The 51576-nt window shown below is 45.8% G+C and overlaps 1 protein-coding gene and 1 pseudogene across 5 annotated transcripts; both read left to right on the top strand.

Annotated features, from left to right (window-relative positions):
• The first annotated feature begins 22926 nt into the window (after positions 1 to 22926).
• On the top strand, positions 22927 to 42543 carry LOC118917578 (cytochrome P450 4F3). Of its 5 annotated transcripts, none has more exons than XM_057490047.1 (14): positions 22927 to 23061; positions 25310 to 25508; positions 27456 to 27600; positions 30378 to 30431; positions 30521 to 30648; positions 31619 to 31740; positions 32534 to 32804; positions 33746 to 33812; positions 34001 to 34130; positions 40185 to 40318; positions 40456 to 40520; positions 40702 to 40784; positions 41204 to 41416; positions 42373 to 42542. In XM_057490047.1, exons 2-13 carry the CDS (start codon positions 25311 to 25313, stop codon positions 41379 to 41381), a joined length of 1575 nt encoding a protein of 524 aa, XP_057346030.1. In that variant the 5' UTR covers positions 22927 to 23061; position 25310; the 3' UTR covers positions 41382 to 41416; positions 42373 to 42542. The 5 variants fall into 5 exon arrangements, with proteins under 5 accessions (XP_057346030.1, XP_036751446.2, XP_036751444.2 ...); XM_036895551.2 differs by lacking the exons at positions 22927 to 23061; positions 27456 to 27600 and adding exons at positions 24833 to 24941; positions 29123 to 29267 and having other exon boundaries at positions 42373 to 42543; XM_036895549.2 differs by lacking the exon at positions 22927 to 23061 and adding an exon at positions 24837 to 24941.
• Positions 42544 to 45750: 3207 nt separating this feature from the next.
• On the top strand, positions 45751 to 46731 carry LOC130679954 (olfactory receptor 1361-like; annotated as a pseudogene).
• The last annotated feature ends 4845 nt before the right edge of the window (positions 46732 to 51576 follow it).

The following is a 51576-nucleotide window of genomic DNA, read 5'->3' on the forward strand; positions in this document are numbered from 1 at the left end:
GTAACTTCAGCATGTATAGGTTTTAAGCTACTACTTAAATTGTGCACGCACATTAACATAATAGGAGTATAGTTACATAACCAAAGCATATCTCTAATTACCAGCCATCTCCAGTGAAACCAAGAAAACCAGTTAGGCACCTTAGGCATTTGTGAAAACTTATCTATGATATGGTGGATATTGTCCAACTGAACTTGAACAGTCTGAGAGAAATCAGACAAATTAAAACAACCCATTCCTGGGGAATGTTCACATCCCTTATGTTCTTTTAACAGTAAACAGTCTGTAGTTGTAAGATTTTGGAGTGCTACAATTTGCACTTCTCCTAATTCTTGGTTGAGTTCCAACAGTATAGATCCAGTCAAATTTGTTCTTTTACTGTATGCACAGGCCAGCTTAGATATCTCCTTCTTCATTCCCATGGCAAGTCCAGGAGCTGGTGGGATGAGTGCATCTACAGCTGTAGCAGTGCGTGGATCTTTGTTGGGGTTTTTTGATGATCATCCTCTGGCATGAGTCTTCCCGAGAGTGCAGATGTTGGAAGTTCTTTTTCATATCGTATCTTAGTTCATTTTCGGGGTAGCCCAATTAGGCTTTGATCTTCTGTATAAATGCAAACAGACCCTTTGCCTACACTTTTATATGCCCTTTGTACCCTTGTGTAGAACTCATTGGAGGTTACCACACAGGAACTGCCCTCTTTTTTTTGTTTTGTTTTGATTTTATTTTTGGTATCACTAATCTACACTTACATGACGAATATTATGTTTACTAGGCTCTCCCCTATACCAGGTCTCCCCTATAAACCCCTTTACAGTCACTGTCCATCAGCATAGCAAAATGTTGTAGAATTACTACTTGCCTTCTCTGTGTTGTACAGCCCTCCCTTTTCTCCTACCCCCCCATGAATGCTAATCTTAATACCCCCCTACTTCTCCCCCCCTTATCCCTCCCTACCCACCCATCCTCCCCAGTCCCTTTCCCTTTGGTACCTGTTAGTCCATTCTTGAGTTCTGTGATTCTGCTGCTGTTTTGTTCCTTCAGTTTTTCCTTTGTTCTTATACTCCACAGATGAGTGAAATCATTTGGTATTTCTCTTTCTCTGCTTGGCTTTTTCACTGAGCATAATACCCTCCGTCTCCATCCATGTTGCTGCAAATGATTGGATTTGCCCTTTTCTTATGGCTGAGTAGTATTCCATTGTGTATATGTACCACATCTTCTTTATCCATTCATCTATCGATGGACATTTAGGTTGCTTCCAATTCTTGGGTATTGTAAATAGTGCTGCGATAAACATAGGGGTACATTGGTCTTTCTCATACTTGATTGCTGCGTTCTTAGGGTAAATTCCTAGGAGTGCAATTCCTGGGTCAAATGGTATGTCTGTTTTGAGCATTTTGATGTACCTCCATACTGCTTTCCACAATGGTTGAACTAACTTACATTCCCACCAGCAGTGTAGGAGGGTTCCCCTTTCTCCACAGCCTCGCCAACATTTGTTGTTGTTTGTCTTTTGGATGGCAGCCATCCTTACTAGTGTGAGGTGATACCTCATTGTAGTTTTAATTTGCATTTCTCTGATAATTAGCAATGTGGAGCATCTTTTCATGTGTCTGTTGGCCATCTGTATTTCTTTTTTGGAGAACCGTCTGTTCAGTTCCTTTGCCCATTTTTTAATTGGATTCTTTGTTTTTTGTTTGTTGAGGCATGTGAGCTCTTTATATATTCTGGATGTCAAGCCTTTATCGGATGTGTCATTTTCAAATATATTCTCCCATACTGTAGGGATCCTTTTTGTTCTATTGATGGTGTCTTTTGCTGTACAGAAGCTTTTCAGCTTAATATAGTCCCACTTGTTCATTTTTGCTGTTGTTTTCCTTGCCCGGGGAGATATGTTCAAGAAGAGGTCACTCATGTTTATGTCTAAGAGGTTTTTGCCTATGTTTTCTTCCAAGAGTTTAATGGTTTCGTGACTTACATTCAGGTCTTTGATCCATTTTGAGTTTACTTTTGTATATGGGGTTAGACAATGGTCCAGTTTCATTCTCCTACATGTAGCTGTCCAGTTTTGCCAGCACCATCTGTTGAAGAGACTGTCATTTCGCCATTGTATGTCTATGGCTCCTTTATCAAATATTAACTGACCATATATGTCTGGGTTAATGTCTGGATTGTCTAGTCTGTTCCATTGGTCTGTGGCTCTGTTCTTGTGCCAGTACCAAATTGTCTTGATTACTATGGCTTTATAATAGAGCTTGAAGTTGGGGAGTGAGATCCCCCCTACTTTATTCTTCTTTCTCAGGATTGCTTTGGCTATTCGGGGTCTTTGGTGGTTCCATATGAATATTTGAATGATTTGTTCCAGTTCATTGAAGAATGTTGCTGGTAGTTTCATAGGGATTGCATCAAATCTGTATATTGTTTTCGGCAGGGTGGCCATTTTGACGATATTAATTCTTTCTAGCCATGAGCATGGGATGCGTTTCCATCTGTTAGTGTCCCCTTTAATTTCTTTTAAGAGTGACTTGTAGTTTTCAGAGTATAAGTCTTTCACTTCTTTGGTTAGGTTTATTCCTAGGTATTTTATTTTTTTTGATGCAATTGTGAATGGAGTTGTTTTCCTGATTTCTCTTTCTGTTGGTTCATTGGAGGTATATAGGAAAGCCACAGATTTCTGTGTGTTGATTTTGTATCCGGCAACTTTGCTCTATTCCGATATCAGTTCTAGTAGTTCTGGGGTGGAGTCTTTAGGGTTTTTTATGTACAGTATCATGTCATCTGCAAATAGTGACAGTTTAACTTCTTCTTTACCAATCTGGATTCCTTGTATTTCTTTGTTTTGTCTGATTGCCGTGGCTAGGACCTCCAGTACTATGTTAAATAACAGTGGAGAGAGTGGGCATCCCTGTCTAGTTCCTGATCTCAGAGGAAATGCTTTCAGCTTCTCGCTGTTCAATATAATGTTGGCTGTGGGTTTATCATAGATGGCCTTTATTATGTTGAGGTACTTGCCCTCTATTCCCATTTTGCTGAGAGTTTTTATCATGAATGGATGTTGAACTTTGTCAAATGCTTTTTCAGCATCTATGGAGATGATCATGTGGTTTTTGTCTTTCTTTTTGTTGATGTGGTGGATGATATTGATCGACTTTCGAATGTTGTGCCATCCTTGCATCCCTGGGATGAATCCCACTTGGTCATGGTGTACGATGGTTTTGATGTATTTTTGAATTCGGTTTGCTAAAATTTTGTTGAGTATTTTTGCATCTACGTTCATCAGGGATATTGGTCTGTAGTTTTCTTTTTTGGTGGGGTCTTTGCCTGGTTTTGGTATTAGGGTGATGCTAGCTTCATAGAATGAGTTTGGGAGTATCCCCTCCTCTTCTATTTCTTGGAAAACTTTAAGGAGAATGGGTATTATGTCTTCCCTGTATGTCTGACAAAATTCCGAGGTAAACCCATCTGGCCTGGGGGTTTTGTTCTTTGGTAGTTTTTTGATTACCGCTTCAATTTCATTACTGGTAATTGGTCTGTTTAGATTTTCTGTTTCTTTCTGGGTCAGTCTTGAAAGGTTGTATTTTTCTAGGAAGTTGTCCATTTCTCCTAGGTTTCCCAGCTTGTTAGCATATAGGTTTTCATAGTAGTCTCTAATAATTCTTTGTATTTCTGCGGGGTCCGTCGTGATTTTTCCTTTCTCGTTTCTGATACTGTTGTTTTGTGTTGACTCTCTTTTCCTCTTAATAAGTCTGGCTAGAGGCTTATCTATTTTGTTTATTTTCTCGAAGAACCAGCTCTTGGTTTCATTGATTTTTGCTATTGTTTTATTCTTCTCAATTTTATTTATTTCTTCTCTGATCTTTATTATGTCCCTCCTTCTGCTGACCTTAGGCCTCATTTGTCCTTCTTTTTCCAATTTATAATTGTGACATTAGACCGTTCATTTGGGATTGCTCTTCCTTTTTTAAATATGCTTGGATTGCTATATACTTTCCTCTTAGGACTGCTTTTGCTGTGTCCCACAGAAGTTGGGGCTTAGTGTTGTTGTTGTCATTTGTTTCCATATATTGCTGGATCTCCATTTTGATTTGGTCATTGATCCATTGATTATTTAGGAGTGTGTTGTTTAGCCTCCATGTGTTTGTGAGCCTTTTTTCTTTGAACAGTTTATTTCTAGTTTAATGCCTTTGTGGTCTGAAAAGTTGGTTGGTAGGGTTTCAATCTTTTGGAATTTACTGAGGCTCTTTTTGTGTCCTAGTATGTGGTCTATTCTGGAGAATGTTCCATGTGCACTTGAGAAGAACGTGTATCCTGTTGCTTTTGGATTTAGAGTTCTGTAGATGTCTATTAAGTCCATCTGCTCTACTGTGTTGTTCAGTGCTTCCGTGTCCTTACTTATTTTCTGTCTGGTGCTGGTGGATCTGTCCTTTGGAGTGAGTGGTGTGTTGAAGTCTCCTAGAATGAATGCATTGCATTCTATTTCCTCCTTTAGTTCTGTTAATATTTGTTTCAGGTATGTTGGTGCTCCTGTGTTGGGTGCATATTTATTTATAATGGTTATATCCTCTTGTTGGACTGAGCCCTTTATCATTATGTAATGTCCTTCTTTGTCTTTTGTTACTTTCTTTATTTTGATGTCTGTTTTGTCTGATACCAGAATTGCAACACCTGCTTTCTTCTCTCTGTTGCTTGCTTGAAATATCTTTTTCCATCCCTTGACTTTAAGTCTGGGCGCGTCTTTGGGTTTGAGGTGAGTCTCTTGTAAGCAACATATGGATGGATCTTGCTTTTTTATCCATTCTATTACTCTGTGTCTTTTGATTGGTGCATTCAGTCCATTTACATTTAGGGTGATTATTGAAAGGTATGAATTTATTGCCATTGCAGGCTTTAAGTTTGTGGTTACCAAAGGTTTAGGGTTAGCTTCTTTACTATCTTACTGTCTAACTTAACTCGCTTGTTGAGCTATTATAAACGCGGTCTGATGATTCTTTATTTCTCTCCCTTCTTATTCCTCCTCCTCCCTTCTTCATATGTTGGGTGTTTTGTTGTGTGCTCTTTTTAGGAGTGCTCCCATCTAGAGCAGTCCCTGTAGGATGCCCTGAAGAGGTGGTTTGTGGGAGGCAAATTCCCTCAACTTTTGCTTGTCTGGGAATTGTTTAATCCCTCCTTCATATTTAAATGATATTCGTGCTGGATACAGTAGTCTTGGCTCGAGGCCCTTCTGCTTCATTGCATTAAGTATATCATGCCATTCTCTTCTGGCCTGTAGGGTTTCTGTTGAGAAGTCTGATGATAGCCTGATGGGTTTTCCTTTGTAGGTAACCTTTTTATTCTCTCTGGCTGCCTTTAATACTTTGTCCTTGTCTTTGATCTTTGCCATTTTAATTATTATGTGTGTTGGTGTTGCCCTCCTTGGATCCCTTGTCATGGGAGTTCTGTGTACCTCTGTGGTCTGAGAGGCCATTTCTTTCCCTAGTTTGGGGAAGTTTTCAGCAATTATTTCTTCAAAGACATTTTCTATCCCTTTTCTCTCTCTACTTCTTCTGGAATACCTATAATTCTTATATTGTTCCTTTTCGTTTGGTCACTCAGCTGTCTTAAAATTCTTTCATTCCTGGAGATCCTTTTATCTCTCTCTGCATCAGCTTCTCTGCGTTCCTGTTCTCTGTTTTCTAGTCCATTAATGGTCTCTTGCATCTCGTCCATTCTGTTTTGAAGTCCTTCCAGAGCTTGTTTTATTTCTGAATTCTCCCTCCTTAGTTCTTGCATATTTCTCTGCAAGTCCATGAGCATGGTTATGACTTTTGTTTTGAATTCTTTTTCAGGAAGACTGGCTAAATCTATCTCCCCAGGTTCCTTCTCAGGGGAAGATGTAGCAGATGCCGAAGCTGTCTGGGTTAGTCTTGTCTGGATCATATTTTTTGCCTTTTCATGTTGACAGGTGCTATTGACTGTCAGCTGGGAGGGATCAAAATTTTCACTTGCTACTGGCCTTTCTTTACTGGGACAACTCCGACCCCTAGTGGCTTGTGTTGGGTAATTGCGTGTAGACTGGGTCTTTGTGTCTTGCCTGGCCGGAAAGGAGAAATTTCCCTTTCTGTGGGCGGAATTTGTCTCAGGCTGCTTCTCTGCTTTCGCAGCGCCCGGTCGGGTAATGGATGGGGGGGCTGCTTGACTGTTTGCCTCCGTGAGGGGTCTCAGAGCTGTTGCCCAGGGGGTTAGTGCACCCGGTTTTCCCTGTAATTTCCAGCTGCTGTACTGTGACCTGGGTTGTTTCCGTCAAGCTGTTAAGTCCCTGTCCCTTTAAGACTTTCAAAAAGCCCCCGCTTTTCTTTGTCACAGGGGCATCAGCTTCGGCACCCGCTCAGAGGTCTTACTCCCTGTTCCCCCAGTATCCAGGGCCCTCTGCCCACGCACTGTGTCTGTGGTCTTGTGGGGGTGGCTGGGGCTGGGTGTTCAGCAGTCCTGGGCTCCGTCTCCCTCCCGCTCTGCGTATTCTTCTCCCGCCGGGAGCTGGGGGGAGGGGCGCTCGGGTCCCGCCGGGCTGGGGCTTGTATCTTACCCCTTTCACCAGTCGCTGGGTTCTCGCTGGTGTAGCTGCAGTCTGGCCACTGTCCTGCGTCTTCTGGTCTCTCTTTTAGGGCTAGTTGTGTTTGTTGTATTTTCAAAAGTATATATGTTTTTGGGAGGAGATTCCCACTGTCCTACTCATGCCGCCATGTTGGCTCCGCCCTCGAGTGACCTCTTCTTGAACATATCTCCCTGGGCAAGGAAAACAACAGCAAAAATGAATAAGTGGAACTATATTAAGCTGAAAAGCTTCTGTACAGCAAAAGACACCATCAATAGAACAAAAAGGAACCCTACAGTATGGGAGAATATATTTGAGAATGACACATCCGATAAAGGCTTGACATCCAGAATATATAAAGAGCTCACACACCTCAACAAACAAAAAACAAATAACCCAATTAAAAAATGGGCAGAGGCACTGAACAGACGGTTCTCCAAAAAAGAAATACAGATGGCCAACAGACACATGAAAAGATGCTCCACATCGCTAATTATCAGAGAAATGCAAATTAAAACTACAATGAGGTATCACCTCACACCAGTAAGGATGGCTGCCATCCAAAAGACAAACAACAACAAATGTTGGCGAGGCTGTGGAGAAAGGGGAACCCTCCTACACTGCTGGTGGGAATGTAAGTTAGTTCAACCATTGTGGAAAGCAGTATGGAGGTACATCAAAATGCTCAAAACAGACATACCATTTGACCCAGGAATTGCACTCCTAGGAATTTACCCTAAGAATGCAGCAATCAAGTATGAGAAAGACCAATGTACCCCTATGTTTATCGCAGCACTATTTACAATAGCCAAGAATTGGAAGCAACCTAAATGTCCATCGATAGATGAATGGATAAAGAAGATGTGGTACATATACACAATGGAATACTACTCAGCCATAAGAAAAGGGCAAATTCAACCATTTGCAGCAACATGGATGGAGCTGGAGGGTATTATGCTTAGTGAAACAAGCCAAGCAGAGAAAGAGAAATACCAAATAATTTCACTTATCTGTGGAATATAAGAACAAAGGAAAAACTGAAGGAACAAAACAGCAGCAGAATCACAGAACCCAAGAATGGACTAACAGGTACCAAAGGGAAAGGGACTGGGGAGGATGGGTGGGTAGGGAGGGATAAGGGGGGGGAGAAGTAGGGGTGTATTAAGATCAGCATTCATGGGGGGGTAGGAGAAAAGGGAGGGCTGTACAACACAGAGAAGGCAAGTAGGGATTCTACAACATTTTGCTATGCTGATGGACAGTGACTGAAAAAGGGTTTATAGGGGGGACCTGGTATAGGGGAGAGCCTAGTAAACATAATATTCGTCATGTAAGTGTAGATTAGTGATACCAAAAAAAAAAAAAAGGGCAGTTCCTGTGTGGTAACCTCCAATGAGTTCTACACAAGGGTATAAAGGGCATAAAAAAGTGTAGCAAAGGGTCTGTTTGTGTTTATACAGAGGATCAAAGCCTAATTGGGCTACCCCGAAAATGAACTAAGATATGATATGAAAAAGATCTTCCAACATCAGCACTCTCGGGAAGACTCATGCCAGAGGATGATCATCAAAAAACCCCAACAAAGATCCACGCACTGCTACAGCTGTAGATGCACTCATCCCACCAGCTCCTGGACTTGCCATGGGAATGATGAAGGAGATATCTAAGCTGGCCTGTGCATACAGTAAAACAACAAATTTGACTGGATCTCTACTGTTGGAACTCAATCAAGAATTAGGAGAAGTGCAAATTGTAGCGCTCCAAAATCTTACAACTACAGACTATTTACTCTTAAAAGAAAATATGGGATGTGAACATTCCCCAGGAATGGGTTGTTTTAATTTGTCTGATTTCTCTCAGACTGTTCAAGTTCAGTTGGACAATATCCACCATATCATAGATAAGTTTTCACAAATGCCTAAGGTACCTAACTGGTTTTCTTGGTTTCACTGGAGATGGCTGGTAATTACAGGTATGCTTTGGTTATGTAACTATACTCCTATTATGTTAATGTGTGTGCGCAATTTAAGTAGTAGCTTAAAACCTATACATGCTGAAGTTACTCTACAAGAAGATATGTCAAAGAAATAATCAATCTTCCCATGTTTTCTGCCGCCTGCTACTTCTATAGCTTTTCTTCTTCCTTCCTAATTACAACCCTTAAATAGAATTCGTGCCTCATATCAAATTTACCGAGTATCATAATTCTTCCAAGTGGTAAAGATACCTCAAGACAAATGCTGGGCATAGAAGCTACAGGGCATAAATATGCAAAGAAATAAAAAGCTAACCATTTCAAACAATAAGGCTTCTCTCTCACTTACCAACTTTACATTTCCCTGTATGGCCCCGGAAGTGACTGGTTAGCCAGAGACGGGTAAGATTCCTCAAGGGAGGAACAACGTAAGACAGGCACAGTTGCAGGGGGGTCATCAGGTGAGAAATTGGGGATCAACAGAGGTGAGGCTTAGAACCTCACCCCCCCTGTTCTGAGAGAAATCTTCTGCATATGTGGATGTTTTATTGCCCTTGTCCAGCTTGGATTAACACATAGTCTACAGGCACACACCTGATCATCTACATTTGCTCTCTTACAACACTAAACTATGTTTTCTACCTTTATCTTGTATCTACCTACCACTTGAGCATTTTATTAAAAATAATAATAATAAAGGGAGAAATGTGGTATCCACATATAAATCAAGTATAAAAATCAAATGAGTATTCATATTTGAACTGACTGTTTATAGTTCATAATGCATGAGCAAAACCGAAGGTTTCTGTGGTGGCTGCCCTTGTACTGTTCACCATTTAAGAACTTATTCACTATGTAAGAATTTGTTCTCCATGTAAGAACTTGTTTATTATGCCTCAGAAGATTGGAGACTGACGAAAATTAGGCTTGTGGTGGATTAATGATTGTGCATTGAGCATTGAGTCCCCTATACAGAATTTTATTGTTGTTAACAACCATTTGATCAATAAATATGAGAGATGCCCTCACACACACAAAAAAGTACACACTTCCAATGGTAAAATAAATAAGTAACCGGGATGTAATGTATAGCATAAGGAATATAGTCAAGATATTGTAACAACTTGGTATGGTGATAGCTGGTGCCTAGAATTATCATGTATATAAATGTTGAATCACTATGTTGTACACCTGAAAGTAATGTAATGTAATACTGTGTGTCAAGTACCCTTCAATAAAAAATAATTATCTAAAAAAAATTTTTTTCGTATACCTTCTCGGCGTTAGAGATGAGAGATGAACTGGACTGGTCATGATGTATCTGTGTGCCCCGGGGCTGGTAAGAGCTCTGGGAGCCCCGTAGAGAGTCAGCAGGTGCCTCGTGGGAGTTCAATGGCAGAGCCACTCCTGCTGCCTGAGTACAATTTCTCTAACCTCCTGCCGCATGTCGTCTAATAAAACTCACAGAGGCAGTCCTTTTAGGGGCATAGCAGGTGCACATAGTGTGTTTACATGAACACCACCCGATGCGTGGGATTGGGTGATGGAGAATGAAAGTGGGGAGAGGGAAATAGATCTTTTTCAGCACTCTGGACAGTAGCAGTTCTTGTAGCATGTGATTGTGTGGGGTTGTTTTAATCACCCTTCATCACGGCTGACGTGAACATAAAGTTTGAAACACTCTGCTTGCTTCACCCTGCTTTCTGGTAAAGTCCATCCATGGAAGGGACAAATGAGGAGACAGAGTGCTGTTTTTGGCAAAGTGTCAAGAACGCACAGTGGGTCCAGTTCAAATCATTCCAGTCAGTGGACAGTGCAGCTTCCAGCCCCAACAGAAGCTGACCTCTTTCCCCCTCCCCAGGAGCCTCCTGTAAGCCCTGCCTGAGAAACTGGACAGCATTTCAGGGCTCCTGCTGTAATTTTTCCATGTACCAACTTAGCTGGTTGAAAGCTCTGGATCGCTGTGTTGATGAGCGGGCTCACCTGGTCACCTTCAACAGAGCAGGTGGAAATGGGGGAGGGGCACTGTGGGGACCCTTCAAGTCGTTGCAAGCTCTTGTCCACATCTCCTGCAGAATCTAGTGCAAATCCTTCCTGCTGCCCTTCATAATACACGTCCTCCACTCTGGCACATAACGTTGGCCCACAGGCATTTATGTCCTGCTTCTGAGCAATTCTTCCTTCCGGTCCCTCCACCTGGAGCGCCCCCTTCCTTCGCCTGCAAAGACAACAATTCCTATTCCTTCTTCACATCAGACACAACACTGTCCCTCAGAGCCCTTCCCATCTTATCTTTCGTAACCCTGGACTCTGCTGGCAGATCACGGGTCCATCTCCTCACGCATGAGGAACCACCGCGGTGATGTGTGATCTGACTCACCTCTGAGTCCACAGTGCCTGGAACCACATAGGATGCACAGCAGGACTCAATATTTGTCTGTGGAATCCAGTTGGTGGCCAGAACCACTTCTATGGGGTATTGTCGAAATTTCTCACCTGTCAACCATAATGTGAACAGCTTGTCATGACTTTAAATAATTTTTTTCCAAGACCTAAAATCATTGTTTTGGGGTCTTGAAAAATCCTTAAGTGCTAAGCATTCAAGCCACTCTTCATTTTCAAGATGGCATTGTTAGAAAGGAATTTAAAAGTTTGTCTCACTTTGCAGGAATTCTCTTCATGTCCTTTGATGCCTTGAGATACTGGCCTCAGTTATACATTGCATTATTATTAATCAAATTTAACGTTAGGTGTAGAAATTTCACTTTTTAGCAATAGATACACATACATTCATGTAAGATGTGGATGTGATTAAACATCTTTCATAGAGCATATATGGCCTGGAGACCCCACAGATACTCACATTTTTTGGTCCTATTAACAGAAGTATACCATTGAGATGGGAGGAGGTGACACCTCAGTTCCGCCAGGTAAACCCTGATTTCATCCTCACACCAATCTTGTGGATCAGAAGTTTTTCAAGGTCCCTCAGTTGCTGAATGGTAGAGTTGAGGTGAATTTGGTCAGCTTGGCTTCACAGGTACATCTTAACAAAGGAAGTGATTTCCAAGGTGTATCTCAACCCTCGGTGCATTAGGTCACCTAGGAGAACCACTCTGGGATCATTAGGTGAGACTTTTTGATAAGTGGTACTTAAACATTACAATGTAGTACATTTGACCAGGAATACATTGACTCATGTACAAAATAAAATGAATGGTAGAAAATATTCACCTTCTATTCATCCTTCATTTGCTCTGTTTCTTCGTTAGGTAAATGCTTTTACTTTTTGTATAACCTTTCACAGTTTGTTTATGCAAGTAGTATATGTTGCAATAATATATTGCAAAACAATTAAAGTTATGCATATAATTACTTACCCTCTGCCTTATTTTGACATTATATGTAAATCTACAAAGGTGAACCTTGCACTATTTGGTGAACAGTTCCAAGTTTTGACAAATGCTTAGCGTCATGTGACCAACCACTTGTGTTGTCACCCTTAGGGAGTCAAAAACCTTCAGTCCCTAGCCCCTGGCAACCACTGATCTATTTTCCACCTCTATAGTCTGGCTTCTTTTATTCAAAACAATGCTTTTGAGAGTCATCTATGTTGCATGTATTAATACTTTGTTTCCTTTTTGCTAAGTAATATTCCATCACATGGACGAGCTACTCTTTTTTCTACCAGTTGGAGGACATCTGCATATGTCATTCTCAAAACACACCCAATCCTGTCTGGATGCTGGTGGCTTTGTGGCCTCCTGGTCCTGAGTGTGACAGAGGCTCTCTCTACTGGATGGTTCTGGGCAACAGGCTCTAAGACATCTATGTGCACACGTGTGAATGTGTGCATGTGAGTGTGTGTGTGTAGCTGGGTGCACATGTGGGTGCATATGTGTACATATATGAAATGTGGGAGTGTGTGTTGAGGTCACTGAACCACTATACCTGTTCCAGGCTGTGCTCCTGCTCATCACAGCCGCTGCGGTCAGAGACCCACCCGTGTCCCCAGACCTCAGCCTTGCAATGTATTCTGGAGAAACAATGCCCTTGGAAGCAACCCTGACTAGTGACTGAGTGCGTGTTCTCTGCTCTCTTCTGGAGGTGGCCAGAGGGGCTGAGCTCCAGGTGTCCACAAAGGGAAATTCCTTCGTAGAGCACTCTTTCCGGGCTGCCTTCCCTTCCCTGTCTCACCTCCCCACTGCCCTACTGGCTTCTCCTCCTGAGAAACAACTTGTAGTGTTTTCTTTTTTTTAAGTGTTTGCATTTGAATCCTTGCACCGGTCTACTTCCCAAACAAACACACACATATATGCTCCCTCCCCCAATCCCTACAGACCTTATTTTGCCCTTTTTACCAAGAAGCAGGGCAGAGAGGGTATTTAACTTGCCCAAGGTCACGCAGCTGAAGAAAGAGAAGGCTGGGTTCTGACCATGGGCTCTCTGACCTCAAGCCTGGCACTTGATTTTCTCCTGGGAGCCTCCTCCCTGCTAAGGGCTGAGGGAATGAATGGGGCTGTTCGCGGCTAGTGAGGTCCCTGATGTGTGTGCCAGAGGGACCCCAGGCTCAGGGCTGGCATGCTTGTCCGCATTCTGTTATAAAATAAAAGAAACAGTGGCAAACACATGCTTTGTGCTGTGATTCAGGAAGTGCTGTAAACATTCTGATCCTTTCAGTTCATCTGATGGTCGCAGCCACCTTGATTTTACCCCCAATATTCAGGAAGGAACACAGAAGTACAGTGAGCTAAATCTGCCCAAATCCACCCAGCCAGTCCTGCTTCGAACCCCGGCGCCTGGGGTCCTTGTTCTTCACCACAACGGCTTCTCATGGGTCACATATTTTTAGTTCTACTATGTGCCAGGCATGATACCAAGCATTTTTACCTTAAAAATATAATTTGTAATTATGTAGGTTAGTAATTATAATTAAAAGCGCAATGCAGACTTCATACCAGGAAAGGAAACAATTAGTAAGGGTAGACATTTAAAAGAACTTCCTTCTTTCTTTCCAGCCCCCTCCCACTTGCTCAGGTTTTTCTGTGCCTGCACAGTAACATCAACACCACACAACCGGCCAGCTGAGGAGTCCCATCCCTGTGGGGTTGTGGATAAAGCGAAGGTTCCTGTGGCCAGGATTCTCATCTGGCCCTGGTTGGCTGGCTCACTGCACGCGTGTGGGCAATATGTTGCTATTGACTCTCTATAAAGGGCCCTGCCCAGTGCTCTGGGCCACACGGTGGCAGGGCTGCAAGGCTGCAGGAGAGCAGAGCAGAGGCTGGAGTGGTGACGGCTGTGTGGGCAGAGAGGCCCAGGGGCAGAGACCGGCTTGCTGTGTGCAGACTCGCTCTGAGTGAACGGGATGTTAGTGATTGACCTGCCACCGTGGGAGTAAAGTTGGGTATAAACCCTTTCACCCCAAGAACGTTTTACTGTCATTTCTTTGGTCACACTGAATCCATAGTGAACTTCTTTGGGGCTGAAACCCATTGGCAAGACAGGCATGTAATAGTGGAGTCCTGGCAGGGACATCAGATGGGCTAAACGAGGGTGGGTTTGAAAAGGGCCAGTTCGCAAAGGTATGGGCAGGGCCATGGAAGCTGTCAAGGCTCACGCAGGTCCTGGGACTAGCATCAGCTGAGAGCTGCCACCCTGCCCAGGCTGACGGGTTCAGGGAGAAGCTCTTCCTGGAATCCTGGAAGAGGATTCGCTGGAGCTGAAGTGGAGGTGGGCTTTGGCAGAGGACAGATGCCGTGTCTTCAGTGCCCTCTGACCGCTTTGCGGGTGTGTCTCACTGACCCCAACGCCATTTCCTTATTTGACTCTGAGAGGCTGTGGGTAGGTGGCCAACGACTTCTGCTGCAGCCCATCATTGACCTAGGTCAGTATCAGCTCCATGCACCCCTGCAGAAGGGGGTTCACCCAGCCCCTCTGCACTGGGAGGCCCCCTTGCCCATTGGCTGAGCAGACACCCAAATGCGGGGGGGAGGCTCTGCCTCTCCCCTGGTGGGCTCCTCTGCTCCTTCTGAGCGGTATTCTTGGGGTTCCCCCATTGGTCAGTACCATTGCCATTCCACAGGGGTGGTTTCTGTTGACTGCCCCATTTGAGGGTCCCCACCCGCCCGTCCCCAGCTCTCTCTGGGTGGTGGGTGTGACGGGTTTGGCACCACCCAAAACAATCCCATTCAAGGGAGGTTGATGCCAACTACCGCGGGTCTTTCCAGAAGTTGTCGTTGAGGCTTGTTTTTCCAAAACCAGCTCCTTTGTTCTCCTGGTACCTCTGCCAGGGAGGTGGCAGCCCCAGATTATAGCTCTTGCCCTTGATGTGCCCTCAGAGGCTTGTTATGTGTCCTCATCTTTATTACGATAAGTAAAATGCAGCAACTGCTTCCAGTTTGAATGTCAGGCCATATTTCACCACCGCTGTGGGTCTCCAGCAGAGCTGGTTTCTGCTTCCCTTACAGGCAGACGCTGAGTGAAATTGCCTCACCGTCTGTTTATCTCAGCACATCAGAGGAAGGAAGCAAGCATGACACACGTTTTAGGCCAGTTGATTGCCCCCACCCCGTGCTAGGTCTTTACAGTCCAGGCATGACTTTCAGGGGATGAAAAGTGATCTTTATTCACTGCTCACTCCTTCATGAATTCAAGTTTCTGCTCAAAGGTCACCTCCTCAGGGAGGCCCTCCGTGATTGCCCTGTCCAAAACAGCCCCCATAGTCAGTTTCTAGTGCGTCTCACTCTGTTAATTTCCTCCATTGCTGCCACCCTCTGAGTTGGTATTATTTCTTGTTGGCTTCCCCCATCAGACTTGAACACCATGATCCAGAGACATTGTCTGTCTTGTTCTTCTAGAGCCCTGATTTCTAGCCCCATACCTGGTACAGCACAGGTGCTCAAGTAGTTCGTTATTGAAGAATGAACTACCTGGGAGGCACAAATCCACCTCTCTAATTTACTGAGAGGGGCATTTATAGAGAGGGCAAGTGACTTGCCCAAGGTCACAGAGCCAGTGAGTGACAGAGCTGGGATTTGAACTTGGTTTTGCTGAATCCTTCCCAACAGCCAAGGAAAGGAAAGGTGCAAATCCAGCCAGCAGGCAGCCTACATGCTTGTTCTCGAGAGACCCCAGGCCGACCCAGGGAGGTGTGTCTTCATGGGACACAAACCAAGACCTGCTCATCTTTCTGGTGCACCACCCCACACTGCGCCAAATCTGTATTTCTTTTAATGTTTCAGTGATCAAAGTTATAGCAGCTCAGTGGGGGGTGGTGGAAATAAGCATTAGAGACATGTCTCAAGTTAAAAGGATAAAGACTCTGATTTTACTTCCACGAATTCTACTGTGATGTGTGGATTCTTCTGAAATTTTCTCAATGCACATGCAAATGTGCACACACCGACTCACACACGTACATTTCTAAGTTTTATATATAGATGTAACTATTAGACACACATCCCTTTCTAAAATTGAGATAATAATTGACAAATAACATTTCATTAGTTTCAGGTGTACAACAGAATGATTCGATATCTGTGCATATTGCAAAATGATTGTCACAGGAAGGCTGGCAAGCAGCTGTCATCACATCAGGTTACAAATTTTCCTTTCTTGTGATGAAAACTTTTAGATTTACTTTCTTAATAACTTCTAAATATGCAAAAAGGTATTATTAACTATGGTCACCACAGTGTATGTGACAAGCCCAGGACTTACTAATTTTATAACTGGGCATTTATATTTTTTAATCCCCTTCACCTATTTTGCACACCCCAACTGCAGTCTCTGGTAACCATCAATCTGTTCTCTGTATGACTTCATTTCCTTTTTTTAAAATTAAAGTATCATTGACATACAATCTTATGAAGGTTTCACATACAAAACTCAGTGGTTCAACATTCTCCCATATTAAGTCCTCACCCCCTCTATTGCAATCACTGTCTATCAATGTAGAAAGATGTTATAGAGCCATTAATTGTATTCTCCATGATGTGCTACCATCCCCATGACCTACTTATATTGTGATTGTGAATTACTGTGCTCCTTAATTTCCTTCTCCCTCCCCACCCACCCTCCCCAACCCTCCTTTTTGGTAACCACTAGTCCCTTTTCAGTGTCTATGAGTCTACTGCTATTCTGTTCCTTCTGTTCTGCTTTGTTTTGATATCCCACAAATGAGCACAATCGTTTGGTACTTGTCTTTCTCCTCCTGGTTTATTTTCCCTGAGCATAATACCCTCTAGCTCCATCTGTTGCAAATGGTAGGATTTGTTTTCTTCTTATGGCTGAATAGTATTCCATTGTGTATATGTACCACATCTTCTTTATCCATTCGTCTACTAATGGACACTTAGGTTGCTTCCATGTCTTGACTATTGTAAATAGTGCTGCAATAAACATAGGGGTGCATATGTCCTTGCAAATCAGGGATCTTGTTTTCTTCAAGTAAATTCCTACGAGTGGAATTCCTGGGTCAAATGGTATTTCTATTTTTACTTTTTTGGGGAACCTCTGTATTGCTTTCCACAATGATTGAACTAATTTACATTCCCACCAGCAGCATAGGAGGGTTCCCCTTTCTCCACATCCTCACCAGCATTTGTTGTTTCTAGTCATCTGCTCAATTTTTAATTAGGTTATTTGCGTTTTGGTTTTGAGGCATATGATCTCTTTATATATTTTGGATGTTAATCCCTTGTCAGATATGTCATTTACAAATATATTCTCCCATAGTGTAGGATGCCTTTTTGTTCTGCTGATGGTGTCCTTTGCTGTACAGAAGCTTTTTAGTTTGATGAAGTCCCACCTGTTCATTCTTTATTTTGTTTCCCTTGCCCAAGGAGATGTATTCAGGAAAAAGTTGCTCATGTTTATTCAAGGTATTTTTGCCTATGTTTTCTTCTAAGAGTTTTATGGTTTTGTGACTTACATTCATGTCTTTGATCCATTTCAAGTTTACTTTTGCATATGGAGTTAGACAATAATCCAGTTCATTACCTCACATATATTTGTCCAGTTTTACCAAAACCAGTTGTTGAAGAGGCTGTCTTTCCCCCATTGTATATTTATAGCTCCTTTATTATATATTAATTGACCGTATATGCTTGGGTTTATATCTGGTCTCTGTATTCTGTTCCATTGATCTATGGGTCTGTTCTTGTGCCAGTACCAAATTGTTTTATTACTGTGGCTTGTAGTAGAGCTTGAAGCCAGGGAGCATAATCCCCCCAGATTTATTCCTCTTTCTCAGGATTGCTTGGCTATTTGGGGTATTTTGTGGTTCCATATGAATTTTAGAACTTTTTGTTCTAGTTCATTGAAGAATGCTGTTGGTATTTTGATAGGGATTACATTGACTCTGTAAGTTGCTTTAGGCAGGATGGCCACTTTGACCATATCAATTCTTCCTATCCATGAGCATAGGATGTATTTCCATTTATTGGTGTCCTCTTTAATTTCTCTCATGAGTGTTTTTCAGTTTTCAGAGTGTAGGTCTTTCACCTCCTTTGTTAGGTTTATTCCTAGGTATTTTATTCTTCTGAATGCAATTGAGGATGGAGTTGTTTTCCTGATTTCTCTTTCTACTAATTTGTTGTTAGTATATAGGAATGCAACAATTATGTATTAATTTTGTATCCTGCAACTTTGCTGAATTCACTTATTCTAAGCATTTTTTGGTGGAGTCTTTAGGGTTTTCTATGTGTAATATGACATCTGCAAATAGTGACAGTTTAACTTCTTTCTTACCAATGTGGATGTATTTTGTCTCTTTATATTGTCTGCTTGTCATGGCGATGACCTCCAGAACTATGTTGAATAATAATGGGGAGAGTGGGCATCCTTGTCTGGTTCCCAATCTTAGAGGAAAAGCTTTTAGCTTTTCGCTATTAAGTATGATGTTGGCTGTGGGTTTGTCATATATGGTCTTTACTATGTTGAGATACATATACTTTATACCCATTTTATTAAGAGTTTTTACCATGAATGGACGTTGAATTTTGTCAAATGCTTTTTCAGCATCTATTGAGATGATCATATGATTTTTGTCCTTTTTGTTGATGTGATGTATGATATTGATTAATTTATGAATATTGTACTGTCCTTGCATCTGTAGAACAAATCCCACTTGGTCATGATGGATGATCTTTTTGATGTATTTTAAAATTTGGTTTGCTAATATTTTGTTGAGGAATTTTGCATCTATGTTCATCTGGTGTATACTTTTCTTTTTCTGTGGTGTCTTTCATTTTGGTATTAGAGTGATGCTGGCCTCATAGAATGAATTTGGAAGTATTTCCTCCTCTTCTACTTTTTAGAATACTTTAAAAAGGATAGGTATTATCTCTTCTTTAAATGTTTGATAAAATTCAGCTGTGAAGCCATCTGGATCAGAGTTTTGTTCTTAGATAGTTATTTGATTACCAATTAGATTTCATTGCTGGTAATTGGTCTGTTCAGATATAACCGTTATAAATATCTAGGCACTTAATATAGGAGCACCTAAATATGTGAAATGAATACTAACAGAATTAGAAGGGAAATAGACTGTAACATATTCATTTTAAGAGACTTTAACTGTTTCTTCCTGAGTCAGTCTTGGAGGGTTGTATTTTTCTAGAAAGTTGTCCATTTCTTCTAGGTTGTCCAATTCACTGGCATACAATATTTCATAGTATTCTCTAGTAATTCTTTGTATTCTGTGGTTTCTGTTGTGATTATTCCTTTTTCATTTCTGATTCTGTTTATGTGTGCACACTCTCTTTTTTTCTTGATAAGTCTGGCTAGGGGTTTATCTATTTCATTTATTTTCTCAAAGAACCAGCTCCTTGTTTCATTGATTCTTTCTAGTGTTCTAGTTTTCTCAATTTTATTTATTTTTGCTCTAATTTTTATTATGCCTCTCCTTCTACTGACTCTGGACATCTTTTGTTCTTCTTTTTCTAGTTTCTTTAATTGTGAGTTTAGACTGTTCATTTGGTCTTATTTTTCTATCTTGAGGTAAGCCTGTGCTGCTATGTACTTTCCTTTTAGAACTGCCTTCACTGCATCCCACAGTTTTTTTTTGGGCTGTTGAGTTGTTGTTTTCATTTGTCTCCATATATTGCTTGATCTCTGTTTTAATTTAGTCATTGATCCACTGGTTATTTAGGAGCATGTTGTTAAGCCTCCATGTGATTGTAGACATTTTTGTTTTCTTTATGTAGTTTATTTCTAATTATACCATTACGGTCTTAGAAGCTACTTGATACAATTTCAATATTTTTGAATTTATTGAGGCTCTTTTTGTGGCCTAGGGTGTGATCTATTCTGGAAAATATTCCATGTACAATAGCGTGTATCCTGCTACTTTTGGGTGGAATGTTCTGTAGATGTCTGTTAGGTTCATCTGTTCTAATGTGCTGTTTGTGCCTCTGTCTCCTTACTTATTTTCTGTCTGGTTGATCTGTCTATTGATGTGAATGGTGTGTTAAAGTCTCCTAAAATGAATATGTTGCAGTCTATTTCCCTTTTAATTCTGTTAGTATTTGTTTCACATATTTAGGTGCTCCTATATTAAGTGCCTAGATATTTATAATGGTTATATCCACTTGTTGGACTGACTCTTTATCATTGTGTAATGTTCTTCTTTGTCTCTTGTTATTTTTTTTGCTTTGAAGTCATTTTGTTTGATATAAGTATTTCTACTTCTTCTTTTTCCTCCCTATTATTTGCATGAAATATCTTTTTCTATCCCTTCACTTTTAGTCTGTATGTCTTTTGGTCTGAAATGAGTCTTTTGTAGACAGCATATATATGGGTCTTATTTTTTTTATCTATCCTGCCTCTCCATGTGTTTTGATTTTTCTATCCCTTCACTTTTAGTTTGTCTTTCGGTCTGCAATGAGTCTTTTGTAGGCAGCATATAGATGGGTCTTATTTTTTAAATCCATCCTGCCACTCTATGTATTTTGTTTGGTGCAGTCAGTCCATTTACATTTAAGGTGATTACTGATAGATAAGTTTTTATTTCCATTGTGGGCTTTAGAGTTGTGGTTACCAAAGGTTCAAGGATAGCTGCCTTACTAACAGTCTATCTTAAATCACTGATTACTCTTTTTCAAGCATGATCTAAAGGTACTCCCCCCCCCTTCTTCTTCTTCCTCCTCCACACTGTATATATTAGGTGTCATGTTCTGCACTCTTTGTGTATCCCTTGACTGATTTTGTGAGTAGTTGGTTGAATTTTTTACTCACTTGGTAATTAATTGGTCTACTACCTTTACTGTGGGTTTATTTTCTCTGATGACAGCTACTTAGCTTTAGGGTCATTTCCATCTAGAGCATATCCTGTAGAGCTGGCTTAGTGGTGGTGAATTCCTTCAATTCTTGTTTATCTGAAAATTGTTTAACCCCTGCTTCAAATTTAATGGTAATCTTCCTGGATAGAGTATTCTTGGTTGGAGGTCCTTCTGTTTCATTGCATTAAATATATCATGCCACTCCCTTCTGGCTTGTAAAGTTTCTGCTGACTAGTCTGTTGACAGCCTGATGGGGTTTCTTCTATAAGTAATCTTTTTTTCCCTCTATGGCTGCTTTCAATACTCTCTTCTTGTCCTGGATCTTTGCCATTTTAATTATTATATGTCTTGGTGTTGTCTTCCTAGGGTTCCTTTTGTTAGGGGCTCTCTGTGCTTCAATGACCTGATCTATTTCCTTCCCCAGATTGGGGGAATTTTCAACAATTATTTCCTCAAAGAGGCTTTCTATCCCTTTGTCTCTCCTTCTTCTGGTTCCCCAATGATGCAAATATTGTTCAATTTTGACTGGTCTCACAGCTCTCTTATTATTCTTTCATTTCTAGAGATCCTTTTTTCTCTCTGTTTTTCAGCTTCATTATTTACTTGCTCCCTAATTTCCAGATCACCTACAAATTTTTCAACCCACCAGGATGGCGGTACTACTACTACTACTACTACTACTAATATTAATGAGAACCAGCCCCTGGAGACCCCTGGAGAAGGAGCAGCCTGTGCCCTTCTGTGCGGGGCTCCCCTCCCTCCAGCGCTGGCTGGGGGACGATCCTTACGCCAGGCTTGTGTGATTTGGCAGCTGAGACGTTCCTCTTGGATGGGAACTGGGGATGCTCTGGCCCCCTCTGGCTCAGAATGCCCCTGCCCGCCACACCGGCTCCCTTTCCCTCTCCATCACCTGATCCAGAGCTCAGGGGAGGCCCGGTCTCATACCCTGCCCCTGTGATGGCAGCAGAGGCCCTCCGGGGCTTGAGTCCTGGGTATGGCTCAGCATGGCTCGTGAAAGTCCAACGCCCACTCACAGCTTCAATATGGGGCCTTCCCAAGGGTCCGCCGTGTGCTCCTGTGCGTCAGTGCTCTCGGCCCCAGCACCAAAGGGACAAGGACCTACTGCCTTTTTGTGTAGCCTGGGGGTCCCTCCACATGCCTGCCCTTGGGGACTCCCTCTCTTCCTTCCAGGTCTTGCTGACTCCTCCCCCTGGCCTAAGGCAGGACCCCTCCCCCTGGCATTTCACTCACCATGGTCTACCATGTTCCTGATCCTTTACTTGATTATTGCCCATCTCCCCACACTATATGAGCCCCTTGACAGCAGGTCAATGTCCACTCCATTCCCAGAGCCTAAAATATTTCCTGCACGTAATAGTGGTTCAGTAAACATACAGTTCTGTGAACCATCTCTTAGTTTTCTCCTTATTTAATAACTGAAAATAACAGAATCAGAGAGGTGAAGCCTCCTTCTCCCCTGCTCCCCACCCTTTGCAGAATCTGGACTTTCATCTGAAAGTGACACCTCCTAAATCTTGAAGGAATGTACACAATTTCCTATGCATCTTTTCAGATGCATGCTGAGTCAGTATTTCTGGGTGGGGGCCCAAGAGTCTGCCTTTCCTGTCAGCTCCCAGGTGATACCAGAGGTGGAGGTCCAAGGACCCCACTTTGAGCAGCCACACTTAGAACTCAGGGCTGCAAATCTTTCATCCCCAGATATTTAATGAACAGCTACTATGTGCCAGGATTTGCTGTTCCCTGTACTGTCATATTTACTTAATTTGTTGTGGTGATGGAGCAAGTTGCATCACCTGTCCCAGTCTCCATTTCCTCTCGTGTAAAAACACACCCATGACCATGACACTGCAGGGCTGTCAGATGGTTACCCAATAAGGACAATGACACCAGCAGCAATAACATGTTTAGCATTTAATATGCCTTCCTGTGGTTTATGAACTTTGACTCTTTTAATCATTCTCACCATCCTGGGAGGTGGCGCAAGAGAACCACCCATCTACAGAAGCAAAGAGGTTCAGCCCAGTGGTTCGGGGCCCCCAGTATGAAGAAGGGCTGCCTGGCTCCACCAGCTGTGTGACTTTGAGCAACTCACTCAGAGAGCTTTCAGCCTCCGCATGGGGGGCTCTTTCTCCTGTGTGTCCCGGGACACTACCTGGCTTCCCATACTCGGGCCTTGCCCCAGACCCCGAGGTGGATGGACCTGCCAGCAGGTGAGGTCTGACTCTGCAAAGGGGCAGGAGGTTCTGGGGGGTGGTGCACCTCCGCCCACTGAGGGCTTTAGGACCAGCTACCTGCATATGCTGGCCAGTGGGGGCTGGAGAGAGGGAGGTTTGAGGACTCCTCAACATTCTACCAGTGTCAGGAGGACTGTCTTGCCCCCACTTTCCTGCTTTGAAGCTCTGCTGTGATCCCTATTCTTCAAGCCCTGTCTTACCTGAGACACCCCCATAGGGCCCTTCAGGACAGGACCAAGGCTGGCCAGATCCATTGGGTGGTGCATCCTACATGTGGGGATGACCTGTGTGGTGATACAAGAGCCCCAAGCTACCTCTGCTCTGGCTCCATCACATTGCCTGAGAATCCAACATTGTAACTGTACCTGGATTAATAGTGGTTTGTAACTTATGGATAGGAAGGAATAGCATGACAGGGAGCCAAGGCTTGGTTTTGGGGGTATAACAAACCCTTTGAGGTTTGCAATTGGGCTAGATACTTGCAATCTGTGAGCCTCAGCTTGCTGTTTTGTTATAGGTATCATCCCTTCCTGAGGGTGCCATCCACTGGGTCTCTCTGCCTGACCCCAGGGCACTGGCCCAGAAAGTGGTGGGGTGGGTGATGTATCATCCTGCTGGTAGAACACCTGGTACAGAGTAGATACACTTCATATATAGCACAATGGGTACATAGTAGGCACACATTATGCAGGGTGCCCAGCACACTGTAGGCAAGCTTTCTGTAGCATATAGGGCACACAGTGGGCATCCTTCCTGTAAACAACCCAGCACAGTAGGTATACTTTATGTAGAGCACCAGGCACACAGTAGGATTGCTTTATGTAAAATACTTTGCACGGAGTAGGCTTTCTTTGCATAGAACACCTAACACACAGTAGGTGTGCTTTATTTGGGGAACCTGGCACACCGTGGGCACACGTTCCACAGAGCACCCCGCGCAGAGTAGGTTTGCTCCATGAGGAGCGCTGGCACACGGCAGTACAAGGACGAGCTGCCAGCCCCTTCCCTTTACTCCGTCTGCTCTGGGGCTCCTGATCCTTCCCACCTTCTTCTGGAACCTTCCTCTGCCTGCTCCAAAGCCCCGCTCTGATATCCCATGTCCCAGCTGGGAAGCTGAGCCCAGAGACGCCCGGCACAGCCCTTGTCAGAGCGGGTCGGGGCAGCACTGCTCCCTGGGCCTACCAGCTCCGCCTTCCCCTGTCGGGACCCCCTACGAGGGCTCACCGTCCCCCCAGGCCCCCCGGTGCCCCCTTCACCTGGGCCCTTGTCCCTGAATCTCAGGTGGGTCATCCCCCGCCAGGCTGGTTGTGTTGCTCCCGCTGTCAGCCTCCACGTGTCCACCCGGGGCCTGGGCTGCTGGGAGGCAAGGCTGGAAGCGCTGCCCAGCTGTGCCGCCCAGAGGCCAGAGGGTCCCGGCTCCGAGCTCCCTGGTTCCACCCTGCGAGGAGGTGCGTGAGACCCTCCTGGCCTGGTGAGATGGAGCCTGGGGGAGGTTTGGGGACAAGGCTGGTCCCTGCTCTGTGCACATGGCTCCTGAACCTTCATGCTTTTATCTGCCTCACCTTGGCCTGAAAGGGCAGGGGTGGCTGTAGACTTGGGGGCCAGAGGCACCTTTGTCTGGTCCCCAAAGCCCCACACCCCCACATGGAAGGAGCTGAGGATCCAGTGTCCACACTCCTGACAGCACTGCAGCCCTGCACCCCACACCCTCCGTCTGGGCCTGTTGCCAGGTGGGGAGGAGATAGGCAGGCATGTGGGGATTGGCTGGCCTGGCTGAGGCCCCAGGGCAAAGCTTTCCCAGGACAAGGGAACAAGCAGTTCCTGCAGTTGTGGGGACAAGCTGCTCCTGACAGCAGGTGCCAGGCCGGGGCAGGGGGTCCTGGCCCGGGTGGGAAAGGGTGCTGCCCAAGGTAGGGGCTGCTCTAGAGTGCAGCTGGGTGGTGAGTGGCTCCCAGGGGGTCATCTCTCTGTCGCTCTCTGTCTCCTTGTCGCTCTCTCCCTCTGCCTCTCCCTCTGGAATTCCCTGGAGCCCCCTCCCCTTCTGAGCCCCCGTGTGCCCACCCCTGAGCCCTCCCTGCCCCATCGCCCACCCTCACCCACCCTGCCCCTCAGACCCTTGGCCCTCTCCCCCTACTGGGAGCTGCCCTGTCTCTCCTCCCAGCTCTCCATCCCCGCCCCGTTCCTCGGCCTCAGGGGCTCACCCTCTATCCCGTGTGTCCCCCAGGATGCCGCAGCTGAGCCTCTCCTGGCTGGGACTCGACACAGCGGCAGCCTCCCCATGGCTGCTCCTGCTGCTGGTCGGGGCCTCCTGGCTGCTGGCCCGCCTCCTGGCCTGGGCCTGCACCTTCTATGACACCTGGAGCCGCCTCCGCTGTTTCCCAGAGCCCCCAAGGCGAAACTGGTTTTGGGGCCACCTGGGCCTGGTGAGTGTGGACGCAGGAACGGTCTGGGCATCAGGTGGACGGGCTTCCGGAGGAGTCAGGAATGGAGCTCGGGGGTGAGGCTGGGGTCTGGGACAGAAGAGAAACAAGAGAGGCAGAGGGGAGTCCCTGCTTCCTCATCCATCCTCCTGCTCTGCCATCCCAGGCCATCCCTGCATCCTTGGCCCCCTGGCCCCCACCCTGCTTTGGACCCACTTCCTGCCTGCCTGCCCCACATCAGTGCACCTCTGAAAGGCTCCCGAGGGGCTGAATGGAGGCAGATCGCCTGGGGTTCCCTGTCACCTGGCTGGCCTTGGCCTTCTCAGGGGAGCTGTCCAGGGGCTGCTCCCAGCCTGGCCCGATTCCTTTTGTCTGCTCACTCTGGGCTGCAGCTATTGAGCCCCATGCCCATCCCCAGGGGCACAGCTCCCCGCACGCTCCGATGCCAGGACACCTTCCTCTTATCTGACTCTTACCCCATAAATTGTCCCATTTGGGCCATTGCCCACCTAGATCAAGTTGGCCACTCACTTCCCTTTGCAGACAGGTTTTACTTCTCACTGCGCTCCACACCTTGACTTTTAATTTGAACCTGCTCATGCTTAATTAAACAGTTAATTGTTGAATATCTTACTATCTGTCTCTCCAACAAGAGAAAAGTTCTGGGAAGTGGACACTACAGTGCCCAGACCAGGGGCTGGCATATAGGGGGCATTAAACTGAAAGTTTGGTGACCTAGGTGGTGAACTTGCCTTCCCCTCCCCCGGTCATGGCTGAAAGGATGCTGGTCCAGCTGCTCCCCTCCCCCAGACCCCCTGAGGAGGGAGCACAGCTTTCCTTTTCTGCCCAGTCTGGGGAAGGACTTTCTGTGATTTTACTGCTCATTATGGCAAAGGTCAGACCAGGGACATTCCTGAGCTCACTGTGAGGGTCGCCTGAGATTCTGGGTCTTGGAATGTTCCCAGTGAGCTCCGGGGGCAGCGGGAATGTTCTAGTACTGCAGGTCTGCCTCCTTCTCTGAGGTCTTGTCCGTTGGGGCTGGTCTTGGTCACTCTCCCCTCCTTCACCCCCTTTGCTGTGTGACCTCCACCAAGTCACTCTCCCTCTCTGGATCAACCTCACTGAGTACCTGGAATCTTCAAGTCAGGGTCTTTGGTGAACAGGGAAGGGGTCCCAAAGGAGAAAGTGACTTATCAACGTTGTGACGTCTGCATGGAGCACCTGGGGGTAGTTGTCAGGCTCCCATGGGGCATGTCCGGAGACTGGAGAGGCCACCTCACCAGCAGGCCACCTGCTGTCCTTCACCTTTGGGGCACATGGCCTCAGATTCTTCACTATAAATGGCATGTCTGACAGGCAAGTCCATAGGCTCAGGAGAGATGATAGATGGATATTTGACAGATAGTTGGACAGATGATGGGCAGGGCACGCTCTGCCAGAGGCTGGCCTGTGGAAGGGGCCCATAGGTGGGGGCTGCCCTCCTGATTGGCAGGCAGAGCTCACGGCTCCCCTGGGGCCCGCAGGGGAGGGGCTGCCGGGCTCAGGTCTGCACACCCTCCACTGTGCGAAGAACCAGAGGCCACGTGCACCCATCAGGACATGAAAGGATGTGGGAGCCAGCCCCAGGGACAAGTCCTGAGGCCACCCTGCTGCCCACAGCCTCCCCCACGGGTATCTGCCCCTGTGGGCGGAACCACCCCCAGGAGGAGAACAATCTGACTTCCCCAGCCCAGGCCGGCCTCTGGGTGCAGAGAGCTCACCTCCTCCCTGTGTCCCGGGAGGCACCCTGGGCCGTGGAGAGACCTCCCGGGCCCTGCCTCCCTGAAGGGAAGGCACAGGGGAAGCAGAGATTCCTCCCTCTGTGCAGACTCCGGCCACACTGTCCCCGGGGCTGCAGGGGGACCTGCTGAGGCTCCGCCAGGGGAGGTCACAGCCCGGCCTTGCTTGCAGGTTTCCTCTGATGAACAAGGCTTGAGGTTCATTGGTGAGCAGGTGGCCACCTACTCCGAGGGGTTTAAGATCTGGCTGGGCCCCACCATCCCCCTTGTTTTTTTCTGCCACCCAAACATGATCCGGACTATCGGCAATGCCTCAGGTACCAACGCAGAGCTTGTGGGGTGGGCCCCTGGGACATCCCAGGGCATCCAGCCCCTCCACACCCCAGCCTCTGTGCTGCCCCTGCAGGACCCAGGCCCCTTCTCCGTTCTTCTCTCCATCTTCCTCTTTCCTTCATGTAGTCACCAGCCCCCATCTCACCATTTCCTCCTTCCTCTGCCATCTGCCCCTGGCCCTGGTGTCCTAGGCACCACGGACACCCAACAGGCCTCCATCTGAGGCCCTGTCCTTGATTGAGGTGGGTCTGGGCAGAGAGGTCCCCAGCCTGGTGTGCTCAGGAATTGGCCTGATGGGCATGGGTTCTGGCTGCCCAGTAGAGAAGCAAGGTCTTGCAGGCAGGCTGGAAGGCTTCCTGGAGGAGGAGTTGCTGGAAATGGGTCTGGAATTATGCACTGAAGTTTTTAAAGCAGAGGTCAGAGTGATGAAATGGGCATTGATAGCAACTGGCCCCCAGGCACCGAGCAATGAGGGCTGCAGCTGATGGAGTGTCCAGGCTGCTATTTCTGTGACATCCACCTCTGGTGGGATGGATCCTTCTAGCCAATGCTATGGCTTGTCCCCCCAAGATCATTGTCCTACTCATCCAGGCTACAGGAATCTCCCAGAAGAGACCCCATCCTAGCCTGGCTCCCTTCCCTTGTCCTCTGCCCTCCCACCCCCAGACAACCAGGCTGAACAGGGGAATGGGCAGCATTTGTCAGGGGCCTGGGCCCTGACACCAAATAGCTGGGTGACTCTTGAAGGTCCCGAGGGGTCCCTGGTTCCCAAGGTCTCTTTCCCTTGTGAGTGGTGGCAACTCAGCACTGTATGGTCTAAGCAAAGGAAAAACTATTGACTATAATGTCAGGGGAGGGTTGTCTTCAGGTGTGGCCGGATCCAGGTCTCAAACAATGTCCTCAGGAAGCTGTCATCATTTTGGGTCGTGTTTTTCTTTGTGATGGCTGCACTCATGCTGGCAAAGATAAGTCCCAGGAACTCAACCACATGGAAAAATTCCCAGCAGTCCAGGCAAAGTCTGAAGATTCACTGTTATTTGCCTAATTCTCACCCAATCACTGTTCACTGTGACTCTGGCTGCCCCTTCGTGAGGGGTGTAGGGTTCTCAGAGCTGTTGTTCTGGGACCCAGAGCAGTTCAGGGGCTGAGAACGCAGCCCTGGATCCAGAGAGCCCTGGGCTCGTGTCTCAGGGATGCCACTTACTGTCCAGGAGGCTGTGGACAAGTGACGTCATTGCTCAGAGCCTTGGTTTCCTTGTCTGGATAAATGGGGTCAGAGGAGAAAGAAGGTGACCCGGTGTTTGGGATCCAAATGGGGAAACACCCTTTCTGTCCCTGTCAGCAAGGGACCCCTATGTGTCATGTCAAGGATCTGGGGAGGGATTCCAGGGGAGGCTGAGCTGCTGCAGGGGAGTCACAGGGCTCAGGTCTGTGTGTCGGCCCTGCAGGTCCTCCTCTCTGGTCGCCTAGAAGGGTCTGAATTGGCTTCCCTTTGTTCCTCTCCAGATTCGGAGCTCAGAGGAAGGTCTCCTGTACACACAGGGCCTGTCGAGCACTTATGGGGATTTGTGTTGCTGGTGGGTGGGGCCCTGGTATGCGGTCATCCGCATCTTCCACCCGGCCTGCATCAAGCCTGTGCTGTTTGCCCCAGGTAGACACCCCACGGGGTAGAACTTGCCTGCTGCTGAGGTCTCTGTGCTGCCTCCAGATGGGTGGGTGAGCTGAGGGTACAGGAGGGGCTGTGGCAGAGATGCTGGGCCTCTGTCTCCCCTGGACCCCCATCTGCCCGACCTCTGGTCACGTCTGCTCACACTTGGGGCAGTTTGCATGACGTGTGCTGCATGACCGTGTCTGCTCACGTTTATGTTTCCACCTGTGACCTGGTTACATTGGTATAAGTTATACCGGGTACACCTGGCATATGCTTACACGTGGGATCCAGCAGAGATACCTCAGGCATGTATGAGGCCCAGCTGTGGCCACAGTAATGTCTTAGAGGCATGTGGGTGTCTGTCTGGCTTTTGTCTGAGATGTCATTTGAGATGGTCTGGTTCACCTGCTGGTCACGTCTGGGCCACGTCTGGGGTCTGTCTGAGGTGTGGGACCCAGGGTCCCTCTGGGAAATGCCTGAGACCTTATGTGAGTCTTGTGTAAGGCAGGTCTTAGGGTACGGCTGGGTCACATTTGGTCAATGTCTGTGACATTAATGGGATTGTGTTTAAGTCCTGTCTGGAGCCCGTCTGTGGGACATGCCATGGTCATGTCAGATTGTCTGTGGGTCTACGTCTGAGCTGTTGCACAATGTCAGGGTGTGTCATGCACGTTGTGTCATGTCAGGACATGTTAACCTATGTTGGGGCTTTGTCAGATGTCCCAGGATGTTAGAGAGGGCTGGGGCAGACACAGTGTCCGAGGCCCCCATTAAGGTGTTTGTTGAGTGCTGGGCTGAGCTCGGGGGTTTAGGACATGCTGGACCACGTAGGGACCGTGTCAGGTGGCGCAGGTCGTGCTGTGCAAAGCGAGGATGTGTCCGAGCCTGGAGGGTGTGTCTGCGGGCTCTGCCTTTGCTCTGCTCTGTGCTGAAGCCCGGTCTGCACCCCGCTCGCCTCCCCCTCCTTCCTGTTTCCTCTGCTCTTGGCCCCATTCCTGCTGTGCTGGGCATGGAGGGGCGGGATGCTGACCCCTGGCTGGGCGCCTCCAGACCTGCCATAGACCCTCCCCTCCCCCTCCATGGCCCCCGATGGTTTATCTCTCATGTCAGCCACCATCGCACCCAAGGACAAGGTCTTCTATGATTTCCTGAGGCCCTGGCTGGGTGAGTACTGTGGGTGAGGGGGATTGGGGGCAGCTTGGGGCCCTAGGGAAGGCGCTGCCCTTGCCCACTCCCCACGGCTGCCTCTACAGGGGACGGGCTGCTGCTGAGTGGTGGGAACAAGTGGAGCAGACACCGCCGCCTGCTGACACCCGCCTTCCACTTCAACATCCTGAAACCTTACATTAAGATTTTCAATGACAGCGTGAATGTCATGCACGTGAGTCTTTTGGATCCAGAGTCAAAGCTGGCTTCTTGGAGGAACGGGGGCTCCGAGACATCTTCTGTGGAGTGATGGCTCCTCTGGGTGGTCGTGGGGCCACTGGCATTTCTTTCTGAGCTTCAGTTTCCTCAGTTGTAATGGGAGTAATGGTCCCTACTTTGCAGGGGGGTCAAATGTCCTCATTAAGTCACATCCCTGGTCTGCTGCAGGTGCTCAGATGGTGTTAGTTTCTATGCTTCTCTCACAGAATCCTGAAACACAGCTGATGATAATGACAAATATTTTATAGTAGTTATTGCTGAGTAACAAGCACAACTCTGAGAAATGGCCCAGGGAAAGATTATGTGGGGCTTGCCTTTTTTGGACTTACCCAGTAAGAATGTAGGGTTCCCAACAGAGAGTCATTTTCCTAACCAGTTTATAGCAATGAAGATGATGAAAGCTGGCATTTTTGAGCACTTACTATGTGCCATAACCTATGTCCCAGTTTCATAACATGTAATGTAATTAGATTTTCACAACTTCATGAGGTGGGGATTATTTTATCTTTATTACAGATGTTGAAACTGAGCCTCAGAGAGATTAGGGAAGTTGTCCAAGTTCTCACAGCTGCAGGTGAGCTACTTAGTGTGGGGTAGGCTTCTAATCTGGTTTGTCCAGCACCAGAGAAGGTCATTTTCAAAGGTACTGATCACTTGACAGGTGGACCCCAGAGGAGGGCAATAAGTTGCCCAGGGCACTCAGAGTGTAGAAGGCAGAGCCAGGACTTGAACCCAGGTCTCCTGAACCAGGGGGTCTTCCTGACCTAAGAGGAATGGCTTTGATCCCACCGAAGGCCGGTTCCCCCTGGGGATGGGTGCCTGGGGCTGGGAGGCTGGGTGTGGGGCAGTCCCTCTTGGCGGTCGGGGTGCGGCGTAGGTCCGGAGAGGCAGCTCTCAGCCGCAGCTCTGCCCCTTCCTCCGTCCAGGCCAAGTGGAACCACCTCATCTCTGAGGGCAGCTCCCGTCTGGACATGTTTGAGCACATCAGCCTCATGACCCTGGACAGTCTGCAGAAATGTGTCTTCAGTTTTGACAGCAATTGCCAGGAGTGAGTGCTTGCCGGGGTCTGGGCACATGAGCCATGGACCCAAGGCAGTAGGTGGGGAGGGAAGACTGACGGGCAATTGGGAGGGATGCCCTGGAGGAGGGGGACCAGGGCTGGACAGTGAAGGCTGAGGAGAGGACAGGGAAGGTGTGGTCCTTTTGATAAAGGCCAGGAGGGTGGGATGAGCACAGCACCTGCAACAGTGAGGAGAGCCTTGGAAGTGAGGTTGGAGGATGAGGCAGGGGTGGATCTTCAGAATATTCAAAAGCCGCGCAAAGGGGCGGGAACTGTGACCTGAGGTTTCCAGGAAGGCATGGGGGGTGTGAGCAGGTGAGGGTCATGGTCAAAGCTGAGCTTGGACATCTGGCTCTAGGGAAGACCAGTTGTCATGTGGACAGTGGGTGGTACTGAAATTGGACCCAAGAATATTAAGGGAGGGGGAAATTGATAACAATGGACCCAGTGACCAATTGGGAGAGGATGAATTTGTGCAATATGGGCAGTTTTGGGGAGGAGAGGGGCAAATACTGGGGAGGAGAGAGAGGAGAGAAGCATGACGCCTCAGCTGTGCTCTGGAGCCTGGGGCAGGGAAGCAGCTCACACAGATGGGATGCAGGGAGAGAAGAAGGTCGGGGCGTCCTGTCCCTGGGTCATCCGCACCATGTACGTGCGAGGGCCAGCTGTGCCTGGATCCTCGGTTTTCTGGTGGGGGGCAGCTGCCATTTTCTGGTGGGACATGCTCTTCAGTCTTCAGAGGAGCTAAGCCGTCGCCTCCCCTCATGCCCTCATCCTGCAGGAAGCCTAGTGAATATATTGCTGCCATTCTGGAGCTCAGCGCCCTTGTGTCAAAACGGCACCAACAGATTTTCCTGCACACGGACTTCCTGTACTACCTCACCCCTGACGGACAGCGCTTCCGCAGGGCCTGCCGTCTGGTGCACAACTTCACAGACGCCGTCATCCAGGAGCGGCGCCGCACCCTCCCCAGTGAGGGCGTTGATGAGTTCCTCCAGGCCAAGGCTAAGGCCAAGACATTGGACTTCATTGATGTGCTCCTGCTCTCCAAGGTGGGCTTCTCTGGGACCTGAATTCAAGAGGTCAATGGGCCTTGATCTCAAATGCCAAACTGAAGAAACCGAAGTTGATCAGAGGGCACTGGGGAGCCACAGAAGGTGCTTGAGGAAGGGAGGGGGTGGGTCAGGGATACACTTAGAGTTGAGTGTGTGGAATGCAGTTGGCAGGAGACTGCTAAGTCTGAAACTGTGAGGGGCTGAGATTTTATTCTACCTCCAAGCTAATTAGTCTCTGACATGTAGAAATGCAGACTAATGTGCCAGAACCCTGCACCAGAGCAGCCCATTTACTATTCACAGTGTGGCAGTGGCCAGAGTAGGGTCACAACTCCGGCTCCCATTCCTCTGATGCTGCATGATGCTCTTACCTGTACATGCAGCCGTACTTGCATCACAGGAGAGGGAGCTCTGTTATGAATCTTGGGACTCATGTAGGACAGCTAACACTTCTGTCCCTTCTACCGCATGAGAGCAAGAGAGATTTTTCTGTAGTATAAAATAATCCTGTTCAGAGAGAGGGCAATGTCTGTATGCTGTGTAGGTTTATTCCAGGGGAGGAGATACGGAGTCTGGATTTACCATCCTGGAATGTGAGCAAGTGGCTCAGGAGCGCTGCTCCATCTCTAACTTCCCAGGCAAACTGCCATTCAACCACCTCGCAACCCGGGTTGCCAGTGACTTTTTCCCAGAAAGCTCTCTTCATGTAGAAAGAGGAAAATGTTCATGGATCATCGATTCCCCCCACCAGGGACAAAACAGGAGGCAAGGAGCCAAGGAGCTCACCTGTGGGGGGGCCTCATGATAGTGACCAATGGGGGTCTAGGAGTACAGGGTGGGCCTGGGCTTCTGGATGGAGGACAGAGCTTCAGACATTGTCTCAGGAGCCCTCAGATCTGTGATTTAGTTTGGGCTGCGGTGTTGTGTTTTCTCTCCAGGATGAAGATGGGAAGGAATTGTCAGATGAGGACATCCGAGCTGAAGCTGACACCTTTATGTTTGCAGGTGAGGGTCCCAGTGTGGACTACAGAGGGAGCAGGGTGTCTCCATCCCAGGCACTCGGCAGTGCGCCCTGGCCCACCCCATCCTTCCCCATCCTCCCCATGTTCCCTGAGGGCCTTAATGTGAGGACGCTGTCCACCTTCTGGTGCTGAAGCAGCCCAGAGGCCCAAGCCTGTCTGCCTGCCTCTCAGGTCATGACACCACGGCCAGCGGCCTCTCCTGGGTCCTGTACAACTTTGCAAAGTACCCCGAGTACCAGGAGCGCTGCCGCCAGGAGGTGCAAGAGCTCCTGAGGGACCGTGAGCCTAAGGAGATGGCATGGTGAGTGCAGGCGGCCACTGGCCTGTTCCTGAACCCGTTGGTGGCTCTGCTGCCCAGCTGGGGAAGGGGCAAGATCTTTTTGGGCATTTACCATCATTGCTCAGTGGGAGTAGGAGCACAGCGCAGAGGCAGGTTCCTGGCACCCAGCCTGGGTATCAGGGGAAAGGTTGTTGACTTTGGGGACAGTAAGACCTGGGCTGCTGTGAGAACGGATGACAGTGCTCGATGGCATTTGATGCTACTTAGCACATAGGCAGTGAGCACACTTCCCCTCCACTCCTGGCTTGTGTCTCTGAAGTCACATTTTTATTTTAAACATCTTCATACCCTGGATGTTTGCTGGTCTCCTGCCTCCTAAGTCCTTCCAGTGTGATCAGTCTGGAATTCCCGGGACTCGTGGGACTGAATGATTAAAGTCGATCAGGTCGTGTCCAGGGACACTTTCAGTTTCATCTGTTCAGTCCTGTGTTCAGCAAACGCCGTCCCACTGCCTTCCCTTTCCCGGAATCTGTGCCACCCGCAGTTCTTCCCAGCCCATTCTGTGTCGTGGAGACCCGGGGAGGACCTGACCTGTGCCTTTCAGGAGCTCCCAGCTGGGCAAGTAGGAACTAAGTCCCAAGCGGTCAGATACTCCCAGGTCAGGAAACTCCCCGTCCGTGTGCTCAGGGCTGGGCTTGAGATGAGAGAGGCGAGGCTGGCAAGGGGGCAGGGTCTCAGCTGAACTCCTGAATTCTGATCAGTAGATACTTGGGTGTAGCTGGGGTGAAGGAGGGCAGCCTGCACAAGTCTGAAGAGGGGGAAGGACGAGGGAGGAAGGAAGGGAAGGAGGGAAGGCAAGCGAGGGGGGAACGGTGTGTGGGGGAGAGAGGGACTGACTCACAGCGAGGAAATATGACGCAGGCAGCAGAGGCTGATTGAAGGACACTCCGAAAACAATAGTAATGGCTTCAGTTTTAACTGAGGGCAATGAGGAGTTATGCGGAGTGTTTGAGCGGAGGAGGACAGGTCACATCTTGTACCAGGAAGATCTTTCTGAAGCTAGTGGCGGGGACACACTGCAGAGGACAGGCCTTAGAGTGGAGACCAGAGAGGGGATTCTGAGGCCGGAGCCAGGAGGGGCTGGGGCTGGGCCGGAGGCGTGGGGCTGGCCGGGCCCTTTGCAGGCGCTACTGTGCACTCCAAGCCTCTGCTCAGCACGGCGGTCCTATGAGGTGCAGATACAGTGTTAGGCTTTTCCAGCCATGAGTTTGAACAAAATTATGCACTTAGTGAAAAAAATATACAAAAATGTTTATAATTTAAAAAATGAATTTCTTTCCTAATCTCTGCCCTTAGGAGAGTCTCTGGGATTTCCTGTGTGTCTATTTTCCAGAAGTCTATTCTTATACCCACATATGTATGACATTTCTCTCTGTTTCTCTGTCTCTCCTAATGGGAGAGAGATCTTTTTTTCTCCAAGTATGAGTTTTGCAATGGTAGTTTTCAAGTACAACAGTGATGAGAACAAGTTCTTTTTGCACTAAATGAGACATTTAGAGAAGCCTTTGCACTGAATGAGACATTCCAGCCTCTTGCTAAGATTAACAGGAGGTAGCCAACATCCGTGTACACTGACCGATGCTCATGCATGTGAGTATTTCAGAAGGGCAATTGCTGAATCAAAGAGAATTTGAGATTTCATAATTTTAATAACTATTGAAAATCTGTTCTGTCCACTGAATTAGAGAAGACGTATAGAGAGGACTATAGGGTTGTCACTGACTTTTCCCACCCCCCAGACTTAATCCTCTCCCTGTATCCTGAGACATTGTCATGTCTTTCCATATCTATTAATCCATGTACCATCTGTTTATTTATCTATCTACAGTCTATCTATCTACTGTCTATTTATCTATCTTTCTGTCTATCACCTATCTTTATCCCCATAAGTACCTTTTGCATTTCCATATAGATACAGTTTGTAACTTGTTCTTTTCACTTAACAATGTGTCTTACAGCTCGGTCTTTCTGGGTATTGCATAGCATTCCATAGTTCACCCCTTTGTTGAGGACAGTTATGTAAGCATTTTCAATTATAATAGACAATGCTGAACAGCCTTCTAGAGTCTCTGTACTGACTTACCTTGCAGCCTGCACTGTATGATAGGACTTGTGATATCTGTCTCCTTTTTTGATAGCTGTACTAGTCTACCATATGGCTGTACCATTATTTATCTAAACATCTCCCCACTGATGTACATTTAGCTGTTCCCAGCCTTTTGCTAAAATAGACATGGAGTAGTCAACATCCACACAAACTGACCCACCCTTATGCATGTGAGTCTGTCTCTGGTACAAAGTTTCAGAAGGGCAATTGATAAGTCTGAGACAGTTCTAGTTTTTATAATTTTAATAACTATGGCAAAGCTGTTGCTATTAGTTGAATTTGATAGTACCAGCTTTCCCATACCTTTATCTCTAGTATTATTGTATTGAATTTCAAATCTTTGCTAGTCTTGATATTTCCTCTTTTAATGAATATTTCCTTAGATAACTGTTGCTCATTTGGTTGTTTGCAGGAATGCTACTCCCAACATTTTTTAAAATTGAGGAATAATTGACATGCAACATTATATTCATTTCGGGTACACAACATAATCATTCAATATTTGTATATATTGCTAAATAATCACAACGAGCCTTGTTAATGTGTCTCCACAGATAGTTACAGAAATATTTTTCCTCCCTCCCAAAAAGGCAAGATTTCATTCTATTTTATTTATTAATTTATTATTTTTATTTTTATTATTTTTATTCTGGTATCATTAATATACAATTACATGAGCAACATTGTGGTTACTAGATTCCCCCCCATTATCAAGTCCCTACCACATATCCCATTACAGTCACTGTCCATCAGCATAGTAAGATGCTATAGGGTCACTACTTGTCTTTATGCTATACTGCCTTCCCTGTGCCCCCGCTCTACATTATGTGTGCTAATCGTAATGCCCCTTATTCCCCTTCTACCTCCCTTCCCTCTGCCCGCCCCCCAGTCCCTTTCCCTTTGGCAACTGTTAGTCCATTCTTGGGTTCTGTGATTCTGCTGCTGTTTTGTTCCTTCAGTTTTTCTTTGTTCTTATACTCCACAGATGAGTGAAATTATTTGGTACTTGTCTTTCTCCGCCTGGCTTATTTCACTGAGCATAATACCCTCCAGCTCCATCCATGTTGTTGCAAATGGTAGGATTTGTTTTCTTCTTATGGCTGAATAATATTCCATTGTGTATATGTACCACATCTTCTTTATCCATTCATCTATCGATGGACACTTAGGTTGTTTCCATTTCTTGGCTATTGTAGATAGTGCTGCGATAAACATAGGGGTGCATATGTCTTTTTCAAACTGGGATGCTGCATTCTTAGGGTGAATTCCTGGAAGTGGTATTACTGGGTCAAATGGTATTTCTATTTTGAGTTTTTTGAGGAACCTCCATACTGCTTTCCACAATGGTTGAACTAGTTTACATTCCCACCAGATTTCATTCTATTTTTATGGCTGAATAATATTCCATTGAATATATATACCACCTTTTCTATATCCATTCATCCATTGATGGACACTTAGGTTGTTCCCAAATCTTGGCTATTGTAAACAATACTGCAATGAGCATGGAGGTATATTATATATATTTGAATTAGGATTTTGTTTTCTTCTGATAAATACAATTCCAGAAGTGGAATCACTGGATCATATGGTTGTTCAATTTTAGTTTTTTGAGAAACCTCCGTACTGTTTTCCATAGTGGCTGCACCAGTTTACATTCCCACCAACAGTGCACAGGGTTCCCTTTCCTCCACATCCTCATCAGTATCTGTTATTTGTCTTTTTTTGACACTAGCTCTTCTAATGGGTGTGAGGTGATATCTCATTGTGGTTTTGATTTGCATTTCCTGGATAGTTAATGATGCTGAGCACCTTTTCATGTATCTGTTGGCCATCTGTATGTCTTTAGAAAAATGTCTATTCAGATCCTTCCTTTGTATGTTTTGATAAGCCATTTGTGTTCCTTTTTTATGTGAGTGGTAGCCTTTTATTTTTGCTCTTTTTCTGAAATTTCCTTTTTTCATATTTACTTATAAAATTCTTTAAAAATTTAATTTTTTCCTTCTTTTCTTGCAAAAGATTGCCTTTTGACTTTGAAGAGTAGTTTTGGTTAATTTTTATAGAGTCAAGTATGTCTAAATTGCCTCTTACAGCTGTATTAGCCATCCATTTCCTAGAGTTTGTGGGCTTCCTTTATTGGAGGTTTTTTACTTAATCACATATCTGTCTCCAAGCTCTCTGTTCTGCTCCATGGGTCTATTTTCCTGATCCTGCAGCAATGCCACACTATTTTTTATTACTCTGTCTTTGTAATAGGTCTTAATATCTGGTCGAGTGAGTTCCTCCTCTCTAATTTTCATTTTTAAGTTGACCAGCTTTTCACGATCTTTTTTCTTCTAGAAACATTTTAGAGTAAGGTTACTGAGTTCCTAAAAATATCAGGTAGATTATCATTTGAATGGAATATCTCCTATTGGTTGCCTTGAATATACGACTGACTTGTGGAGAATGGATTACTACATAATATTAACACATACTATCCCAGAGGGTAGAGTGGGCATTCATTTTTGGATGTTCAAATAGTCTTTAGTCATTTAATAGACCCTAGATTTTTTTCTTAGTGATCTTATGCTTACTTAGTAAAATTAACCCTGCAATACTTTTGTTGCTGTACTGAATTTTATCTTCTCTTTGGATTGAGAGAAGTTAACAAATTCATTTGGAATATAGAAATTTCACATTTCTTGCTAGGCTTAATCCAGGCGTTTTATATCATCATCATCATTTCTTTTATTATCTGTTCTAACTGGTGGTTATTTCTACATAGAAAACTAATAATTTGTGCACATAAATGTTATGTCCAGGGAACACAGTCAATGCTAAAGATGGAGTCTCATATTAATAAGAAAAACAAAGATCATTTAATAAAAACTTTAGGAAGAACTGAGGATCTTAATTCAACATGCTTCTCAAGTCTTATACCAGGATAACATCCAGATGAATCAAAGATTTTAAAATGAAAAATACAGGAGTCTTAAAAGCTCTAGAGGAAGCCATGGGAAATGGTTTTATAGCTCCAGAGTAGGGGAGTTCCTATTTTTGACACAAATTAGAAGATGTATAATCAAGAGATTGATATACTGATAAATGAAAAAGATACAGGGCAGTACACATAGAGTATCATATGCTACTACATAAGTTTCTAAGATGCACAAAAGGAGCTTTGAAAGGATACAGAAAAATAAAAACTTAAGCAAACAAAAAAGTAAGGAGGGAAATGAGTATTGGTGAGCCATGGAAGTGGTGTTTTATAATTTTCCATTTTGAGGTACTAAAAATTTAAATCATCACACAAAAAGAAGGGGATTAAAGAAAAAGAATTCATCCCCATTATGGGTTTTCAATGTTTATGGAAGTTTTCCGGTAGGTAATCTTGTGTTTTCTAAGTATAAAATCACCATCTGCCAAAAATGACATGTTTATCCCCACATTTCATATTGCATTAATCCATTTTCCCCCTTGTCTAATTGCATTATCTAGCATCTCTAGTATGGTGATAAAGTAAAACAGTGGCTCTGTTTTTTGGTTTCTTACTCATTTGCCTTTTGATTTTGCTTTCTTGCCATAAGAATGTTTTTGTGCACATTTGTAAACCTTCTTATGGTTAGCTTTTGGTGGTGTATTTTGCTCAGGAAAGCTTCGAAAAATACCCAGCTAAATTTTCTCTGCTACTTCTGTGATACTGCTTTTCTTTCTTTCTTTTATTTCTTAAAACCACTTCATTAAAGTAGGTTGACATACAAAAAGCTGTGCACATTTAATATACAAAACTAATGAGCTTGGAGGGATTTTACCCATCTGGGATTTACATTCTTTTAAGGAGAGGGAATCTCATGGGGCACGAGGAGGGTTGGTGGAGGTGGTCCCTGTTTTTTTCTCCCTGGGTAATTGTTGGGGTGGTTCCTTAGGGATGACCTGTCCCAGTTGCCCTTCCTGACCATGTGCATCAAGGAGAGTCTGCGCCTGCACCCCCCAGTCACGATCGTCTCTCGCTGCTGTACCCAGGACATTGTGCTCCCAGACGGTCGAGTCATCCCCAAAGGTGCCCATGAGGACAAGGAGGTGGGAGGATGTGGGGCAATGGGGAGCGTGAGGGGTGTGTGATTGGGAGGCTCCTGGTCAGGAAGAGGGGCCCATGGAGGGGGGACCTCTTCCTGACTCGCCCCTCCTCCCCCACAGGTGTTATCTGCCTCATCAGCATTTTTGGGACCCACCACAACCCATCCGTGTGGCCAGACCCCGAGGTGCTGCCTCCCCTGACTCCCTGCTCCTCCGTGTCCACACCCCTAGGGGGCCCTGGGGAGGGTACAGGGCTCTGGCCTGGCATATCAGAAGTCACCTCCCTCATCATACACACCTTTGCCTCTCCAAAGCTGACTGTCCTGGGTGACCCCACCCAGCAGCCCTTCCTTGGCCTCCCCCCAGGTCTATGACCCCTCTCGCTTTGAGCCAGAAAACATCAAGAAGAGGTCACCTCTGGCATATATCCCCTTTTCTGCAGGACCCAGGTGAGGCCAGAGGGCACCTTAAGTGGGGATGGGGTGGTGGGGACGGGGGTCTGGGGCCGAGATCCCAAGCATGACTGTGGGGGCGGGAAGGGGGACATGGAAAGTGGTGGCACTTGCCGGTCTCCTTCCCTGCCCTTCCCCAGGAGTTACAGGTGAGGATCTGGGGCATGAGGACTGGGCGGGGCCGAGGATGGGTCCCAGACGTGCTCAGAACCCTTTTCCCGTCTGCTGGTCCCAGTTTGGGGCTGGAGTCTGGGTCGGATTCAGGGCCTATGCGAGCCCCCGTGGGGGTCCCAGGCATGGTAAGCCCCGTTCTCTGTCCCTGCTGGATGAGATGGGGGTCCCGGGCCAGGATCCACGTGCAGTGGGGCGGGGATGAGGTTCCGGGGCGCAGTCAGAGCCCCCACTCCCCTCCGCAGGAACTGTATCGGGCAGACGTTTGCCATGGCCGAGATGAAGGTGGCCCTGGCGCTCACGCTGCTGCGCTTCCGCGTCCTGCCTGATGACCAGGAGCCGCGCAGGAAGCCAGAGCTGGTCCTGCGCGCGGAGGGCGGACTGTGGCTGCGGGTGGAGCCGCTGAGCGCGGGCGCGCACTGAACCCTGCCCCACACCCCGCCCACCGGCCTGTGTGGGTCAGTTTCCATTTACACTTCCCAGTTTGCAGACTGCAGGAGTAAAACTGTGCTGTCACCTCCGCCCTAGCCTATCCAAGATCCGGCGGGTCGCGTGGGACCTGCGGGGGCTGGGGGAGGTCAGGGGGTGGGCAGGACTGGTGTCCCTGAGTCCAAGACCCTGACTGCCTGTGCACTAACCACAAGGCCCCTGATCGCGAGGGGTCCCAGCGCCCAGTGGATTTTATCCTGTGCGCATTAGGGAGCCATGGGAGGCGTTTGGGCAGGAGAGGGACCAGGGTTACGGACGGACTTAAGGGGCACATTTGAGGCTCTGAGTCACACTCTAGCCACCCTGACCTCCGTTCCAATCTTGTAATATACCCAGTGTTCTCTCACCCCCGAGTCCTTCACTGTTTCACTGGTTACTGTGTCACTGTGTGGACTTAAACATAAGCCTGGTTGCTTTATAGTTTGTGTTTGCTCATTGCGCTAACGGTATCAACTCTATTGTCTGCTGTTCTTGGTTTTCACCCATAAGGTCAGCATTCTTGTGTGCCTGGTTATCTTGGGCATTGGCTATCATCTTTGAAATACCATTTTTAGACTTTGAAGAGGGCAGCTTTCTGTGAGGAGGGATCCGTGGTTAAGGATCACGTTAAGGTTGAAAGCTTCTTGTGTCCCGGGCTACTGAGGCAGCTTAAATTCAAGCTGCAGTTCAAGCCCTCTCACCCTGAGGGCTGTAGCATTTTTGAGGCCTCCACTTAGATGAGGAGGGTCTTCTTACCATTTCTGTCCTTGTATCACTCTAGTCCTTGATTTTTCTCCCTCCACCGTGAGGCCATCAAAACACAGCTTCACATTTTCCTGACTTGAGAAATGCCTCTGGGGCAAAAAATATCACTCTCGTTCATTTTATCTGCAGGTTTCTTTTTCCATTTGAGTGGTGTGTTTGTAATTCTCTACTGTCTTTTCAGGTCATTTATTCATTTAAGAAATTGCGGAAATGTCAGCTTTGAGAACTGTTTTTAAATGATTTCCCTCATTTGTGGAGTGTAACAACGAAGCAAAATGGAAGGACCAAAACAGCAGCAGACTCACAGCCTCCAAGAAGGGACCAGCAGTTACAACGGGTGGGGAGGGCCAGTGGGGAGGGAGGGAGAAGGGGATTGAGAGGTATTATGATTGGTACACATGGTGTGTGGGGGGGCACAGGGAAGACAGTGTAGCACAGAGAAGACAAGTAGTGACTCTGTGGCATCTTACTACACTGACGGACTTCAGTGGGGTGTGGGGGGGACTTGATAATATGGGTGAATGCAGTAACCACAATGTTTTTCATATGAAACCTTCATAAGAGTGTATATCAGTGATACCTTAATAAAAATTATTTTAAAAAGCTGAAAATTTAATCCAAATAACAGCTTGCTATTAATGGAAACAGAAGGTTTCTATTGGATTTCAAATGGTCACGATCCAGTTACTACTCCACCCACACTTTGTTGCATTAAGGGTGATGATTGCCTTAAGTGTATAGATTTCCAGACCACAAAAGCCCACATCAGGATTAAGGGAGAGGACTGCACATCACCAAGAGATGCGGGCCTTGGGGTTGAATAGGGGAGCAAGTACACTCGGGGGTTAAATTCCCGGGGGATGCTGTGTGTTCCTGTTATAGGAAGAAGGGTATACATCAGATGTGTGGTAGTCAATAATGTTTTGATCATGGACTGCGTAGAGATGGCTATTGTGTATCCTGATACCCAGTTTAGCTTTCTTAGAATTCCTGATTTTTAGCTAGGTGCATGGCAGGCTGAAATACAGATAACACTCAAAAGATTTTCTTGAAGCTAGATTGGTTAAATGACTGTACCCTGTTTCATATGGAAAAATCCAAGTTACATGGCAGGTCTGGAAACCTTCCTGAAGAGAAACCAGGACACCCTGGTTGCCCAGCCTTCCGCCTGCTTCCTCTGTGCTGCTTGTGATATTGACCTGGTAGTTGGAGCTCCATCTCGGATCATGAGGGGAAGACAGTTCTCTAGGAAAGGCGGGGCAGACAGCTAAAGGCAGTCAGGGTGAGAGGTCCCTGGATCCACTGCACCCTGGGCTTGTACTACCAAGGTCATAACCCCAGTTTGCTATTTACTAGCTGTCTGGCTTGAGGAAAGTCCTTCTCTCTCTATACCTGAGTTCTTCTACCATATAGTGGTAGTTAGCTTACTGCACTGTTGGGGAGACTGACTTAGCAAGCATGGGCAACGTTACTGAGTCAGTAACAAACATCAGTACTCAGTGAGTGTTCATTCACTTTCTCCTTTCGTTCTGCATCATGTTCTAATGTAAAATGCTTGAAAGTCATAGCAGTGAAATGTAAGTTTTGGGAAATGTGGCCTTGTAAGGAAAATGGAAGTTCCATGGCCAGGATCCTCACCTGATCCTAATGTACTCACCCACTGTGCACTTGCAATGATGTAATACTTGGCCTACTGCACAGGTATGCTTGCACACTTGTTGGCAATAAGCCATTATTGCCTGTGTTGCTGTATAAAGAGCTCCACCCAGTGCTCAGGGCAGAGCCTGGAGTGGAGGCAGAGCCTGAAAAGGAGGCAGAGATGGAGATGGACTTGCTGGATGCAGATGTGACTCTAGTGTTCCACCTACCATTATGAGAGTAAAGCTTGGTATAAGACCTTTTACCCCCAGAATGTTCCGTTGTTGTAAGTCGGTCTCACCTAATCCAGAGTAATCTTGCCTGGTGCTGGGAAACCCCTCCGGCCTGGACATACAGGTGCTCTGCTGTAGAAGAAAACTATCATTAGAAAATTCCATGGGTTCTGAATATCCGTAGTTAAATCTGAGAAATTACAAGAGCTTTTAATGTGAAGCTGGCCAGAAGCTAGGTACTGGAACAAAAATTTTTCCCCCCTTGAAAGGCATGACCCACTTCATTTGTGCCTAGATGTTCCAGGAAGAGGAGGTCACATGGGTCGGTTACAGTGGGAGGAAATTTGAACCGCCTCCTTCAGCACCAGGGACAGCAGCTGCCATGGACTTGGTCCTTTCAGGTTGTTGGACACATTGGAATATGCAGTCCAAGTCTCAGGACCTTACAATGGCCCACAGCTGGGGGCCCAGGAGGCTTCCTCACTGCAAAATAAGAAAAGAACACTGCAACATGAAGTAAATAAATATTTAATATATTGCAAGATGAAAGTGACACTTGTTATTCTTTGCCTTTAGAGTTCTTATTTAAAATATTACTCTTATTCTGCAAATTATACCTCTTCATAGAAGAAAATACCATAAGAAAAAGTAAGAAATAAAAATTGTATCCATATCCATTATTCAAGTATGTCAAAATAATTACTGTTCATATCCTCTCACATATACTTCCATTTTGTTTATATGTAATCCTTATACAAGTAAAATTTTTAATTTGCATCAAAATGTATTACATTAACATGTAATCTTCTGTTTAAAAATGCTAGTTTACTGGCTAAAGCACATGGGAAAGGATGCTCAACATCAGTAGTCATTGGAGAAATGCAGATCAATGCCAAAATATGATACCACTTCACACCCAGTAGGATAGAAATAATCTAAAACAGAGAATATGACAAGTGTTATAGGAGGAGGAATGACTGGAACCCTGATACATTGCTGGCAGGAATGTACAGTGGTGCAGCCACTGATGAAAACAGTTTGGTGGTTCCCCAAATAGTTAAACTTAGAATTATTATACAACCCAGCATCCCATGCTTAGGTATATAACCAAAAGAATTGAAAACAGGTGTTCAAACAACAATTTGTACGTGAATGTTCATAGTGGCACTATTCACAATGGCCAGAAGTTGGATATTTGGGAAACAATACAAATATCCATTAACAGACGAATGGATAAATAAATATAGTGTATCTATGACAAGAAATAAATACTTTTTTCTATTCATGTAAGTACCTTTTTATTGAACATATTTGACATATAACATTGTGGAAATTTAAGGTGTACAATGTGTTAATTTGATACCTTTACATATTACCATATGATTGCTGTTGCAGCGATATTTAGCACCCGATCCCATTACATAGTTATCCTTTTTTTTTAGTGGTTGGGATAAGAAACATGGGTGGAAAATAAAACCAAAATGAGCAGCCTGAATAATCCCAGGACTTGTTTAAAACATTGTATGTAATTAAAGTGTATTGATATTTCAATATACGTATACACTGTGATTGCTGTTTGGGTAATCGCTGCAATCAAGCTAATCAGCATATCATTCTTAATTTTGATAACATCAGTAAAAGTTCCCAGTAATAAAAATAGTTTTCCATGTTGCAAATACCAGGTATGTTCTCCTTGGAAGTCCACCCACTGTTGATGTTCTTGTTTCTGGCTTTAGAACTAACTGCCTGACAATGGACAGTTGGACCCAGGTCTCTGAATTCATCCCCCTTGGCCTCCCGGAGTGGACCTTGCAGCAGGTGTCCTTCACTGTCTCTTTCAGCCTGCATGTGATTGGGTGCTTGGGGAATCTGCTGTCCATCCTGGCCATCCTCTTGGACCCTCACATCCACAGTCCCATGTACTTTTTCCTTAGCAACTTGTCTCCTCTTGACATCTGCTTTACCTCCACCACCATCCCCAAGACGGTGGTGAACCACCTGTGTGGACACACTGCCATCTCCTCTGCAGCTTGCCTGGCTCACATGTACTTCTACATTGCCTTTGGGGCAGCCGACAGCCTCCTTCTCTCAGCGATGGCTTATGACTGCTACCTGGCCGTCTGCTGTCTGCTGCACTATGCCACGATCGTGAGCATCCTTTGGTGTGCCTTCCTCGTGGTGGTGCCCTGGATCTCAGCCAACCTCATTGCTATGGTCTGTACCGTCCTGAGGGCCCGCTGATTCTTTTGCACCAACTGGATCCCTCACTTCTTCTGTGACCTCAATGCCTTGATCCAGTTCTCCTGTTCTGACACTCAAGTCAGAGATGCTGGTGTTGGTGCTCGGGGGCTCGGTGGTTCTGATCCCTTCTGTGGACATGTGGCCTCTTACACACCTATTGCCATGGCTGTGTGGAAAGTGCCCTCGGTCCAGGGGAAGTGGAGAGCATTCTCCACCTGTGGCCCTCACCTTTGTGTTATCTCTGTCATCTATGGGCCTATCATTGGGGTCTACTTCAACCCTGCTTCCACACACACCACCCACAGGGACATGGCAGCCACAGTGATGTGCACCATGGTGGCCCCGTGCTGAACCCCTTCATCTACAGCCTGCGGAACCGAGACCTGAAGGGGGCCCTGGGGAGACTTCTCAGTGGGAATCTTTTCTAAGCCTTTTTGAAGATTCTTTTAAGACCCAGTTCCTTTTGAAATGAACTAGTGCATCCCAATGTTAGAACTTAGGTGATTTTTCCTTTTTCTTTTAAAGGTAGAAATAAAATTTTTACTATCCGCATAAGTACTTTATTTTTTATTGAATCTATTTGACATAGCATTATGTAAATTTAAGGTGTACAATGTGTTAATTTGATAGCTTTATATATTGTAATATGATTGCCATTGCAGTGATATTTAGCACTGCTGTCCCATTACATAATTATCCTTTCTTTTTAGTGGTTGAGATAAGTTTTAGTCTCTTAGCAAGTTTGATGATTGTATTACAGTATTGTTGTCCATATTCCTTATACTGTGCATTAGATCTCTATGTCTTATTTACTACTCATTGCAAGTTTTTAACCTTAAACATCAAACTTACTCCCCACCTTCTATTCCGTGGTAACTACCATTCTCACTTAGCATAATATGCTAAATGTCCACCCATGTTGTTACAAATGGCAGGATATCCTCTTTTCTCATGGCTGAATAATATTCATATATATATATATATTTCACACCTTTTAAAAATTAAAGTATCATTGATATGCAATCTTATGAAGATTTCACATGACAACATTGTGGTTTCAGCATTCACCCATATTATCAAGTCCCCCCCATTGCAGTCACTGTCCATCAGTGTAGCAAGAATCTATCGAGTCACTACTTGTCTTCTGTGTGCTGTACTGCCTTCCCAGTGACCTACCTATACGATGAGTGCTGATTACAGTGCCCCTTAATCCCCCTCTCCCTCTCTCCCCACCATCTTTTTTATCCGTTCACTGATGGGCATTTAGGTTGTTTCCCTATGATGGCTATAGTGGATAATGCTGCAATAAGTAGAAGTTCATATAGCTCTTTGAAATCCTGTTTTCATTTCCTTTGGATATATACCCAGAAGTGGAATTGCTGGATTGTATGATGTATCTATTTTTAATTTTTTGAGGAATTCCCACATTGTTTTCCGTAGTGGTTGAACCGACGCAGAAGGTTCCCTTTGCGCCACATCCTCACCAGCACCTGTTGTTGCTTGTCTCCTGATGAGAGCCACTCTAACAGGTATGAGGGGATAGCTTGTTGTGGTTTTGATGTGCATTTCCCTGATGGTTAGTAATGATGAGCATTTTTTCATGTGCCTGTTGGCCGTTTTGATGTCGTCTCTGGAAAAATGTCTATTTGTTTTGCCCAATTTTTAATGGGATTGTTCATTTCTTTTTGTTATTGTTATTAAGCTGTATGAGTTCTTTACATATTTTGGATACTAATCCCTTATCTGGTACATGGTTTGGAAAAATTTCCTCCCATTCTGTAGGTCGTCTTCATTTCGCTGATTGTTTCTTTCGCTGTGCAGAAGGTCTTGAGTTTGGTGTGGTCTCACTCGTTGACTTTTGCTTTTGGTGCTTATGCGCTTGGTACCACATCCAACGATTCATTGCCATTGTTACAGCATCAGGTCTTATGTTAAGTCTCTCCTTCATTTTGAGTTAAGGTTTTGAGTGGTATGAGACAGGGGTCCGATTTCATTGTTCTTCATGGGTTTATCTAGTTTCCCAACACCATGTGTTGAAGAGGATATCTTTTCCCCAGTGGGTGTTTTGACTCCCTTGTCAATATCAGTTGAAATCGAAAACTCTTCAGGATGGTTTTCTTGGTCCATGGACACAACATTAAATAACACATGAAAGGTAGTCCCTTTTTAATTCTTTCCATCCTTCTGATTACACCCTGAGAACATTCTGGCTTGGTGCTACCAGGTCTTTAACACTTTCCACATAGTTTTCCTTTAGAAAATGCGAAGGAGGCTCTCAGGCTTAGAGCCTTGGGTGGCAGAAGTAGCTACTAGAATGTAAGCAACAGTCTTCCATTTTCACGATATTCTCTATTTTGCTCTTATCTTCTGTATCAGTTGGGCTTCTTAAAGGAAAATGGAAACCATGCTCTGGTCAGCACGTTTATCTAGGCCAAGTGGTTTTGGTTTTCTGTTTATGGCTATCTATTCAATTGCAGAAAACAACTTTACAGGCTTAAAAAAACATTCAGGTGGGAAAAGGGAGGCCAACATGGTGGCGTGAGTAGGACAGTGGGAATCTCCTCCCAAAAACATACATATTTTTGAAAATACAACAAATACAACTAATCCTAAAAGAGAGACCAGAAGACACAGGACAACAACCTGACTACATCCACACGTGCGAGAGCCGAGAGCCTGGTGAAAGGAGTAAGATACAAGCCCCGGCCTGGCGGGACCCGAGCACACCTGCCCCCAGCTCCCGGCGGGAGGGACAGGGAGCCCAGGACTGCTAAACATCCAGCCCCAGCCACCCGCCCCAGAGCGCAGACACAGTGCATGCGTGGACGGCTGGAAACTAGGGAAACAGGGCAGCAAGACCTCTGAGCGGGTACAGAAGCTGATGCCCCTGTGACAAAGAAAAGCCAGTGCTTTTTGAAAGTCTTAAAGGGACAGGGACTTAACAGCTAGATGGAAACAACACAGGTCACAGCCCAGTGGCTGGAAATTACAGGGAAAACCGGGTGCACTAACCCCCTGGGAAACATCTCTGAGACCCCTCACGGAGGTAAAGAGACAAACAGCCCCCCCCATCCATTACCCCTCCGGGCGCTGCAAAAACAGAGAAACAGCCTAAGGCAAAACGCCCACAGAAAAGAAAATTCCTACACTTCGGCCTGGCAAGACACAAAGACCCAGCCTACATGCAAGTACCCAACACAAGCCACTAGGGGTCGCAGTTGTCGCAGTAAAGAAAGGCCAGTAGCAAGTGAAAATTTTGATCCCTCCCAGCTGACAGTCAATAGCACCTGTCAACATGAAAAGGCAAAAAAATATGATCCAGACAAGAATAACCCAGACAGCTTCGGCATCTGCTACATCTTCCCCTGAGAAGGAACCTGGGGAGATAGATTTAGCCAGTCTTCCTGAAAAAGAATTCAAAACAAAAGTCATAACCATGCTCATGGACTTGCAGAGAAATATGCAAGAACTAAGGAGGGAGAATTCAGAAATAAAACAAGCTCTGGAAGGACTTCAAAACAGAATGGACGAGATGCAAGAGACCATTAATGGACTAGAAAACAGAGAACAGGAACGCAGAGAAGCTGATGCAGAGAGAGATAAAAGGATCTCCAGGAATGAAAGAATTTTAAGACAGCTGAGTGACCAAACGAAAAGGAACAATATACGAATTATAGGTATTCCAGAAGAAGTAGAGAGAGAAAAAGGGATAGAAAGTGTCTTTGAAGAAATAATTGCTGAAAACTTCCCCAAACTAGGGGAAGAAATAGCCTCTCAGACCACAGAGGTACACAGAACTCCCATGACAAGGGATCCAAGGAGGGCAACACCAACACACATAATAATTAAAATGGCAAAGATCAAAGACAAGGACAAAGTATTACAGGCAGCCAGAGAGAGAAAAAAAAAGGTTACCTACAAAGGAAAACCCATCAGGCTATCATCAGACTTCTCAACAGAAACCCTACAGGCCAGAAGAGAATGGCATGATATACTTAATGCAATGAAACAGAAGGGCCTCGAACCAAGACTACTGTATCCAGCACGAATGTCATTTAAATATGAAGGAGGGATTAAACAATTCCCAGACAAGCAAAAGTTGAGGGAATTTGCCTCCCACAAACCACCTCTTCAGGGCATCCTACAGGGACTGCTCTAGATGGGAGCACTCCTAAAAAGGGCACACAACAAAACACCCAACATATGAAGAAGGGAGGAGGAGGAATAAGAAGGGAGAGAAATAAAGAATCATCAGACCGCGTTTATAATAGCTCAACAAGCGAGTTAAGTTAGACAGTAAGATAGTAAAGAAGCTAACCCTAAACCTTTGGTAACCACAAACTTAAAGCCTGCAATGGCAATAAGTTCATACCTTTCAATAATTACCCTAAATGTAAATGGACTGAATGCACCAATCAAAAGACACAGAGTAATAGAATGGATAAAAAAGCAAGATCCATCCATATGTTGCTTACAAGAGACTCACCTCAAACCCAAAGACATGCACAGACTTAAAGTCAAGGGATGGAAAAAGATATTTCATGCAAACAACAAAGAGAAGAAAGCAGGTGTTGCAATTCTGGTATCAGACAAAACAGACTTCAAAATAAAGAAAGTAACAAAAGACAAAGAAGGACATTACATAATGATAAAGGGCTCAGTCCAACAAGAGGATATAACCATTATAAATAAATATGCACCCAACACAGGAGCACCAACATACCTGAAACAAATATTAACAGAACTAAAGGAGGAAATAGACTGCAATGCATTCATTCTAGGAGACTTCAACACACCACTCACTCCAAAGGACAGATCCACCAGACAGAAAATAAGTAAGGACACAGAGGCACTGAACAACACACTAGGACAGATGGACCTAATAGACATCTACAGAACTCTACATCCAAAAGCAACAGGATACACATTCTTCTCAAGTGCACATGGAACATTCTCCAGAATAGACCACATACTAGGCCACAAAAAGAGCCTCAGTAAATTCCAAAAGATTGAAATCCTACCAACCAACTTTTCAGACCACAAAGGCATAAAACTAGAAATAAACTGTACAAAGAAAGCAAAAAGGCTCACAAACACATGGAGGCTTAGCAACACGCTCCTAAATAATCAATGGATCAATGACCAAATCAAAATGGAGATCCAGCAATATATGGAAACAAACAACAATAACACTAAGCCCCAACTTCTGTGGGACACAGCAAAAGCAGTCTTAAGAGGAAAGTTTATAGCAATCCAAACATATTTAAAAAAGG

Source organism: Manis pentadactyla, chromosome 12 (assembly GCF_030020395.1).
Source record: "Manis pentadactyla isolate mManPen7 chromosome 12, mManPen7.hap1, whole genome shotgun sequence".
In the NCBI taxonomy this organism is placed as follows: Eukaryota; Metazoa; Chordata; class Mammalia; order Pholidota; family Manidae; genus Manis; species Manis pentadactyla.

Coding starts and splice junctions, on each gene's coding strand:
- LOC118917578 (XM_057490047.1), top strand. CDS start 25,311: ATGCCGCAGCTGAGCCTCTCCTGGCTGGGACTCGACACAGCGGCAGCC. Junction 27,601..30,377: donor GACTATCGGCAATGCCTCAG/GTACCAACGCAG, acceptor CTCTCATGTCAG/CCACCATCGCACCCAAGGAC. Junction 40,521..40,701: donor CCGTGTGGCCAGACCCCGAG/GTGCTGCCTCCC, acceptor GCCTCCCCCCAG/GTCTATGACCCCTCTCGCTT.